Source organism: Dipteris shenzhenensis, chromosome 17 (assembly GCF_047967505.1).
Source record: "Dipteris shenzhenensis isolate YYH24624 ecotype China chromosome 17, Dip_SZ_1.0, whole genome shotgun sequence".
In the NCBI taxonomy this organism is placed as follows: Eukaryota; Viridiplantae; Streptophyta; class Polypodiopsida; order Gleicheniales; family Dipteridaceae; genus Dipteris; species Dipteris shenzhenensis.
Genome location: NC_141612.1, coordinates 14,459,804 through 14,531,892, shown reverse-complemented (window position 1 = coordinate 14,531,892; position 72,089 = coordinate 14,459,804).

Genomic DNA, 72,089 nt, shown 5'->3' with positions numbered 1-72,089 from the left:
TTATCCACAACTTCTTCTTTGCCTTTTCTTGAACCATATGTTTTGAACAAATCCCTTTCTCCCTCTAGTACTTGTCCTTTAGGGAAGTCAATCCACCAAGGACAGTTTTCTAGCTCCCAGTGAGAGAGACTATGCATGGCAGATGGATAAATACAAGCATTATGTCCAACTTCTAGCCAATTCTTGCATAAATTGAGAATTTTAGGTATCTCCTTCTCCTTTAACAAATGTGTAAGATACCTTTCAACCAACATGTGGAAAAGAAATGAAATCCATTCACAAAGCACATGTTCATGAATCAATTTGCAACCAACAAGCTCAACTAAGTAGACATGCCAACATATAAATCAAAGTGGACATAAGCACAAGAGAAAGTAGCATACCTGAAAACCACCTTGCATGCAGCCATGTCAAGTTTAGAAAGACTTGCTCCCTTCTTGCCACTCTTAGCATCAATCTTCACCTCTTTTGATCTCAATGCCATGAACATGTTTTATCAACCTTCCGGTTTAATGTCTTTCATATATTGTTGTATAGTATAATCCTTTGGGGTCTCCAACAGGACTCCCATGGTGGTGACATTGCTCAAGTCAAAAATTAATTTGATAGCCATTGTTTCAACTCTCTCCAAGAAATCTCTCTACTAATCCATCTGATCATGAATTTAGAGAAGAATTACTCTCAATACAAAATTGGTTCTCTTCCACGATTGAAGCACTGAAAATAAATCAAGAAAACATATGATAACAACAACTCACAATCTATATTCCAAGTCTCCAACTGGCATGAAATACATTTCTCATGTAGGTTTAGTGGCCTCTAACAAGGAAAGTAAAATTGCCTTCTTTTCTAGTCTCAAGTCAGTAGTCCCAAGTCAGGCTTTGCAATGAGCTGCAATTTTTCCAATGTCACACATGAATCTGCTGGTTACATGTCTTTAGCATTCATGAACTTTTGCATAAGTCATGGCATTCGAAGACAATTCACTTGTGTAGATACTCCTTAATAGAATGCAAGAGCTGAAAGGAAGAATGGTACTTTAGTAGACAGTGCTAGAGCAATGCTTAGTGAGAAGCATCTTCCGATTTAGTAATGGGCAGAAGCAATAGTCACCACAAACTATTTGCTTAATCGGCTTCCTACCAAACCAATTTAGGGTATGACACCTTATGAAGCATTCACTGGACACAAGCCACACATTGGGCATCTTCCCATATTTGGTTGCATAGCATATGCCCACATACATGATGATCATTGTAGAAAATTGGATGCAAATTCATGAAAATGCATCATGGTTGGTTACAGTGAAGAAAGCAAAGCATACAAGTTGTATGAACCCATCAACCAAAAGGTCATTATCTCTAGAGATGTAATCTTTGATGAGGATCCAGAATGAAAAACCTCAAATGCACATGAGATAGACGCACCGATTTCACAATCATCTACATAAATTGTTGATGAAGAAGAGAAAGAATTTCTAGAAACACCCCAAGCAAAGCCACAACAGCTTAGATGGTCTACTAGTGAAAGCAAACCTCCAGCTTGTTGATTGACATATTCTCAGAAAGGCAAAGCAATTCAGGTTGAAACCACCAACTATGCTCTTATGACTACCATCATGGGTACATAAGAGCCAATGTACTTCGAAGATGCAGTAGAGAAGCGAATGGCAAACTACTCTAAATAAAGAAATGGATGCTTTGTATAAGAATAACACTTGGGAATTATGCAACCACCAGGAAAGAAGGCCATAGCAAAAAAATGGGTATACAAAGTGAAGTACAGTCCACATGGAAGTATTCAAAGATATAAAAGCTAGAATAGTTGCAAAAGAATTTGCACAGCAATATGGTCAAGATTATGATGAGACTTATGCTCCAGTAGCAAAGATGGATTCCATATAGTTCCTTATATTGCTAGCGACATTAGCAGATGCAATGTGTACCAGCTCGATGTCAAGAATGCATTTCTCAATGGTTATCTAGACGAGGAAGTCTATATGCAACAACCAGTAGGTTATGTTGAACCAAGAAAGGAGAGTAAGGTTTGCCATCTTAAGAAAAGTCTCTATGGCTTAAAGAAAGCACCCTAAAGTTGGTACATTAGAATTGACAAGGATTTTGCTGATCTGGGATACATGAAATCCAATGCAGATCATACTCTCTACTACAAAGTTCAAGAGGAAGACATCACTATTGTACTTTTGTACATAGATGATCTGATTGTGATAGGAAGCAAGGATAGCTTCATTAAAAAGCTAAAACAAGACTTATTTGTAGAGTTCGACATGAAAGATCTTGGACTTATGCACTATTGTCTTAGAATTGAGTTTTGGAGACATTTAGACAGCACCTTCATGAGTCAGCTCAAGTATGTTGATAGTCTCCTGAAGAAGTTTCATATGGCAGATTGCAAGATGCAACCACTCCCATGGAACATAGTTTGAAACTTACTAAAGATTCAGAAAAGCCTAGAGTCAATGACAGGTACTATAGGTAGCTCATCAGATCTCTTATATATCTGACTATCACACAGCCAGATATTTGTTATGCAGTAAGTTCACTTGCATAGTTTATGGAAAATCCAAAATAGTCTCATTGGAATGTAGCCAAAAGAGTCTTGAGATACATCAAAGGTACAAGACAATTTGGGATAGAATATAGAGGAAGTCATCCAAGGTTGCATGGATACTGTGATAGTGACTATGCCAGAGATCTTGAGACCCCCATCAGCCCTGATGGCTCCGCTTAATCCTATAAATGCACAAGGTGCCCCTTTGGCTAATCCAAGCCAACACAGAGCACAATAGGCTCCACTGCCACCCCCCATATTGGGTCCTCAACCTCTCCTACCCCATATAGCTCCCGTCAATCAAGTGTTGGTAAAGGAAGTGCCCAATGATCCATGGACCCCTCGACTACTACCCTTATGAGGAAGGAAGTGGTACTCTAAGTCACTACCTCCTGCAAGAGGATCAGCAAGTCCCAGTGTTCCAGAGTGCCCCCTTGACCCCAAGGGATATAGACATAAACTCTGTTGCTATACCTCCCAAGTTTTGCATAGGGCAATTGAGTGCCCCTATAAGGGTACTTCAAACCCTTTGGTGTCATGCTTCAAGTGTCAGGGGCCGCATTTCTTAAAGGATTTCCCCTACAAGGATCTTACCCCAATTGCTCCCCCCACAATAGGCCCTACACCCCACCCTTATGTGCAGGGTGTGGAATCAAGCATCTATTCAAATATTGTCCCTTGAGAAGACCAGCAACCCCAGTCACTCCACCTAAGAGCACCACCCTTAACTTGCTCAGTATCAAATACGGCCAGGTGGCCATGGTACCCTTGAAGGTCATCATAAGGATGCAGGCCAAAGCCATAGGTAGGGCAATGAAGAATTCAAGAAATGATAAATGCCCCCTACTACCACAAAGCCTTGAGGTTTCTCTACCCCTGCAAACCCGGTCTAAGAAAGCGATATGAGTAGGTGATGGGGCCGACCAGGTGCTCATTCAAGATGGTTTCAATGAGGAAAAACCGACCCTTTCCACCTCTACCTCCAAATCTACTTCCACCTAAGGTGACTCGAGTGTACCTCCATGCCTAGATGTAAACAAGTTAGTGCAGGCCAAGGCCTCACACCTCTGCCTCCATATAAGGAAGACTATCCGAGGACCCAAACAGTCCTAGAAAAACAATATGTAATAGAGGCTCAGAACCTGGTATGAGACTACTAGGAAAAGTTTGATCATAGACTCAAGGCAAGCAAAGGGTGGGATACCATCTACCCAGCCCACTTGACTAACCACCAAGGGCCAAAGGTGCTCAGGGTGCCATAGAGTGTAGAAGAAGAGGAACATTTGATTTGCTATTGTCAGTAGGAAGGGAGACCTTACAAGAACCCTGCGATAGCACCGGGTTGGCTGCCTTCCTCTTGATTGAGGCAAAAATGCCAATCCCATCCTTGTTGAGAGGGAATCCTACCCTTTGGCAAGACCTATCCAACTAGATGAATGGGCGATCCTTGCCCCCAGTACCTACTAGCCCTAAGGCCGATCAATCACCAGAGGAGGGGCATAATTTACCCAAGGTTCCCATCAATAAGATAGGCCAATACTTCAAAGGTGATGACACCAATGCGGATATCCCCATAACCTATCAACACCAAAAGGTTGATGCCATCCTAGATGGGGGAGCGGGAGTGAATCTCTATACCCAGGAAAGCTAAGTGAAGTGGGGAAAACCTGCACTCGAGCAAACCCATCTAGTGGTGAAGTTGGCCGATGGCAGAACCGCAGAACCTTTGGGAGTCCTCACCGGTATCAACATCAAAGTATTCAAGTTCACATACCCCATCAGGTTCATAGTCATGGACTTTACCCAATAGCCAAGATATCAAGCCATCCTAGGTAGGCCCTTCTTATGAATGTCCGAGCTCATACACGATTGGTGTACTTATAACATCTATGTGCGGCATGAGGAAAAAATCATGCGAGTGGAGTTGCGCACCTACAAGGCCCACCCATTGTCCAAAAATCTTTTCGCAATGGAATCTGACACAACCATACAGACAACATCCCTAAAGCTATTCCAATACTGTGAGAGGGAAGAGGATGAAAAAGACTCCGATGAATTTTGGTATGTACCTCTCCTCGAGCTGGAATTTTCTTAGAGTTGGATGCACATCCTTGCCAACATTGATGTTCCAGAGAGAATAGGGTTACAAATTACAACCCCTGAACTCAAGAAAATGACCCTAGTGGTTCCCCTTAGGATGTTTAACATGCTCAAACCCGCGAGGTAAGCAAGGGATTAGTAAGGGTCAAATGAGACCTCCACTGGCTAGCATACGTTGGCGCCACTACCACTGATCATGAGTTCTCTCCCAATTGGGGAGCGAGAGTGAGCAAGGTAACCTCCTCAGTTGGCTCTATAAGTTCCATGAAAGAGCCCCCTTCATGTCTGAAACTCCCGTTATCCAAAAAGCTCGACTAAGGTCAAGAGGACCACTCCCCTTGAAGAAATAGAAGAGGAAAGTGGAGAGAAAGATGATCTATGAATAGGTACCAGACCACTTTAAGGCCTACATGATCAAGGATTGCAAGATCGTATACGAACAAGCCAAGAGATCTTGGAAAGTCAGGTGCTACCAAGGATATGACAGCCCCCAGTCCGAAAGGTTAGGACCCCCAACCTATATTCATCACCGATGATCTCTCCCTCAATGAGGAGAATGCTCTAATATCTCTCCTATGAGAATACAAGGATTGCATGACCTGGAAATAAACAGATATGAAAGGGGTGCCTTTTGAAGTTGTGCAGTACACGATACCCATGCTTGACAATGGTACATTAATGTCCCTACCCTATGAACCCCAAAAATGCACTCATAGTGAGGGAGGAAATCCAAAAACTCATAGATGCAGGATTCATCTATGAGATTGATCATACGGTTTGGGTATCACCCATTTTGATAGTCATGAAAAAGAATGGGAAGATTTGCATATGCGTAGACTTGAAAAAAGTTAACGCAGCCATAAGGTGCAACCACTACACTTTGCCCTTCACAGAAAATGTCCTGGAAAGGGTAGCCGGAAAGGAAGCCTATAGCTTCCTAGATGGATTCTCTAGATACAACCAAGTGTCCATCGCTCTGCAGGATCAACAGAAAATAGCCTTTGCAACCAGGTGGGGTGTGACTGCAGGACTAAAGTAATGATATTTGGGTTGACCAATGTGCCTACCATCTTCCAACAATGGTTGATGATCATTGTCTTCAAGGAGTACTTAAGGGACTTTGTGGATGTCTTCTTGGATGACATATGCATGAGCTCAATGTGGGATGATCACTTGAATACCTGAGACTCTAGTCTTGGAAAATTGCCGATTGTACCATATATCCCTGAACCCCCTAAAGTGCCAATTCTGGGTTAAACATGGCGTAATTCTCGGTGACATAGTGTCCTAGAATGGTATCTCCACGGACCACAAAAAAATCAAACTCATCTTGAAACTACCATCCCCCACCAATGCAAAGGGAGTACAAGAATTTATTATCCACATAGGATATTAGAGGAGGTTCATCTTGTTCTACGTGAACATAGCCTGCCCATTATACAAACTGTTAGTATTCTTTGAGTGGACCGAGGAATGCCAGAAATCCTTCGAAACCCTCAAACTAGCCATGGTTACCACACCAGTATTGAGAGCCCCGGATTGGAATCTAATATTTGACATTCATATAGATGCCTCCAACTTTTCTATTGGGTGTGTGTTAGCCCAACTAAGGGAGCATAACCTGGACTACCCGATGTACTTCACGAGTCGGCAACTGAATGAGGCCGAGGTCAACTATACAACAATAGAGAGGGAAGGCCTGGCCATGGTCTATGCAGTTAAGAAGTTCAGGCATTACTTGTTGGCCAACAAGTTTGTCTTCTTCATGGACCACCAAGCACTTCTATACTTGGTCAACAAGCCATGCATGATGGGACGCATCACCAGGTGGATGCTAATCCTCTTGGAGTTTGACCTCTCCCTTGTTGTGCATAAAGGGAAGACCCATGTCCTAGCTGACCACCTCTCGAGGATCCCAAATGGTGAAGCTCCAACGAGAGTCAAATATGACCTCCTTGAGGCTTCCCTCTTCCTCATTGACATCATCCCTGAATGGGCCACTGAGATTGGTCACTACTTGGCCAATGGATTACGCCTGGGCCAAGCTATCAAGAAAGACAGAGCCCGCAAACTCATCAAGGACGGAATGCTATATTAGCTAATTGTAGGCCAACTATACTGTATGGGCAAGGATGGCATCATGCGCAGATGTGTATGCAAGCACAAATACATCGAGGTGCTCAAAGAAGCCCACTCTAGAATTGCAGGAGGTTTTTCCAACCCATTTCACACCATTTCGGCATCCCTAGCACTTGCTCATTCGCACCCCCATGCGAGCCTTGTTTTGCACAAATTTGCTTGTATCTTTACACCATGACCTTTGATTGATGATCCGTCTGCACCGGCACATTTCCCTACACATGTAGGACAATCTTAGGCACATTATTAACACGATGGTCCCTACACAAACTAACACCACTCTAACCCTCCCAACATAACTACATCAACACCTGCACTTGCGACAGAGACACCCTTTGCAAATCTCGCCCAATCTGCATGCATCGACCAATGCCTCTGACTCCAACGCTCACCAAATTTGCATACATCTCCGCTACAACCATTGCCCCCAACAATCCTCTACCCCAAAACCCCCCCTGAGATTCAATCACTCCCTTTAACTCCTCCATGCCACAACATGGCTGGACGCTGTTGCGACAATGATGGGGATATCAACCTCGATGCAAAGGCTAACAATTTCTTTCATCAAAGAAATAATAACACTCAAGGTAGGTGCCCCTTGGGAAAACTAGAACTTCCCAAATATAATGGTAAGGGAGATCCAGCCCGATTCCTCCAGCTTTTTGATGCTGCATGCCGAGCAGGTGGGGATCAATCCCATGAAACCAAGGTGGCTTGGTTTCCCATGGCCTTACCTAGACCTTCTAGTGGAAGAGTGCACCACATGGGACCTGCTTCAAACAGAATTTAAAAGACGCTTTCAAACGAAGAGGCTACAAGATGATCCCGCTCTCCAACTAAGCAAGATCAAACAAGGCCGTCGAGAAGATGTACGCACCTACCTGGGTAAGATGAAAAGATTAATCGCCAAATGTAACCCACGCCCAATGCAAAGTACCTCATGGCCTGGTTCATTACAGGACTAAGAAAGAAAATCCGAAAGGATATGAAAAAGATTAGCAGTTATGAAATGTTCAGTGCTACTCATGTGGCAACCATTGACATCAAGGATGGCATGAACGATTTTGACACTAGCAGTGATGATGGTAGATCTAGTGTGTGAGATAAGCACTCGAAAAAGGGCAAATCAAAGTCCACTACTGAAACATCAAATGAAGATCGCTTAGAGGCCATGACCATGAAGCTGAAAGAAGACATGATGCATGGCATGGAACAAAAAATTCTCGTCTCAGCCGCCAACTCAGACATATCCATGGCGAGAAAATGTCTGGTGTCCACACTGCATGGCCGATCATATGGCAAATGAGTGCCCGGTCCTAAGAGCCAAGATCATTGCACAAGCAAATCCACTGCCAAGGTTGTGGTGCGATATTTGCATCGTCAGCGGCCATGATGAAAACAGTTGCATTTTCAACAAGCGCAACAACCCGCCTCGACTTCAACCATACCAAGCAGCACCTATGCCAGTGTACATGCAACCGGCACTTGCATAAGCACCCCTAGCTCCGAGGCTAAATCATGTTCCTGTTCGGACACAAGTCCCACAACTACTTAGGAATCCGAATCCACGACCATATCCAAGAGCACCAAATCCAGCTCCTGAGGCAATTCTAATACATCAATTACAAGCCAAGGAAGTAGCATCGTCATTTGAGTATGAAACAGAGTATGCAGTGTACTATGTAGAAGGTGCAGAGGGTCTAATACCTGATGTGGCAAGCTATACAAATACTGCTGCTTAGCAAGAATATCTGAAAAGATTCCTACACGATAGACAAGCTGCTGTACATGTGCATTGTAAGCTTCAAGCTAGAATAAATTGTTGGGATATCTCAAGGTGTATGCCTCAGGCACACCTTATGTTTCTATGTGTGAGTGCTAGAGGCATAGTTAGGTGCCCACAAGCACAGTTAGGTGGTGGAAGAGCCACATAGGATGATTGAGAGAATCTAGGAGCAGATTGAGGAGATGATTGTGGAGCTCTGAAGTCATCAGTGATGTCAGTGAGCATGTATGAGGTGCCTACTTAAGGACCTCACTCTTCTTCATTCTACAAGCAAGTAATGCAAGTATTCTGAGTTTGTGTCCACTCTTTCCTTTCCTTTCAACTTTCCAACATGGTATCAGAGCCCTTTGATCCCCCTTGAGCCCATTTCTGCCACATCATCATCTTCTTCTTCATCTTCTTCTTCTCCATTTTCCTCTTTCTTCCCAAAATCTTTGAGAGCTTGGTTCTCCACCTACAAACGACCATTGCCCAAACCCTTTGAGCTGGAAACTCCTCTAGTATGGGCAAACTTCCACCTGTAAGAAATTGAAGAAAAAACGTCTGTGGTGGCTGCCATTCTCCAAACAACGAATTTCTTCTGTTGCTCAATACTCTCTGCCTGCTCTGCCATTGCCTGAGCCCTCTTAGTAGTAGATGGGCAACCTCAAGACAAAGATTTTGAGCCATTTTTTAGGTCATTTGGTTCAGTAACGAGGGAGAAATCATCAAAACTCAGTTTCAGACTGTAGCAACTCTCCCGGGCAAAAGTGCGCACCATTTCGTCCAACCTCTATGCTAGACCCTCTCTGGTATATGAGCTTTCTTTTGCTTCAGGAAGCCCTCTTTTCCTTGCTTTTAAGAGTGAGCTACAAGCCCTCCAAGTTCAGCTTTTCAGTTTTGATAAATTTGGACAAGTTTTTGAAGATGATGCTACATAAAATGCTACTCTAGCATTTCTGGTTTTTTGAAGCTTTCAATAACTTCAGTACAAGTGTGGATTCAATTTTTTTTTGAATTACTAGACCTGGTTTTGATTGGAAAGTATTCATTTTAGCCACTTCTATGAAGCATGTAAGTGAAAGCATCATTGTTTGAAATTTGGTCACAAGACTTTGCTACATTAAATGCTTATATTTTGAAGCATTTCAATTGTTATTCTAAGCCCTGTAAGAGAGAAGACACTACCCAATACCTGGGTTAGAGCCTCTCATGGCTTGCTTATGCAAAATATGTGAAAAGCCAAAACATAAAGCAATTTCTTGTTATTGTTGGAACACTGAAGGGAAAGAGCAGAGTGAACACAAAATCAGAATACTTGCATATAGAATGAAGAAGAAAGAGGTCCTTAAGTAGGCACCTCATACAAGGTCACTGACATCACTGATGACCTCAAAGCTCCACAATCATCTCCTCAATCTGCTCCTAGATTCACTCAATCATCCTATGTGGCTTTTCCACCACCTAACTGTGCTTGTGGGCACCTAACTGTGCCTCTAGCACTCACACATAGAAACATAAGGTGTGCCTGAGGCATACACCTTGAGATATCCCAACAAACCCCCCCTCAAGGGAATGCCTCACGCTATGTCAAGGATACATCTAGTCTCATAGTTTCTCATGCCATCTCATGGTGGTCAAGGATAAATCTATGGCTAGGTTCTCATGCTAGCAAGAGTTCCCTTGGGTGTAAGGTAAACAAAAGGGATACAAAAAGACCTTCCAATGGTTATCTCCCCTGCATGTACATGCACACAATGTCTACAGGAGGTACCATGGAGCAAAACATACACATGGCCTACATCATAAGGTGACCAGAGGTGTTTACAAAACACACAAAAACACAATAGTTTATTTCATTCATTTTGGAGGACTATCCAGGCTGAGTACCTTGACATAAAAAGAGAGATCTGGAGCATACATAGAGATGATTTAAAATGCATAATCTTCATGGGATGCCTCATCTTGTGGAGGCAAATTCACTGTAAGTAGATTTGCATTTTCTGTCTTTGCTTTGTCTCTGCAAAACTTCTCACTATGGTTGTTTTTGCCACAGTGCTTGCATGGATTAACTTTGAAGCAGTCCTTTGAAAGGTGATTTGTCTTTCCACAGTGATTGCAAGGAGAATACTTGCCCTTCTGGAATTTCATAACATAAGCAGTGTCATTGCCTTTCCTTAACTCCATATGTCTTTCTTCTTCTTGGAGAGCTGAGATAATGCCTTCAAGGTTTGGATTGGGAAGATTCTTCAAAGTGCTAACAATGTGATCAAAACTTTCAGGCATACTCTTAAGTAGTACTGCCATAGCATCATCAAGGGTGATAGGAGAGTTGATAGAAGCTAACTGAGTCATAAGACTCCGCATATAGTTGACATGAGCAGCTAAAGTAGTATCACTTGCCATCTTTAATTCAAAGAAAGAGATTTTAAGTGATAGTTTAGATATGTGAGAGCTTGCACCAAAAATCAAATCTACCTTCTGCCATGCTTCCGATGGAGACTCCAAGTCAGATATATGATGTATGTAATCATCACCCAAAGCTAAAGCAATTATACCATATGCTTTTTCTTCTCTTGCTGGATCCCTTGCCGGTCATGTCGGAGCTGAAGATTCTCCAGCATTTGAGGCCGTAGAAGAAGCGGTAGGAGTAGGTTTGACAAGTCCCCATAAGTTCTCCTGCATCAATGCAAATTTTACTTTCATTTGCCATGTATGGAAGACCTTTCCATTGAACTTCTCAAGATTATATAAGGTAGCCATGAGAGGGTCTAACCTAGATATTGGGCAGTGTCTATCTCTCTTTTACAAGGCAAAAAGAACTAAAATACTTCCAAAGTATAGGCACTTGATGTAGCAAATAGTAGTGACTAGTTTTCAAACAATGATGCTACTTTTTGCATGCTTCATAGAAGTAGATGAAAACACTTTCCAATCACAACCAGGTCTAGCAAGTCAAAACAAAACTGAAGCAACACTTGTAGTGAAGTTATTGAAAACTTCAAAAGACGAGAAATGCTAGAGTAGCATTTTATGTAGCATCATTTTCAAAAGTATGTCAAAACTGTCAAAACTAGAGAGCTGAACTTGGAGGGCTCATATCACACTCTTCAAAGCAAAAGAAAGGGGGCTTTTTGAGGCAAAAGAAAGCTGGTATACCACAGTAGATCCTCTGGGAAGAAGAGGCAAAAATATGCGTCAGGTCGCCTTCACCTTCTTGAACAAAGTCGACTGGTTTTTCTCTGTTTTCTCCTTCAATATGCAGCCATTGCCGCTCAGATTTCAGCACAAGGTAGCTCTAGGTATGGAGAAGCTTGCCCTGGAAGGAATTAGACAAAGACAGAGCAGATGCAAAGAACTTGCAGCAGAGAACTTCGACGATTTTCCTGCAATGGCGACGAGCAGATGCAATGATTCGTCGATTCCTTGCAGCCAAGAGTGCGCCCCAACTAGGTGGATCTTCAGCTGGAAGGGCGTGGGAAATGAGTGAGAATTGGAGGAGAACAAGCTTAAGCAAGTTTTTGGAAGAAGAGGGAGAGGTGGTGAAGAAGAAGAAGAAGAAGATGATGATGATGTGGCAAAAATGGGCTCAAGGGGGATCAAATGGCTCTGATACCATGTTGGAACACTGAAGGGAAAGAGTAGAGTGAACACAAAATCAGAATACTTGCATATAGAATGAAGAAGAAAGAGGTCCTTAAGTAGGCACCTCATACAAGGTCACTGACATCACTGATGACCTCAAAGCTCCACAATCATCTCCTCAATCTGCTCCTAGATTCACTCAATCATCCTATGTGGCTTTTCCACCACCTAACTGTGCTTGTGGGCACCTAACTGTGCCTCTAGCACTCACACATAGAAACATAAGGTGTGCCTGAGGCATACACCTTGAGATATCCCAACAGTTATGCTACAAAGGATGAAAATGCCAACCTGACTTCCTTGTTGAAGATTGCCAAAACAATGGTTGCCAAAAAGGAAGCAACTATAGAGATCTACCCTCTCATGGCACTTTTATTTGACTCCAAGTACAAGAAAAAGATGAAGGTCAGCAGATACCTAAGATATGCTTCTCTACACAACTATGGAGATGACAAGATAATTGTTCTCTTGAAGGATATGACTTTCAGATCCACTTGTTCTATCATAGTACCATCTTATAAGGCACTAGACACTGCCCATGTGGTAAGACCTTGCCTTGACATGGATATTTTGCCTCCACAAGATGAGGCATCCCATGAAGATTATGCATTTTAAATCATCTCTATGTATGCTCCAGATCTCTCTTTTTATGTCAACGTACTCAGCCTGGATAGTCCTCCAAAATGAATGAAAATAAACTATTGTGTTTTGTGTGTTTTGTAAACACCTCTGGTCACCTTATGATGTAGGCCATGTGTATGTTTTGCTCCATGGTACCTCCTGCAGACATTGTGTGCATGTACATGCAGGGGAGATAATCATTGGAAGGTCTTTCTGTATCCCTTTTTTGTTTACCTTACACCCAAGGGAAACCTTGCTAGCATGAGAACCTAGCCATAGATTTATCCTTGACCACCATGAGATGGCATGAGAAACTATGAGACTAGATGTATCCTTGACATAGCCTGAGGCATTTCCTTGAGGGGGGGGTATTGGGTTGATTGTTAGCATCCAGACTTGAAAAGGTCTGCTCCTTGGGTTCGGCAGATAAATACTCCCACCAATTTGCAATAACAGCTGTGAAACCTTTAGTGGTTTCAACTGCTGCATCTCTGTGATTCCACCTGTAAATGGTAATAAGCAACATCATATGCCCATCGAAAATATTCAATATATCCTTCATTTCTTGAGGCAAAATGGCATCGATATTCAAGATGTAGCCAGGGAAGGATTTGTGCTAAAGACATTGAAGATCTGATTGCTCATCCAGGTCACCATCAGTAAAATGGGTTTGAAATTCTACATGCATGAACTAAGAGCCGGGAGCATTGTCCCAACACATATCGAGCACCAATTAAGTGCTATGGTTGTGGCAAAAATCACCGAATCATAGTGTGCCCTCATCGTGGTAGCCTAGCTACTTTCCAACCACTCTACAGAGATTGTGGCATAGGACATGCCTATATGGATTGTCCCATGAAAAGGAAAGTCCCACAACAAATAGAGGTTAATCTTGACATCCCAATCGGCATCATTGGGGTGGACCATCAAAGTTTGGGTCCAGCAAGTGTAATATCACAACCTGTAAATGTAATTACACGCCAACAGAAAGAGGCCACCAAGGACCCTAACATTCCAATCTAACCAAAGTGACTTCTTAAAAATAAAGCACAAGTGCCTCCATGTCCGCCAAGCAATGAGAAGTCGAGCTCATCCACATCAACTCCCGAGCCTCAAATAAAAGAAGCTCCATACCCAAATGCAGAGGTGGAGAAGGCTCGCTTTCAGGCACTTCACCAATGGGTACAAAAGGAACAAGCTCAATTTGAGGCTGAGAAACAAGCTCAAGACCCAATCCATGACTTGGCCCCACAAAGTATTGATACTGTACACGAGCCTCTATTCAAACAACAGACTCCACAATATAATGTACCGCCATGTCAACTTGAAGGAGCCGCACTCTCTAGCATCCTGAGTATATGGCAACGAGTCAACTCCTATTTGACTGACGGGATAGAGCTATGGCAACGACCCGTGGGGATAGGGCTAAGGCAATGACATGTGGGGATAGGGCTAAGGCAATGACCCGTGGGGATAGAAATTCGGTGGGATAGGGTTAGGGCAATGTTGGTATGTTGACTCTGTGCCAACATGAACTTATGTAGAAAGAGAATGTGATACAACTTTGTGTTACAACTTTGTAGAAATAGAATGTGATACAACTTTGTGTTACAACTTTGTGTTATAGCTTTGTGATACAACTTTGTGATACAACTTTGTGTTACAACTTTGTAGAAAGAGAATATGATACAACTTTGTGTTACGACTTCTACATATGACTTCTACATGTAGAAAGAGAATGTGTTACAACTTTGTGATACAACTTTGTGTTACAACTTTGTGTTACAACTTTGTGATACAACTTTGTGTTACAGCTTTGTGATACAACTTTGTGTTACAACTTTGTGATACAACTTTGTGCAGAGAGAGAAGCTCTCCAACTTGTATAAATACCCCATAATGGAATGAAGCCCTCACTCTTTGGGGCATTGTGTTGAGTCTACTTTGGTATTCCAAGCATTTGTCTCAAGTGTCCATGCTTCCTTGCACTCCACGTCCAAAAGCATGTCCTAACCTTGCAACTCCTCCTCCCCTCTCCTCCAATCTTGCAACCCACCCTCTCCCTCTCCTCCTCCCTCCTCCTCCTTCCTCCTCCTCCTCCCTCCTCCTCCTCCTCCTCCCTCCTCCTCCTCCTCCTCTCTCCTCCTCCTCCCTCCTCCTCCTCCTCTCTCCTCCTCCTCCCTCCTCCTCCTCCCTCCTCTCTCTTCTTTCCCCCATGCTCTTACACCTTCTTTCTCTCCCACTCCTATGCTCCCCTAAACCCTTTGTTCCTCAACCCTTAAAACTCCATGATCTACGAGGGAGATGAGTTCTCCACCATGTACTCTACCCTGAGCCATGGAACCTCCTTCTAAACCTTGGAACCTCCTTCTAAACCCTGGAACCTCCTTCTAAACCCTGGAACCTCCTTCTGAACCCTGGAACCTCCTTCTAACCCTGGAACCTCCTTCTAACCCTTAAACTCTTTCTAAACCCTACAATGCCCAATGAAGGCGAAAGCCTTCAGTACCTCAATAAAGATGATTTACGTTCCTTTTACACATGCATGCACTTTGTTTGCTTACCACACTTAAGCCTACGTCTCTCATCGAAACACGACTCGAGGTCCTAAGCTACATGTATACTATAATCGACAACTCTAATATATCTGTAGGTGACAAAGAGCCTCGGAACCCTGCATACTAAGAGAACCTAGCTCTTCCTATGAAAGCAGTAGGAAAGAGCCAGCTATCAACTCATTGCAGGACAACTGTACAAGATGGGCAAGGACTAGATATTAAGAAGATGTGTAATGCCTCATGAGATCATGCCAATCTTGAGTGAAGTCCATGAAGGCATTGCAAGAGGACACTTCCAAGGGGAAGCCATATCAAGAAAAGTTCTCCTCGCAGGCTACTGGTGGCCAACACTATGGGCACATGCCTATGACTATGTAAAAGGCTATGATGTATGCCAACAGACTATTAAACCACAACACAAAGACTTCAATCCCCTAACACCAATTGTTGCACAAAAACCATTTGAAAAATGGGGCATTGACTATGTGGGTCCCATACATCTAGTAGCAAAAGGAACACAGGTATGCTACATCATTGTGGCCACTGATTACTTTACAAAATGGGCTGAAGCTAAAGCAGTCAGAAAGGCAGATGCTAGAAGCACAGCAAGATTCTTATATGAAAATGTGATCACCCGCTTTGGATGCCCCATTGAAATTGTGTTAGATGGAGGCACACATTTTGTCAATGAGATAATCCAAGAACTCTTGTCTGGCTTCATGGTAATCCATAGAAAAAGCACACCCTACTACCCCCAAGGGAATGGACTAGCAGAATCCACCAACAACCATGATGCATTTGCATGACTTTGCATCCAATTTTTTGCGATGATCATCATGTATTTGGGCATATGCTATGCAACCAAATATGCGGAGATGCCCAATGTGTGGCTTGTGTCTAATGAATGCTTCATAAGGAGTCATACCCTGTATCGGTTTGGTAGGAAGCCGATTAAGCAAGTAGTTTGCTGTAGCTATTGCTTCTACCCAATACTGAATTGGAAGATGCTTTTCACTAAGCATTGCTCTAGCACTGTCTGCTAAAGTCCCATTCTTCCTTTCAGCTCTTGCATTCTGCTGAGGAGTATCTGCACATGTGAATTGTCTTTGAATGTCGTGATTTTTGCAAAAGTTCATGAATGCTGAAGACATATATTCAGCTCCTCTATCTGATCTCATGACCTTGATTTTTCTGCCTGTTTGGTTTTCTACCATGGCTTTGAATTCTTGAAATCTGGAAAACACTTCGGATTTCTCTTGCAAAAAGTAGACCCAACAATATCTACCGTGGTTGTCAATGAAAGTCAAGCAATAAAGTGAACCATTGATGCTGCGGGTCAGGGCATGTAGGCTCTTTTCTACTGCTTACGTAGGAAGAGCTGGGTATTCTATGTTGCAGGGTTCCGAGGCTTTTTGTCACCTACAGATATATTGGGATTGTCGTTGTAGTATATATGTAGCTTAGGACCTCGAGTCGTGTTCCGGTGAGAGACGTAGGCTTAAGTGTGGTGAGTAAACAAAATGCAAGCATGTGTAAAAGGCACGTAAACCATTGTTGTTGGGGTAATGAAGGCTTTCGCCTTCATTGGGGGTTGTAGGGTTTAGGAGGAGTTTAAGGGTTCAGAAGGAGGTTCCAGGGTTTAGAAAGAGTTCAAGGGTTCAGAAGGAGGATCCAGGGTTTAGAAAGAGTTCAGGGTTAGAAAGAGTTCCAGGGTTTAGAAGGGGGTTCCAAGGTTTAGAAGGAGTCCAGGGTTAGAAGGAGGGTCCAAGGTTCAGAGTAGAGTACATGGTGGAGAACTCGTCTCCCTCGTAGATCATTGAGTTTAAGGGTTTAGGAAAGCATAGGAGTGGGAGAGGAAGAAGGTGTAAGAGCATGGGTGAAGTAAGAGAGAGAGGAGGAAGGAGGAGGAGGGAAGAGGAGGAGGGAGAGGGAGGAGAGAGGAGGAGGAAGAGGAGGGAGGAGGAGGAGGAGGAGGAGGGAGGAGGAGGAGGAGGAGGAGGGAGAAGGAGGGAGGAGGAGAGGGAGAGGGTGGGTTGCAGGGTTGGAGGAGAGGGGAGAAGGGTTGCAAGGTTAGGACATGCTTTTGGACGTGCAGTGCAAGGAAGCATGGACACTTGAGACAAATGCTTGGAATAGCAATGTAGACTCAACACAATGCCCCAAGAGTGTGGGCTTCATTCCATTATGAGGTATTTATACAAGTTGGAGAGCTTCTCTCTCTGCATGTAACACAAAGTCGTATCACAAAGTTGTAACACAAAGTTGTATCACAAAGTTGTAACACAAAGTTGTTACACATTCTCTCTCTTCATGTAGAAGTTGTAACACAAAGTTGTTACACAAAGTTGTAACACAAAGTTGTAACACAAAGTTGTGTCACAAAGTTGTGTCACAAAGTTGTGTCACAAAGTCGTAACACATTCTCTCTCTTCATGTAGACAAACTCGTAACACAAAGTCGTAACATAAAGTTGTGTCTAGAAGTTGTAACACAAAGTTGTAACACAAAGTTGTATCACAAAGTTGTATCACCTTCTCTTTCTTCATAAGTTCATGTTGGCACAGAGTCAACATACTCCCGGATCCATTTTATTACCCGTCCTCGGGTTATGGCTTATTTTGATTTCAGAGTTGGGATGCCATGTGCGTAATTCAGTGGCTCTTTAGCTTGTGGTATGCGAGTCGTTCCTGCTGTAATTCTTTTGCATCACACAATTTGTAGTCAATTAAGAAACTCATCTCCTCTTAAGGAGGGGTAGATGACTATGAATGTCAAAGGGGATCTCGTTGCTGAGGTTGCGGACGCTGCCATCGATTCTTCTTGGGAAGAGGTTTAGCGGGGGTCTCGTTGTGGAGGATTGGTATAAAAGGATGTTGGTCAAGAAGCTTATCTCCACTTAAGGAGGGGTAGATGACTATGAATGTCAGAGGGGATCTCGTTGCTGAGGTTGCGGACACTGCCATCGAATCTTCTTGGGAAGAGGTTTGGCGGGGGTCTTGTTGTTGAGGCTGTCATTTCTTGCTATCTTGCATACATGTTGGATGCGATTGCACTTGTAGCATTGAGCTTGTAGATAATTAGTATGCAAGTTTGATATTTTTGCATATAGGAGACGGCTGTGATGTTTGGCGGGGGTCTCGTTGCGGAGGCTGCAGACTCTGTTGCCAATTCATCTTGAGTTTTGGCATAGCTTTGTGTACTGCGTGTGAATTCATTGCATGCTTTAAGAGTATGGAATGAAAGTGTGTGATACTATTTTTTATGCAATCTATTATGTGCCTATGCAAAATCATGTGAGTGCATGTGATGTGTCTAACTATATGCTTATTTGTGGGATTTGATAGGGAAACTAAGACTCAAACATCCCTAATGTGCAAAAAACGTGCATATGCAGTGAGTGTGCGTGTAACAATCTAGTGCAAACTATATGTGCAAAAACGTGCATATGCGAGTGAGTGCTTGTGATACAATCTAATCCTAACTAAGGAAGACTTGGTTTCCCAAATCTTCGTTTTTGTCGAGGATGGCTCGCGTGTTGATGTAGTAGCGCTTCAGTCGGCTCCCGTTTATTGTTGTGTTGAATTGGACTCCATCAAGTGTTTCAAGTAGCACAGCTCCAATGGGATTCATCTTTCGTACTCGGTAGGGTCCTTGACGTAGATATTTCAGTTTTCCCTTGTGTACTTTGGCATTGTATAACAGGACTAAGTCGCCTTCCTTGATGTCTTTAGCTTTCAGATTCCTGTCAAACCATGCCTTTCTTCGACGTTTTTCTGTTTTCATGGCATGATAAGTGACTAGTCTTGTCTCTGTATGCTTTTCCAACTGACAGAGCCTTTCTTTCAAGGACTCATGATCACCCATGTGTTCCTGTATTGCGATGCGCAGACTTGGTATTACAAACTCGAGTGGGACCACGGCTTCAAGGCCGTACACCAATTGAAAAGGTGTGTTCCCTGTACTGACCTTGAATGTGGTTCTATATGCCCATAAGGCTGCATTCAGTTTCTCTGCCCAATCAGAACGCTATGGTTCTACTACCTTGGTGAGGATATTGCATATGATTTTGTTTGTGGATTCTGCTAGTCCATTCCCTTGGGGGTAGTAGGGTGTGCTTTTTCTATGAATGACCATGAAGCCAGACAAGAGTTCTTGGATTACCTCATTGACAAAATGTGTGCCTCTATCCGACACAATTTCAAGGGGGCATCCGAATCGGGTGATCACATGTTCGTACAAGAATCTTGCTGTGCTTTTGGCATCTGCCTTTCTGACTGCTTTAGCTTCAGCCCATTTTGTAAAGTAATCAGTGGCCACAATGATGTAGCGTGCCTGTGTTCCTTTTGCTGCTGGATGTATGGGACCCACATAATCAATCCCCCATTTTTCAAATGGCTGTTGTGAAACAACTGTTGTTAGGGGATTGAAGTCTTTGTGTTGTGGTTTAATAGTTCGTTGGCATACATCACAGCCTTTTACATATTCATAGGCATCTGCCCACAGTGTTGGCCACCAGTAGCCTGCGAGGAGAACTTTTCTTGCTGTGTCTTCCCCTTGGAAGTGTCCTCCTGCAATGCCTTCATGGACTTCACTCAGGATTGGCAGGATCTCATGAGGCATTACACATCTTCTTAATATCTGGTCCTTGCCCATCTTGTATAGTTGTCCTACAATGAGTTGATATGGTGCAGCCTTTAGAATCAATTTTTGGGCATCTACTGCTTTCATGTCAGGGGGTGGTCTTCTTGCCATCAAGTACCCAATGATATCTCCACACCATTCTGGAACAGCATCTATTTGAAATAGTGTGGCATCTGGTAAGTCATCTTCTACTCCAGTGGCTTCTTCTCCTGTCTTGACTCGAGACATGTGATCGGCAATGTAGTGTTGGGCACCTTTGCGGACCACAATTTTAAAGTTGAATTCTTGCAGCAAGAGGAGCCATCTGGTTATTCTTCCTGTGGTACACGGACGGTTCACAAGATATAGCAATGCTTGATGATCGGTGTAGAAGACAAAATCATTTGTGAGTAGATAATGCCGAAATTTCTTTACACTGTACACCATTGCTAGGGCTTCTCTTTCTGTGGTTGTATAGTTGATCTCTGCATCATTGAGTTGTCGACTGGCGAAGTAGACGGGGTAGTCTTTCTTATGTTCACCAGGTTGACAAAGCACACTTCCAATTGCATACTTGGATCCATCAGTATGAACATGAAAATCAATATCCCAATTGGGAGATAGAAGGATGGGTGCTGTGATTAGGTGCCATTTAAAAGCTCAAAGGCTTGGTCGCACTCTTCGGTCCATAAGAACTCCACTAATAATTTGTAAAGTGGTCTAGCTATCATGGCATACCGCAATATAAATCTTCTATAATAGCCGGCATGTCCCATAAAGACCTGTACACCTTTGGAATTTGTAGGAGGAGGCAATTCCATGATGATTTTGATTTTGTCCATGTTAGTTGCAATCCCATGTTGAGAGACGATGTGTCCCAAAACAACTCCGTGGGTGACCATGAACTGGCATTTTGTTGGATTTAGGGAGATGCCATACTCCCTGCATTTGATTAGTACTTCTTCCAGACATTTGAAGTGGTCTTGTTTGGTTGAATGGATGCACAAATCATCCAAGAACACCCGTAAAAACTTATTCAAAAATGACTTGAAAGCTGTGAACATGACTCGCTGGAATGTGGCTGGGGCATTACAAAGGCCGAATGGCATGACTCTATATGCAAAAATACCCCATTCTGTAGCAAATGCTGTTTTTGATTGGTCTTGAGGAGCAATTTGTACTTAGTTATAGCCACTGAAGCCATCCAAGAAGCTATAAATTTCGGATCCTGCCACCTTTTCCAACACTGTTTCTGTTAAGGGTAGGGGGTAGTGATCCGTAATTGTGGTGGCATTCACATTTTTCAAGTTTACGCATATTCTGAGCTTCTTGTTGCGTTTAGGCACAATGACAATGGGTGAAACCCAATCAGTGTGCTCTATCTCGTAGATGAATCCGGCATCTAGGAGTTTTTCCAGCTCGTCATAAACCATGGTGCCATATTTAGGATTTGTGCGATAAGGTCCACATACCTTAGGGCGAGCACCTTCCCTTATAGGGATCGTGTGAACTGCCACTTTTGGTGAAATTCCTTTCATCTCTTTGTATGACCATGCTAGGCAGTCACGGTATTCCATTAGGAGGTCTTTGAGTTTGATTTCATCTTCTTGACGGAGCTGTTTCCCAATGAAAACCAACTTTTCTTCCTCCCCTTCAAGGGCGAGGTTTATTGTGCGTGTTTTTGCCGGTCCCTCATAGATTGGAGTTTCTCCAATGCTATCGGTTTCTTGAACTTCAGATTCTCTGATTGGTCTTGGCATTGCTATTGGTGCACTGCCACTTGTATAATTCTTAAAGTATTCCGGCACTTCTCGAAGATCGGCCTCTGATGGGGTTGAACTAGCCTGAGATGTGTCATGAGTACTGGGTGGCATAGTTGCATTTAGTAATTTGTTAGGCTCTTCTTTCCTTTCTTTTTCTGAAGTCTCTGGATCAAGCTTCATCCGCACATGTGGCTTATATTTCCGAAACTTCTTACGTTGGGAACTGTGGGGTAACTTTTCCACTGGCAAGGTGTTTCCAAGTAAGGGTTCATGTGCTGCACATACTCCTTCCAGTCCTTCAGGGGACCATTCAAGAGGTGGTGGTTTTGACTTTGAGGGGACTGCCTTTGCAAGATACAATTCCACAATCCGTGTTTGGACTCGTTCGAATTCACTGAAGTGTTCGGCCTTGGCTCTTCTGCGATTTCCTCCTGCAGCTTTCTTGCGGGATTGTCTGCTGTTATGCAACTGCGGAGGTTCAACTTTTGGGAGCTCGACTGCCATCAGGGCATGCAGAATGGCTATGTCATTATCAAAGATTTGATCTTCAATTTCAGCATTGGCAGCCTCCGTTTCAAGGTCCCAAGGAAAATCTGAGTCATTATTGGTATGGGTACCTTCTTCAAGTTCATTATCCCATTCGAGGTCAGCCATAAAGAATGGCATATCTAGATCGATTTGTTCTTCATGTGTCGGTGGAGGATCGACTTGTAGTGCGTTAACATCTATCTGTGAGAAGATGGGGTCTAAGGAGTGGCAGTTGTCGATGGTTGCCAATGTTTGTATCCAGTTATTGACATTGCTTTGTGAGTCACCTGCTATGGCATGCTGTTGCAAGGGATCTGATTTGCTCGAGATTGTCGTGGAAGATGTGTCATCCAATGCTCTAGGAACAATTGGTTTAATAGCTCCTGTCCCCACATTCACCCTGACTGCAGTGTCTCGATTCTGGATTGTCAATCTATCCGTTCCCCAGTCATGGAGGACTGATGCTTCCCGTAACCAAGGACGTCCCAGTAAGATTTGATAGGATTTTTTGGGGAGATCCAAGATTGTGAATTGAAGGGAAAAGCGGACTCCTGCGATCTTTGTGGACACGCCATTCACTATTCCCAAGGGTTTAGCCCGTGAATCATCGGCAAGGCGTATGTTGAAATTAGCCTTTTGCATTGGTGGGAGACCCCATTCTTCGTAAAGCTCCTTTGATAGGACATTGACACCTGCTCCACCATCCACTATGGCTTGGATTTCATTATATGCTTTGTGGATCAAAGGCACAGTGATGTTGCGTATATCATCTTTCTCACCCATCCGCACAGGGATATCATCAATGTCGTTCATAGGTGGAGGGGGATTTGCGAGTTCAATCCATCCTTTGAAACTCTCCCAAAGATTGGGACAATTTCGTAAGAGGATTCCGATGGGAATGGACACAGGGCAACTCAGGATGCTAGAGAGTGCAGCTCCTTCAAGTTGACGTGGCGGTACATTCTGTTGCGGAGTTTGTTGTTGGAACAAGGGCTCGAGTATAGTATCAATACTTTGTGGGGCCAAGTCATGGAGTGGGTCTTGAGCTTGTTTCTGAGCCTCAAATTGAGCTTGTTCATTTTGGACCCATTGCTGAAGTGCCTGAAAACGGGCCTTCTCCACCTCTGCATTCGGGAATGGAGCTTCTTTTATTCGAGGCTCGGGAGTTGATGTGGATGAACTCGGCTGCTCATTGCTTGGCGGAGGTGGAGGCACTTGTGCTTTCTTTCTCAGAAGTCGCTTCGGTTGGATTGGAATGATAGGGTCCTTCGTGGCCTCTTTCTGTTGGCGTGTAATTACATTGATAGGTTGTGACCTTAGACTTGCCGGACCCAGACTTTGATGGTCCACCCCAATGATGCCGATGGGGATGTCAGGCTTAACCTCTGTTTGTTCTGGGACCTTATTTTTCATGGGACAATCCATACAGGCATGTCCTATGCCACAATCTCTGCAGAGCGGTTGGAAAGTGGCTGGGCTACCGCGATGAGGGCACTCTGCGATCCTATGATTTTCTCCACAACCGTAACACTTGATTGGTGCTCGAAATGTGTTGGGTCGCACTTGATTTGCATAGACTGGTATTAGACCCTCTGCACCTTCTACATAGTACACTGGGTACTCTTTTTCATACTCAAATAGTGAATCTACTTCTTCGGCTTGTAATTGATGTATGGGAACTGCCTGAGGAGCTGGATTTGGTGCTCTTGGATACGGTCGTGGATTCGGATTCCTGAGTAGCTGTGGGACTTGTGTTCGAACAGGAACAGGATTTAGTCTCGGAGCTGGGGGCGCTTGTGCAAGTGCCGGTTGCCTGTATACTGGCATGGGTGCCGCTTGGTATTGTGGTGGTCGAGGCGGATTGTTGCGCATGTTGAAGATGCAACTGGTCTCATCATGGCCGCCGACGACACAGATATGGCACCACAACCGTGGCGGTGGATTTGCTTGTGCAGTGATTCTTGCTCTTAGGACTGGGCATTCATTTGCTGTATGATTTGCCAAGCAATGTGGGCACCAGACATTTTCTCGCCGTGGATATGTTTGAGTTGGCGGCTGAGACAAGTGAAGTTTTTGATCCATGGCCTACATCATATCTTCTTTCAGCTTCAAGGTCATGACCTCGAGGCGATCTTCATTGGATGTTTCGGCAATGTCCTTTGATTTACCTTTTTTCGAGCGCTTATCTCGTGTATTTGATCTGGCATCATCACTGCTAGTGTCTGAATCTGTCATGCCATCTTCGATGTCAATGGCTGCCGCATGAGCAACACTGAATGTTTCATAGCTACTTATCTTTTTCATATCCTTGCGGATTTTCTTTCGTAGACCTGCTATGAACCATGCCGTGAGGTACTTTGCATCTGGGCGTGGGTCACATTTGGCGATCAATCTCTTCATCTTTCCCAGGTATGTGCGTACATCTTCCCTCCGGCCTTGTTCGATCTTGCTGAGTTGGAGAGCGGGATCATCTTGTAGCCTCTCCGTTTGAAAGCGACGTTTGAATTCGGTTTGAAGTAGGTCCCATGTAGCACGTTCTTCCACAAGAAGGTCGAGGTACCATTCTGACGCCTCATCAGTTAAGGCCATTGGAAACCAAGCCACCTTAGTTTCATGGGATTGATCACCACCTGCTCGACATGCGGCATCAAAATGTTGGAGGAAGCGAGCAGGGTCTCCCCTACCATTATATTTGGGAAGTTCCAGTTTTCCCAAGGGGCGTCGGCCGTGATTGTTGTGATTTCGTCGATTGAAGAAGTTGTCAGCCTCGGCATCGAGCTCGATGTCCCCATCATGCTCAGGACGACGTCCAGCCATGTTGGGGCGTGGAGGAGTTAAAGGAAGTTGTTGAACCTCAGGGGGGGATTCGGGGTAGAGGATTGGCGGGGGCGGTTGTTGCAGTGGAGTTAGTTGCGGATTGGGCAAGCGTTGGAGTCGAAGTCGTTGGCCGGAACGTAACTGCATGCAGATGGTGCGTGATTTGCCAAGGGTATCGCTACCCCAAGTGTGGGTGTGTAGGTGGTGCTGTTAGGAGGGTTAGAGTGGTACGGGGTTCAATTTGGGTCCCAAACGGATGAGTTTCGAGGGGTTAAAGGAGGGGTAAATTTGGCGTTTGGGGGGGTCCTAATGGTGGTGTGAATGGACTTTAAGTCCAACCGAGGGGTTGAAACCAAGTGACTCTAGTTAGACTAACTAACCTAGATCCTCCCAGTTACTGTAACTGGGAGGTTTAACTAACTGTAGTTAGATACTAACTGAAGAGTTAGTCTAACCTAACTGAGGGCTAACTAAACTAACCTAACTTCAAGTACTACTAACCTAACCTACGTCAACTAATCTAACCGAGGTTAACTAACCAGCCTAGTTATCCTAACCTAACCTAACTGTAGTTAGGACTAACTAACCTAGGGTTAATCGACTAACCTAACCGTAGTTAGTAACTAACCTGAGGTTAGTTTTAGGTTAGGTTTTGTTTTTCGTTGTTTTTTTTTTTTTTTTTTTTTGGGGGTGGGGGGCTTTGCCGACGGCGGCGCCCGGGGGGGGGGGGGGGGGGGGTTTCGCAAGAAGGGGTGCGCAGGGGAGGAGGAAGGGGGGCGGCGCTGTGTGCGCCGTCGGGGGGGCGGGGGGCGGGGGGTGAGAGGTGAGAGGGGGCGGGGTGAGTGCGGGGAGCGGGGCGGGGCGGGGCGGGGGGGGCGGCGCTGTGTGCGCCGCCGCGGGGGCAGGGGGCGGGGAGCGGGGGGTGAGAGGTGAGAGGGGGCGGGGTGAGTGCGGGGCGCGGGTCGGGGCAGGGGGGGCGGCGCTGTGTGCGCCGCCGCGGGGGCGGGGGGCGGGGGGCTGCGGGCGGGGCGGTGAGCGGGGGGTGGGGGGTCGCGGGCGGGGGCGCGCGGGGGAGGGGGTTCGGGACGGCGGGCGGGTGAGGGGGCGCCGTCGCTGGCGGCTCGGCCGCTGGCGGGGCGGGTAGCCGAGGGGCGGCGCTGTGTGCGCCGCCGCGGCGGTGGGCGGGGCGGTGAGCGGGGGGTGGGGGGTCGCGGGCGGGGGCGCGCGGGGGAGGGGGTTCGGGACGGGCGGGTGAGGGGGCGCCGCCGCTGGCGGGGCGAGCGGGGCGGGTAGCCGGGGGGCGGCGCTGTGTGCGCCGCCGCGGCGGTGGGCGGGGCGGGGGAGGGTTAGAGAGGGGGTTAGAGAGGGGTGGCGGGCGGCGGCGGCGGCGGCGCTACGGAGCGCCGCCGCGGGAGGGGGTGGGGTGGGGTGGGGTGGGGGGTTTGAGCGGGGTTTGAGCGGGGTAAGGGGCGAGGGGGGTAAGGAGGAGAGAGGGGGATGGGGGAACGAGAGGGGGAGGGGGGGCGATGGGGGTAAGGGGGAGAGAGGGGGATGGGGGGCGAGGGGGGTAAAGAGGAGAGAGGGGGATGGGGGAACGAGAGGGGGAGGGGGGGGCGAGGGGGGTAACGAGGAGAGAGGGGGATGGGGGGACGAGGGGGGTAAGGGGGAGAGAGAGAGAAGGGGTGGGGGCGGGAATGAGGGGGAGAGAGGAGAGAGTGAGAGAGAGAGGGGGTGGGAGAGAGAAAGGTGAGAGAGGGGGATGGGGGAGGGGGAGGGGGAGATGAAGGGGGAGGGGGGAGGTGGTGGTGGAGGGGGGGGAAAGAGGGGGAGGGGGGAGGAGGTGGAGGGGGAGGGGGAGATGAAGGGGGAGGGGGGAGGTGGTGGTGGAGGGGGGGGAAAGAGGGGGAGGGGGGAGGAGGTGGAGGGGGAGGGGGAGATGAAGGGGGAGGGGGGAGGTGGTGGTGGAGGGGGGGGGAAGAGGGGAAGGGGGGAGGAGGTGGAGGGGGAGGGGGAAATGAAGGGGGAGGGGGAAGGTGGTGATGGAGGGGGGAGGTGGTGGTGGAGATGAAGGTGGAGGGGGGAGGTGGTGATGGAGATGGAGGGGAAGGGGGGAAATGGTGGTGGAGGGGGAGGGGTAAAAGAGCAACAAAAAAAAACTGAAAGACGGAAATTGAAAAGCAAGGAGATGTGGTTACCTGACGCTCTCCAAGTCTTTCTCGATGGAACGGGATTGTCGCGGAACAATGGACGGTGGGTGGAAGGCTAGGTCATCGCTGCGAGAAGGGCTCGATGATGGCGAGGATAGGAGTAAGGGGGTGGTCGATGGAGAGGGAGGAGTGTCTTGCGTGGGGCTCGGAAGGAGGAAGAGAATGGAGGCAAAAAGTGAAAGATGAAGAATGAGGGGGGGTGGAGTAGGTTTTTATAGGTTTGGATTTTAGGTTTAGGGTTTAGGTTTAGGGTTTAACCCTAAACTCTTCCCGAGCCATAACTCTTTATGGAGAGCTCGGTTTGCCTTTCTGTAAAAAGGTAAAATGATCGTAATTGAAAGCTCTTCGCAACCGTGTGCACTACCTAGCCTAATTGTACATCATGTGGCTTTTACACCTACCTACGCATGTTTACTCGCTACTTGAGACGCTAGTCTCCCCGGCAGCGGCACCAAATGTTGGCTCTTTCCTACTGCTTACGTAGGAAGAGCTGGGTATTCTATGTTGCAGGGTTCCGAGGCTTTTTGTCACCTACAGATATATTGGGATTGTCGTTGTAGTATATATGTAGCTTAGGACCTCGAGTCGTGTTCCGGTGAGAGACGTAGGCTTAAGTGTGGTGAGTAAACAAAATGCAAGCATGTGTAAAAGGCACGTAAACCATTGTTGTTGGGGTAATAAAGGCTTTCGCCTTCATTGGGGGTTGTAGGGTTTAGGAGGAGTTTAAGGGTTCAGAAGGAGGTTCCAGGGTTTAGAAAGAGTTCAAGGGTTCAGAAGGAGGATCCAGGGTTTAGAAAGAGTTCAGGGTTAGAAAGAGTTCCAGGGTTTAGAAGGGGGTTCCAAGGTTTAGAAGGAGTCCAGGGTTAGAAGGAGGGTCCAAGGTTCAGAGTAGAGTACATGGTGGAGAACTCGTCTCCCTCGTAGATCATTGAGTTTAAGGGTTTAGGAAAGCATAGGAGTGGGAGAGGAAGAAGGTGTAAGAGCATGGGTGAAGTAAGAGAGAGAGGAGGAAGGAGGAGGAGGGAAGAGGAGGAGGGAGAGGGAGGAGAGAGGAGGAGGAGGAGGAGGGAGGAGGAGGAGGAGGAGGAGGAGGGAGGAGGAGGAGGAGGAGGAGGGAGAAGGAGGGAGGAGGAGAGGGAGAGGGTGGGTTGCAGGGTTGGAGGAGAGGGGAGAAGGGTTGCAAGGTTAGGACATGCTTTTGGACGTGCAGTGCAAGGAAGCATGGACACTTGAGACAAATGCTTGGAATACCAATGTAGACTCAACACAATGCCCCAAGAGTGTGGGCTTCATTCCATTATGAGGTATTTATACAAGTTGGAGAGCTTCTCTCTCTGCATGTAACACAAAGTCGTATCACAAAGTTGTAACACAAAGTTGTATCACAAAGTTGTAACACAAAGTTGTTACACATTCTCTCTCTTCATGTAGAAGTTGTAACACAAAGTTGTTACACAAAGTTGTTACACAAAGTTGTAACACAAAGTTGTAACACAAAGTTGTGTCACAAAGTCGTAACACATTGTCTCTCTTCATGTAGACAAACTCGTAACACAAAGTTGTTACACAAAGTCGTAACATAAAGTTGTGTCTAGAAGTTGTAACACAAAGTGGTAACACAAAGTTGTATCACAAAGTTGTATCACCTTCTCTTTCTTCATAAGTTCATGTTGGCACAAAGTCAACAGGGCATAACCCCATTTATCTGTATGAATCAAATTAAGAATACCTAGTGTACGAGAGGTACTTCTGACAAAGTTGGTTTTCTTTTGTTTGCCGAAGCAGCATGCTTCGCAAACTTTTCCAAGAAACTGTAACTTCGGAATCCCAATTGCCATATTCTAATTCCTGAGATCTAACAAGTACTTGAAATTGACATGACCATATCTCTTGTGCCATTTTGCAGGTAGTGGCATCTGTTGTGGTTGAGCTGACATGGCATGCTTAACTGGTACTGTAGCTAGAATTCTGTATAAGCGTCCTTCCTTGACACCTTTTGCTACTAGCTGACATCTTTTGAATTTATCTCTGATAGTGCATTCATCACCCATTCATCACCATCGAAGATGACTTTGTAATTGTGTTTTGTCATTTGACCTACTGACAAGAGGTTCTTGCTGAGCTTCGGAACATAGAGCACATCTTTCACTAATCCTTTTGTACCAGTGAAATTGTTCATAGGGATAATGCTTGTCCCTTGAACCGGATTCAGTGTATTGTCTGCTGTGTAGATGACATTTTTTTGTCCTTCTAATGGTTTCATTTCTGTGAACCATTCTTGATGACTTGTCATGTGAGATGATGCACCGCTGTCAATGTACCAAGGATCCTATTCCACTTGTTCAACTTGATAGTTGAAATCCTCTTTGGGATTGAAATCAGTGTCTAGCTACACTGTATCAGTCTGATGCATTTTCTCGCTTGCAAGAACCATATTACCATGTTCATTTGCAAAATGACTGTGACTAGAATGTCCACCATGATGATTTCCTTTGCCTTGGGAATTCCCTCGTTTACTACTGGATTGACTGCCTTGGTCGTACTGCTTCTTGCGGCAATCTCTTTCATAGTGTCCAAACTTGTAACAATAGCTACACTGAATGTTTAGCACATTGGTGGATGCATTCCCTCATCCTTGGAATCTTCCTCGGTTGGAATGATTTCCTCTTTGCTGATTTTGATGTTGCTGAGGATGATGCTGATGCTAATGTTGATGCTGACTTTGATTTTGTTGCTGATGATGACCACTTTTCTGATATGATCTGCCTCTGCCTCTGCTTCTTTCTGAAGCTGTGAATGCTTGATCATTAGAATGACCTTTACGTGCTTGAATGGCTTGAGTCCGGAATTCTTCACCAAGTAGGACTGACTGAATTTCTTCCAATGTCAGAATTTGCCGTTGAATGGCAATACTCTGGACTAGATTCTTGTAACCCTCTCCTATTCCATTCAAAATGACTTGCACCATTCCTTAGGGTCCATAGTCTCTCCTGCTACTGCAAGTTAATTGTTATAGTCTTTTATGCGGAGTACATAAGCATGACCGATTTCACTACTATTGCAGAAACTCTGGTTGATCTGGTTTCTCAGGGTGAGAATCCTGGATGTGTTCTTATACTCGTAGAGAGCTGTGAACATATCCCATGCTTCTTTTGATGTCTTGACTATGTTGAGCTATCTTAGCATGACGTCTTGCACATTCTGCTTGATCAGGTGATAGGCATACTTGTCTTTCTTATCCCATTCTACTTGAGCTCGGTCAATGGTAGGATCTGCCTACTACTGGTGTGGAAACTATTTGTGTAGCTATAGATGCCATTGTAGATCCCGTTGCTAGTGCTGTGATAATAGATGGAGTAGAGCTACTGGTTGCTGGATTGCCTAATGGTCTAGGTGTAGACCCATTGACATACTCCCATTTGTCCTGAAGAAAGCAAAGCATACAAATTGTCTGATCCCATCAACCGCAAATTCATTATCTCCAGAGATGTAATCTTTGATGAGGAATCAGAATGGAAAACCTCACCTACACAGGAGATAGAAGCATCGACTTCACAGTCATTAATAGAATAGGTTGATGAAGAAGAGCAAGAATTGCCAGCAACACCCCAAGCAGAGCCACAGCAGCTCAGATAGAGTCTTGAGATACATCAGAGGTACAAGACAGTTTGGGATAGAATACAGAGGAAGTCATCCACGGTTGCATGGATATTGTGACAGTGACTATGCCGGAGATCATCAGACCAGGAGATCGACACAGGGATATGCATTTTTCCTTGGTCAAGGTGCTATATCATGGTTGTCAAACAAATAGCCAACTGTTTCTTTGTCTTCAATTGAAGCAGAATATAGAGCACTCACTACAGGTGCATGTGAGGCTATATGGCTCAAAAGACTATTGTCAGAAATAGATTACTTTGATGAGTCTAAGCCAACAACAATATACTGTGATAACCAATCGGCTCAAGCATTGGCCAAAAATCCAGTATATCACTCCAGGACAAAGCACATTGATGTGAGAGAGCACTTTATTAGAGAAAGAGTGTTACTTGGTGACATCACACTGCAGCATTGTGATAGCAAAGAGAATGTTGCAGACATCTTTACCAAACCACTCGGTAAAAATCTTTTTGAGAAACACCAATTAGCTCTTAGTTTGACCCAGAGGAAGGACATTCCCATTAAAGGGGTGTGATGGAATGTAATGCTCAGTCCTTCTTCGATTCCCAAGAATCATCATCTTGAGGGAAGGCCTACTTCATGATGTTGATCTTGAGGGAAGGTGTTGAGAGTTCACACTCAATATCATGTGATCACGTGTGCATAGCACCATCACGTGATCATATGTGCATAGCACTAACCTTATAGAGTGCTATAAAGGAAAGGGTTAGATCCCCTAACCCTAACCCTAAATGGGTTTGTATATATTCTATTTTTTCAACTAAATCTAGTGTACAGTTAGTCATTTGTGGTGTGCTCTCTAGCTGTGCCCTCTCTCCTCATCTCCACTCTTCTCCTCTCCCCTCCTCCTCCCCTCTTCATATTTTGTCAAAGGGAAGAGGAGAGTGAAGGGGGATGGAGTGGCAAACACAAGGGCACTACAATGGAAATATGAGGACACCCAAAACACTCTTGGAAGAGAAGAGGGAGCTTGTGTTCAAACTTGTGCAAACAACAATGAAGACCAAAGTCAACCATTTGGCCTTTTATACAAGTCACCTTTTGAAGGGAGGGCCAACCCTAATCTCTTTATACCACTCTCCCTTCTCATTCTTTTACCATCCTCTTGGGCCCATCTAGCCCAAGACACAATCCTGGCTCTACGAACTTGCCACTGTCCATCAAATCACATCACTTAACCAGCAGTGGTGTATTGTTAACCAATCTATTAACAATCATCAAAACCTCATCATCGAAACCACCTCCTTATCCTTTGCAGCACACCCATCACTCAAAATGAATTAAGATAAAATTCTTTTGTTGTATTTTGCACTTCGATGTTTAGTCTAGGTTTGCTTTCACCAGACTCTATCTCGTTGGCAACTTTACTTTCTTTTAGTCGGAGCTTCACCTCTTGCTAGTCTTCCCAGCTATCTTAATCAAAACCTTCATGGTGTTTATATGCCGCCCTTGCAGACTCTAGCAACACAAATTAAATGCCAGTGAAGAGCACGAGCGTGACATGATCCTCTTATTATATTTGGGCATAATTGAAAGCACATCAAAAGATATATTCATCTTGAGGCCTTCCATGCTGATCAGCTCTCCTTCATCCATCACTTTCATAATGTAAGGCACATCGTCTTTTGATAGCAAGGGAACCTTTACGTTAAAGTATTTGACACTGGTATTGGATAGCCCCCAACACTCAGTGATGCTTAGCAGTCCTTACGGTAGTACGACCAATGTAGGCAACAACCACACTCCCATAAGATCTACCAAAAATTTTCAAAAACATAGACCTTCTTGTAGCTTCTTCTTGAACAAGCTTGTGAGTTCATCAAGCATAGCAGGAGCAACCTTAAGGAGGGCTTGAGTTGTTGATGTATTCCAGCAAAGACTCAAATGCTTTGAAGAGTTTCTAACATATGTGTTCTCCTACTAGTGATTCTCATGAAGTGCCGATTCGTGAAGCTACTGAATCATTTATCTTTGGGCAAGCCATGGAAGGGAATCTACCAGATCTCAAAAATACTATTGAAGTATAGGAGCATTCACGTAATCTTGATCATGCTGGTGCAGCCACATGATACTTGCACATGCTAGTAGTGATGTCCTTCAATGTAGGTGTGTTTCTGAGTGTATTGGTGGGCGTTGGCTTTCTCCAGTTCCACATTCAACACTCAATGAAAGCAGCCTCCATATGAATGAGAATCTGTCACAACCCAATGCACATCCATTGTAATATGGAGCTTGGCTTCAAAGTCAACCTAGAAGGGGCATTTGTGAAGGGTGGAGGGATCAATGAGGGAGAGTACATGGATGAGGGAATGGTGGGAGAGTACGTGGATGAGGAGGGAATGGTGGGAGAGAAAGGAGGAGGAGACAGAGTGGAGGGAGGAGAGGTGGTGGTGAAGGCGATGGGAATGGCAGAGAAAGCAAGGATGTAGGAGAGATGGATGAGGTAATGTGCCAAGGGAGGGAAGTGCCATAGCCATAGATGTGGAAGGAGCTGAGGGGGGGATGCCATCATGATTCACCATAGCTGAGCTCAACCCTCACCTTCCTCCTTTGACTGCGGAGCCCATTTCACCAGCATGCCTCTCTCTCTATGCGACCTAAGAAGCCCTTGGGCAGTAGATTGGCTTTCCTTTGACTGACTCCCATTGCAAAGCCCAAAGAAAAGGCTACTCACTAGCTTCCAATCCAATGTGAATTTTTCTATCTGAGATGAATGTAGAGGCACAAAACTCCCAAAGGTCAGTCACATAAGGCAATTTTCTCCTTCGTTTGAAAGTTCCTATTCAACTCATGATTCTCATATAGAAGTAACAATGGACATATAGGAAGGGCATTTACCTCAGGTCTCATGATGTCGAGGATGGAGCTTTCTCGATTGGATGTTTGTTGGGTAGGAGTTCTTGAAAGATCCTCCATAGAGATTGGCACTGCTGGTCCATGTAAAGGAAGAGTTCATGTAGGACCCGGTGCTGTAACCACCTTTTAAAAAAGTGAGACATCCAAAAATAACTTAAAGCAAAGTAAGAGATTTCAACCCTTAGATCTTAAGGAGGATGGCGTTTTGGATTGTGACACTTGGCATCACCGAGGGCTCAAAAAAGGAAAACTTCTGTCTAGGCAACTTGCCATAATGAAATCTGCACATGTAAGAGAGATTTCATTCTAGTTATTTTGTCTTACATGGAAAATTGCACTCTTGGATGATAAATGGTCTATGAATGAAGTACAACACAAAATTTAGAACCTTGTTCTATCTCTAAAGTAATGGAAAGCTAGGAATAATATTGTGTTTCATGGTGCCAAAGCCCCGAGACATGTGATCCCTGATCTTCAATGCCATATTCTTTGAATCCTTGAGCTTTACATACCTAAAGCATATGAGTATCTTGTTTATAAAGCCAAACTTCTATTTATAATTTGAATTTAACATAATTTCCATGTTTTCTCTTGCCCAAAAAAAAAATGGATATCTTAATAAAAGTTGGCAAAAAGCTATGTCCATTTGAATGTAGTGAGTTGGTTTACATGTTAGTTACATGGGAAGGATAATTTGGAGTTGTGACTTAGTATTGAAAGCTTATTTCTTGTAGGCAACAACAAATTTTTGTAGCATAGAAATAGCTACTTTCTTGCACCGAGGCAACACCTAAGAAGGTATGGAGCCCCCTCCTCGTCCCCCTAGGAGCATCAAGAGCAAGAGGAGCACCTCATTCCACTAGATCGCATCCTTTATTCTTTGCTACCTCCCCTTCACCCATTTCAACTCAAATTCTCCTTGCAAAATCCCTTTCAATCCAAGCTGGATAATAGAGTCAAGTGGTGCTAGTATTGATTTTCCTTGTGTAGTAGAGCTTTAGATCCTATCACCATAGATTGTGTAGTATTGATTTGCCTTATGTAGTAGAGCTTGAGATACTATCACCATAGCCAAACTTTCAAATATTGTTGCCATAGCCAAATCTTGAGTTCATATCTCCAACTCTAAGTCTGGTTGTGCAGAGTGTTGCAAAGGCCTTGGTAAAGTTGGTCTCCACAATCTCTCTCTCTCTCTCTCTCTCTCTCTCTCTCTCTCTCTCTCTCTCTCTCTCTCTCAGGATGCCATGTGGCACTCTCTCTCTCTCTCTCTCTCTCTCTCTCTCTCTCTCTCTAGGGATGCCATGTGGCATCTCCCTAATAACACTAGGTGTGGGGGTCCCATTCCCTATACCATAGCCAGTTTCTAAGCCTCCTCACCTCACAAAAGTTTCCAAGAGGGATATAAGGAGTGTTTTTTTTTTAAAACAGAGATATGAGGAGTGTTCAATGAGGCCCTTTATATCTAAGGTCCCTCAATAGTCACATTTGCTTATGGGATTACTTCCAAATCCTTTATGCCATGTGCTCACCATGTATCAATTGCGCTCGAGTCTACTCCACTAGCCAAATGAGGGGTGAAGGCTACCACCTCCAATGTCCCCCTGTGGGAAAACCCCTATGGGAAAAGCCTGTGGAAAAATATCAATGTACAACTGACCCAAAAAAAGGACCTGCAACCAAATCAAGGCAGGGTCAACCAAATAGCCATGTGAGACAAATCAAAGTCCACACAAGCAAACAACGAACAGATAGCCAACAAGTACTAATGCCAAAGACCATAGGGAGTCACATCCAAAGCAATGAAGAAACAACCATAACATTGCCGAAACACAAAGTTAAGGACATCCAAGATTATGTATTGAAGTGCCAAAAATGCTAGGTCAACAAGGCTGAGCGCCTTAAGGTAGGAGGTCTCCTACATCCCTTGGATATCTTATTTGGCACATGGACAAGCATCTCCATAGAATTTATCATTGGATTACGTAGAGCACAAAGGGGGCACAACTCTACATTGTCCCTCAATTTGTTTGATTGGTGTTGAGATATTGAGCTCCACTCATGATATGCCAGGGTGACTGTTGTGCATTTATGTCATCGACTTGTTAGCTGCAGATGCAGTTTGTTGGTACACCGCCCATGAATAATAGCTGGATGACATCTATCCTTATGTACTCTAGTTCGTGGCTCAGTTAGTATGCCACCTTAGCTAGCTCAGTTTGGTTTGAGACCCACATATAGGGTTCTTCTAATTCTTTGTACTTGAGTTCTTTTGGCTTTCACAACTAAGAAGAGGAAAACTGTATTCAACCTCCACCTTTGTGTGTATTCCCCCATTGTGTATGTGAGAAAGCCACAAGTGAGACTCCTTCCTTCTCTCCCACTATCTTCACATAGTATCAGAGCCTGGTTCATGGTAAGGAGCTCAAGAAAGCAAACCAAGTTCACGGTGTCTTGGTAAGAGAACCAGTCTTGCTTTCCTTTTTCGAGTTTGGGAGCAAATCTCTGTACAGCCGGAAAGTGCGAGAGTGCATTGTCTCAGATTGAGACGCCCTTCGCGGTGTGGCAAGAGGGTAGTATATGCTGTGGGTGAGGCCAAAGCCCTCAGTGACTTTATTTTTTTGATTCGAGGTCATTTCGGGGCCCGTTTTGGAGGCGGAAGTTCTCCGCAAGCACTGAGAAAAAGGCCCTGTTTATGCTGTGTGACCACTGCTGTGCAGGTCGGTGAAAAATTGATGCAAAAATTGCATTGTATGCCTGTGCGTAGAGATATTGGGAGTTACAAAATCATCCTTATTTTCTGTTGATGCAAAATCATCACTAGGAAGTGACTCTGTGGTCAAATACCACTTTCGTCAGTTTGCAGATTTGCCCTTGTGAGGCAGAAGCTGTGTTTTTTGCAGTGATAGAATATTTTGCAGTGTTCTGTAATGGTGTCTGATTCTCTTTCACAGATTGTCACTGAAAAGCTTGACAAGAACAACTTCCAAGCATGGAAGTTTATAATGACGAATTTCCTGATGGGAAAAACCTATTGGGAGCTCATTACAGGAAATGAAGAAGAACCAGTTCTTCCTAATGTTCCCAATCAACAGGAAATGCAGGCATTTAAAGGATGGCATGAGAGAGCCAGAAAAGTTATGTACTGGCTATCTATCAGTATTTCAGATTCTATGATTGTGCATATTTAGGATGCAAGTATGCCAAAGGTGGCATGGGATACTTTGGCAAAAATGTACAGCACAAATATGCAAGCCACGAAAATGTAGCTCAAGCAGGAGTTGTACAATGTGCTGAGGGAAAATATGAGCATCAATGACTACCACATGAAGGTGAAGAAAATTGCATATGCACTTGCTTCCATTGGGTCGCCAGTGGAAGATGATGATTTAGTCTCTGTGACCTTGAATGGTCTAGGAAAGGATTATGCATAGTACCGGACATCCATTGCCATCCGTGAAAAATTTCCAGATTTTGAGGAGTTGATTGCTCTTCTAATTTCTGAAGAGCAGAGAAATGGTGGTGCATCTTCTTCAAGAGGAACTTCAAAAGAAACTATCTTCTACTCAAATGTTGGAAGAGGTAGAGGTAGAGGTAGAGTAGGCCGATCTGGAGGTCATGGTAGAAATCAGAATTTGTAGCAAACAGCAATGTTGAATGCTACTATTGTGGTAAAATGGGTCACATGGCTAAAGACTCCTACAAAAAGCAGAATGACATTATGAATGGAAAATTGCAGCAAAGCAATTATGCATCTTCTAGTAGACAAGGTGAAGACAGAAATGAGCATCTGTTTATGGTGCAGCACATGACCAATTCTGTGACAAGTGTAGAAGGCGGCAATGATGTGTAGTATGTTGACTCAGGTGCGTCAAACCACATGACAGGTCATGCAGAATGCCATGCAAGATGCAAGGAAAATGGAAAGACTAGGATTTGTGGAGACTGGTGATGATATTGCACATCCTATTGTGCAGATTGGTAAAATTCCTTTGTCTATGCAGGATGGGAAAAAGAAATACCTGTCTGATGTATTTCATGTTCTAAATATCACCAAGAACCTGGTTTCTGTTGGTCAAATGGTTGAGCAGGGCTTGCAAGTCAGATTTAATCCTCATGGATGCTTTGTTGAGGGTATGAAAAATAACGGTTGCTTGGTAGCAAAAGGAAAGAAGAAGGGCAGGATGTTTACATTGGATGTGGACATGCCTGAATTGAGTGCAGCAATGTTTGCACATGGGGATGGTGTAGTTGCAAATATTGATATCTGGCACAAACGCATTGGTCATGTTAATGTACAGTGACTTAAATCAATGCAGGCCCAAAATATTGTTGTAGGATTGCCTAAATTCAAGGTTGCAGAAATGCGTAAGGTATGTGAAGCCTGTCAATTTGGAAAACAGGCAAGGAAACCATTTCCTAGACATGTTCAAGAGAGTAAGAAGCCATTGGAATTAATCCACTCTGATGTGTGGACTACTAAAGCTACATCTATTGGAGGCTGTCATTATTTTGTCACTTTTATTGATGACTATACCAGAAAAGTTTGGGTGTATTTTATGAAAAAGAAAAGTGAAGTGTTTGGGCATTTCAAAGCTTTTAAAGCTATGGTTGAAAAAGAAACAGGCCTGCAAACAAATGCCTAAGGTCGGATGGAGGGGAAGAGTACCTCTCAAATGAGTTTGTAAGGTTCCTGCAAGAGCATGGCATAAAGCAGCAATATTCCTGCAGTCATACCCCACAACAAAATGGACTTGCAGAAAGGAAAAACAGGCATATTGGAGAGGTGTCTTGAGCCATGCTAAATGAAAAAGACCTACCAGATTATTATTGGGCTGAAGCAGTTGCTACAGCAATTTACATAATGAACAAGACTCCCACTGTAGCAATACATGGCATGACGTTGGAGGAGATATATACTGGTAGGAAACCAGATATTTCTCATTTGAAAAATTTTGGTTGCATTGCCTATGTTCATGTGCCAGATGAGTTGAGGTTTAAGTTGGATCCAAAAGCTGAGAAGTGCATCCTTATTGGTTATTCTCTGCAGCAGAAAGGGTATAGATGCTATAACCCTTCTACTCATAAGTTTACAGTGAGCAGAGATGTTTATGATGAGATGAGCAGATGGTATAAACCAATAAATGTGATTGATGATGTACATGCACAAAATGGTAATGCTGCATAGAATTCACAGCAGCAATCACAAAATATTAGTGGACCTGCAGTGTCCTCTAGCAGTGGTTCACATACTTCACCATGGACAGGCAGATTGAGATCAGGAGAATCTCCTCAAAGCAATGCAGATAGTGGTATGCAAGTATCACGAAAAGGAAAAGAGAAGGTACATCAGCCCATGTTTGATGTGAATGCAGGTCACTCTTATGTGGATGGTGAATCTAGTGGCTCAGAACAAAGCATTGATGACGAGTTGGGTATTCCATCGATGCGACGGACGTTCATTTCTGTGGAGGTTAAAGGTCACTGTGCCTTTACCCTGGCTATGTATAATACTCAAACACATATATAAATGAATGAAAAAGAAGATTAGGGTCATTCTGCACCCACCAAAAGCTTGTGTGGCTCTCTGTTTCTCTCTCTCCTTCTTTCGTTCTTGCTTCCATTGAGAACACTCTCAACTGGTATCAGAGCCCGGGTGATCTAGCTGAGCGTGCATGAATGCTTGAAGCTCAGTAGCTTTGTGGGAGGACTTTACTTGCATCCGAGTGTGTAGAGAACTTGGAGAAGCTGTGTGGGAAGCTTTGTGGGTGACTTTACTTGCATCCGAGTGTGCAGAGAACTTGGAGGGACCTTTGGAAAAGTCACTTTGGTTTTGCGAAGTGGTTTTGAGAGCGTGTTAAGAGTTTTCAAAGAAAAAGTCGTTTTTTGAGCTTTTCCCTGTTTCGTTCGATGACAGAGACTCCATATTGACTTGTAGAGGCAACTATTGCTTGCTTTTGGTGTCCACTTCACTCCAAGAGCTTGGAAACACCTTCATTCTTGAATCTGGGATCATTTCATTGGATTTCTGACTCACTGTGTCAGTTTCTGCGTTTTTTGCCCGGGTGTTGGAACTCAAGTTTGGAGCAATTATTTGCAGATCTATCAGTTCTGGTGGACTCAAGAGGTCCTAAAACTTCTATGTTGCTCATCATTCGCACTCCAGTGGAGTTTACAAACAGCTCTATTTCCAAAAACGTTTTTCAGTCTGTGTGTTGGACCCAGTGATTGAGACCACGGTTTCCAAAACCGTCTGTCCCATTGCGTTCCAGACGCCCAAAAACCCCTACCTATCAGTTCTTGTGCGATTTGGTGTGCGATTTGGTGGAGGATTTTCAGAGTTATAGATCTCTGTGTATTTGATTTCATCTCTGTGTTATGCATTTTTCATTCTAAGGTTTTGAAACCTTAGATTTATGCCACATGGCAGGGGATAACTGTTGACTCCCATTTCTCACTCATCGGTTGGGATTTTGGAGTTCTGGCAGAAGAGAGATATTCGCAGATTTTCTTGCTGAGTCCGATTATGCAATGGCACCCATGTTTTGAGGCATCTCAAGTTCTATTTTTAGTAGCGGTCATTACCGTGGGACCATGATTTCTTGAGCATACCTTATGCAGATCACTCTGGTTGCAGTTTGAGCAATGTGCACTCATTCGTGGTGTGCATTGGGTTGCAGTGGATGATTTATAGGCCATTTAAATGCATTGCGGTCCTTATTGGATGCGCTGATAGGCCTAAATTGCCTTGTGGGATGCTATTTTTATGGATGCTTTGCACATGGATGCTATTTTATGTTGAGGGACAGCTTTGACATATTGCAGGTGATGCATTGATAGTGCTATGCTCTCTTGGATGAGATGTTATTGATGCATATGCTAGTGGACGGTGTTTATGCTTGAGTCATTTGGCACTTATTGGCATTTTCTTTTGGGCTAGATTTGCTCATATGGATGCATAGTATATGCACATGAGTCAGATGCATCTTTTGATGCTTTAAGACATGAGTTTTGATGATATTTCAATCTATTGTGGCATACATATTTAGGTGCACTTGGTATTGGGTGTGATTCTCTCTTGAGGCACCAGCATTTGGGATTTTGCTTTATTTGCATCATGGCATCCTCTTCCATGTCTGAAAAGGAGTTTTTCAACATTAAAAAGTTTGATGGGACAAACTTTTCTTTGTGGAAAGAACAAATAAGGAATGTGCTTATTCAAAAGAAGCAAATTAAACCCTTGGCAGGGATTGAAGCTAAGCCTGCAAATATGTCTGAGGATGATTGGAATGAGTTGGATGCATTAGCAAAGTCTACTATTAGACTTCATCTTGCAGAGTTAGTTTATTTCATAGTAGTTAATGAGCAGACTACGAAAGATTTGTGGAAGAAACTGTGTGCCACTTATGAAAAGGAAACTGCCTCTAATAAAGTTTACCTCATGAAGAGGTTGTTTGAGCTCCAGATGAAGGAAGGGGTCTCCATTGCTTCTCACTTGAATGAATTCAATATTATTTTCAGCCAGCTTCAGGCTCAGAAGATGAATTTTGATCTGGAGACTAAGGCAATATTTCTCTTATGTTCATTGCCATCCTCATGGGATAGACGGAAGTCTATGGATGGCAACAAGTAGGATGCAGCCTTAAATGTGCAAAGGGGCAGATCACAGCTCAGGGGGAAGTCCCAAGAAAGAGGGAAGTCACGTAGCAAATCCAAGGCACGGAACATTGAGTGTTACCATTGTGGCAAGAAGGGCCATATGAAAAAGGATTGCTACAAGCTGAAAAGAGAGAAAAAGGATAAGAAAAAGAATGCAAATTGGGGTGCAAATCAAAAGGAAGAGAGTCCAAGGGAGGACAAAGGAAAAGTGAAGATCGAGGAGATCAATGCAGTCACACATGATAGTGACAATGACGTTCTCTTCATGTCTAGTTTATCTGCAGAGTTGCTTACCACTTCAGATGATGCATATTCCCAGGATTGGATTTTGGATTATGGTGCTTCATTCCATGTTACTCCCCATAGGGAATGGTTCTCCACTTATGACAGTGGAAAGACAGGTTGTGTGAATCTTGGAAATGACTATGCATGTGACATAGTGGGAGCAGGTGACATAAAGTTTTCTTTTGCAAATGGGTTTGCATTTGTTTTGAAACATGTGAGACATGTGCCTAAGCTGACCAAGAGTCTTATTTCAATGGGTTAGCTAGATGATGATGGTTTTCACACCACTTTTGGCTTTCAGAGTTGGAAAATTCAGAAGGGCTTTATGCTTTTGGCCAGGGGTGCCAAGTGTGGGACTTTGTATCCCTTACATGTATCAGGGGTATTTGATCATGTTGTTGCAATAACCGAGCAGCCAAACACTTCTTTGTGGCATTGCAGGTTGGGGCACATGAGCCAGAATGGAATGAAACTCTTATGCCGTTTGGGTTATGTACCGCATTTGAGTTTCTCTGATTTTGAATTTTGTGAGCATTGTCTCTATGGGAAGCAGACTAAATCAGCCCATAAAAGAAGGAGAAAGAAAGAATTTGAAATGCTTGATTTGGTGCATTCAGACGTATGTGGTCCCATGCCTACACGGTCATTAGGCGGGGCTGAATACTATGTGACATTCATTGATGATGCAACTAGGAAAGTGTGGGCTTATGCTATAGCTCAGAAGAGTGATGTGTTCCAGGTATTTCAGAAATGGCTGCGGACTGACAATGGTGGAGAGTATCTCTCTCATGACTTTCAGCATTTCTGTGATACACATGGGATTAAGAGGGAGCTCACATCCCCTCATACTCCAAAGCAAAATCCAATTGCAGAAAAGATGAACTGTACCATTCAAGAAAGGTTGCAATGCATGCTTTCCAATGCAAGTCTTTCTGGTGGTTTTTGGGCTGAGGCAATGAAGACTGCAGTGCATGTGATCAATAGATCACCTAGTAAGAGTTTGAATGGTGGTATTCCTGAAGAGGCGTGGAGTGGCAAGAAGCCCTCTTACTCTCATTTGTGTATATTTGGGTGTGAGGCATATGCACATGTGCCAAAAGAGCTTCGAAAGAAGCTAGATCCTAAGTCTAGGAAATGCATCTTTCTGGGTTATGATGAAAGTGGAGAGATGGGCTATCGTCTCTGGGATCCAGAAGCAAAGAAGATCATACGCAGCCATGATGTGGTCTTCAATGAGAAGAAGATGCATAAGGCACCCATGAGGGATGTGGAAATGAGGAGAATCACTTTCCAGAATGTGAATTCACCTACATATGTTGATAGACAGCAAGCTGTCCATGCACCAAATGTGCAAGAAATGGTACCACCAAGTACTCCCATAGGTATACAATCAAGGGTAGATGATGGATCATCTATTGGTGGAAATGATGAGCCAAATGTGGCTAATATGCAGATGGGACAGCAAGCTGAAATGCCCTTGAGAAGATCTTCTAGAGTATCTAGACCGCCTAATAAGTTTGTTCCAGGGGTAGACTATGTGATGCTTACTGATTGCGGGGAGCCTTCTTGCTACAAAGAGGCTATGATGCACGAGGATCAATGCAAGTGGGAGTATGCTATGCAATCAGAGATGAGTTCACTTATGAAGAATAAGACTTGGGACTTGGTTTCTTTGCCACATGGAAAGAAAGCATTGCCATGTAAATGGTTCTACAAGATGAAGGTCACAGGTGATGATGTGCCGAGGTACAAGGCCCATTTGGTTGCTAAAGGGTTCAAGCAAGAGAAGGGTGTGGACTTTGATGAGATATTCTCTCCGATTGTGAAGATGACCACACTTAGATGCATGCTTGGACTAGTGGCAGTAGAGGATATGGAGCTTATGCAGATGGATATCAAGACAACTTTCTTGTATGGGGATTTGCATGAGGAAATTTACATGGTGCAGCCGGAAGGCTTTGAAGAAAAGGGCAAAGAGCATTTAGTTTGCAAGCTGAAGAAGAGTCTCTATGGTCTTAAGCAAGCACCTAGAGAATGGTATCAGAAGTTTGATACTTTCATTCGGTCCGAAGGTTTTAGAAGGAGTGACATTGATCACTACCTCTACACTAAAAGGGCTAAGGATAATAGCCTGATAATCTTGGCACTATATGTGGATGATATGCTATTGGCTAGCAAGAATACTTATGAGCTAGATGCATTAAAGGCCAAGTTGCATGAGGCCTTTGATATGAAGGATTTGGGACGTGGGAAGACTAATCACCTCTCAAAAGACTGCTTCAAGATCAATCCATGCAAACATTGTGGCAAAAACAATCATCATGAAAAGTTTTGTAGAGCCAAAAAGGAAGCAACTTCAAAGTCAAAAAATGCCAATCTACTTTCAGTTGATGTGCCTCCACAAGATGAGGCATCCTATAAAGATTATGCTTTTTGAATCATCTCCATGTATGCTCTAGATCTCTCTTTTTGTTGAGTCAAGATACTCAACTTGGATTGTCCTCCAAAATGAATGAAATAAACTATTGTGTGTTCTGTAAACACCTCTCGTCACCATATGATGTAGGCCATGTGTATGTGTTTTTTGCTCCATGGTACCTCCTGCAGACATTGTGTGCATGTACATGCAGGGTAGATAACCATTGGAAGGTCTTTTGTATCCCTTTTGTTTACTTCACACCCTTGGGAACCCCTTGCTAGCATGAGAACCTAGCCATAGATTTATCCTTGACCACCATGAGATGGCATGAGAAACTATGAGACTAGATGTATCCTTGACATAGCCTGAGGCATTCCCTTGACAGAGGGTATGATGGGATATCTCAAGGTGTATGCCCTAGGCACACCTTTGTTTCTATGTGTGTGTGCTAGAGGCACAATTAGGTGCCCATAAGCACTGTTAGGTGGTGGTAGAAGCCACTTAGGATGATTGAGAGAATCTAGGAGTAGATTGAGGAGATGATTGTGGAGCTCAGAGGTCATCAGTGATGTCAGTGATCATGTAAGAGGTGCCTACTTAACGACCTCACCTTTCTTCATTCCATAAGCAAGAATTCTTAGTTTGTGTTCACTCCATGCTTTCCTTTCAGTTTTCCAACACATTGGCCTACCTTGCCATCTAGACTGAGATCAAATGCATTAGCCATTTCTAGATCTCCAAGAGCTCCAAAGGATTCACATATCTGCTCGAATCACCCCACGTGGGGGACCGGATCTCCTTCCCCAAGGAATTTGGTCATAAACTTGGAGATGGCTATGGGTCTCGACTCCTTGAGGGATTCGTGATCCCTACTGGAAACACTGGTACAGGCGGGGGTGGTGTGCCCCCCCTTTTTAGTTCATTAACTAGGATGCACATCATCTCATCTGATAGCACCGTTTGGGAAGCTGGTGCAGGTGGCACCATTGTGGGCCTAATAGGATGTAGAGGCAGCCTCAAGCCTCTAGTCCTAGTGATGAAATCCACTAATATGTTACTAGTACTGGCATTGGGGAGGAAGCACCTGGCCCTCCATCCATTGGAGCAACAGCTGCAGGTGGAAACGGTCGGACTCTCGGAGGAGGCGAGTCATGGGGCATTTGCACAGAGGTACCTTGCATTGGGTGGTAGCGTGGAACTTGTGGTGCCACATAGCTAGCAAAGGTCAGGAGCTCATAAGAAGCCCCCCTCTGATAGCCTCGTGCATCTCCTCAGCTAGGGTCTTATCATCTTCATCCTCCATATATTCCCACTGAGGGTGCCTTGCGAAAGCTACAGGTCCCAAGTCCACAAAGGTGGCTTTAGCTCATGTCTGCAGCTCAGGAGCTGGTTGTTGCTGACCTTCCCTTCCCATAGACATATTGGCAAAGGGGTTCTCCATGTCTGTTAGATGCTACAGAAGGAGTAGGAGAGTTGGGGGGAACCAAACTAGTGAAGGGAGGTTTAGAAGCCCTTGGACCCATAGGGTCTTACATCTCCTTGTTCAAGCTCTCTGACGAATTGGAGCTAGATCAATCCTCCTGTCAAGGTCCTATCACTAAGTGAGAGCTAGGAACCGAGCTTCTAGTTTGGATCGATCCCCAACTGGGGTGAAAGGTGGGTTGAGCATAGCTCAAAGCACTGTCCTCAGGCATAGGTTACTTGGACAAATTTCTTTTAGATCTCAAGTGCATGTATAAGATCTTTAAAAGGGGACAATCTGGCTGAAGCTTTTAACTTTGTATTTTTTTGGACTACCCCAGAGATATCCCAATGAGGATGGAGATAGGACTAAGGCGACGGTCATAGGGATGAAGCTAAGGTGATGGTCGTAGGGATGGGAAGTGACACATGTTGGTAGGATAGGACACAAGTGGTATCCCCATGGTCGTGGGGTTGGAGCTAAGGCTACAGGTGTTCTCTCTCTCTCTCTCTCTCTCTCTCTCTCTCTCTCTCTCTCTCTCTCTCTCTCTCTCTCTCTCATTCTCTCCCCCTCCCCCTCTCTCTCTCTCTAACTCCCACCCCTCCTTGCTCTCCCTCTCCCCTCACCCCCTCACCCTTGCTGCTTGACCCACAGTAGTGTCGTGCAGTATCGCCTCGCAGCGACGTCGCTCGTTGCCCTGCCCCCTCTCCTCTCGCTACGCAGCGCCACCCGCCGTCCTGCCCCCTCTCCTCTCGCCATGCAATGCCGCCCGCCACCTCGCCCCCCTCTCCTCTCACCCCGCCTGCCACCCCCACCCGTCGCGATGCCGCCCACCACCCTGCCCCCCCTCTCCTCTCATCCCCCGCCCTCCCCCCCTGCCCCCTCACCCCCTACCTCCCTCTCCGCCCCCCTCTCCTCTCACCTCGCTCGCCACCTCCACCCGCCACCCCTCTGTCGCCCGACGGTGACCTGCAATGCCGCCCCGCCCTGCCCCCCTCTCCTCTCACCCCTCGCCTGCTGCCCCACCCCCCTCTCCTCTCCCCCCTCACCCCCTCCCCTCTCACCCTCTCCCCTCTCCCCCCCTCCCCCCTGTTCAAAACCCCCCCACCCCCCCGCGCCACCGCGAGGAACCCCCCCGTATAAAGTTTATTAAAAAAAACTTAGGTTAGGTTAACTAACCCTAGGTTAGTTTAACCCTAGGCTCATTAGTCTAACCTAGGTTAGGTTACTATTAACTTACATTAGGTTAGTTTTCACCTTAGTATAATTGTTAGTTAGTTACCCTAACTAGGTTAGTTGTACTAACTGTGGTCATTTTAACATTAACTAGGTTAGGTTAGACTAACGGTTAGTCATCTAACTAGACAAATAGGTTAGTTAACCTAACTAGATTAAGTTGGCTCCAACCCTCAGTTGGACTTAAAGTCCATTCACACCACCATTAGGACCCCCCCTCGAAAACCCAAATTTTACCCCTTCTTTAACCCCTCGTAACTCATCCGTTTGGGACCCAAACTGAACCCCGTTTGAACCCAAATTTCACACACAAAAACACCATGCTATGGGGTATTTTTTCAGCCCATTTCACACCATTTTGGCATCCCTAGCACACGTTCATTTGCACCCCCGTGTGGGCTTCATTTTGCACAAACTCGCTTGTATTTTCACGCCGTGACCTCCGGTTAATGATCCATCTGCACCGGCACATTTCCCTACACATGTAGGATAATCTTAGGCACATTATTAACATGACAGTCCCTACACACACTAACACCACTCTAACCCTCCCAACAACACTACATTCACACCTGCACTTGTGGCAGAGACACCCTTGGCTAATCTCACCCAATCTGCATGCAGCTACGTTTCGCTGGCCAACGCCTTCGACTCCAATGCTCGCCAAATCCACATATAGCTCTGCTGCAACAACCGTACCCCGAATCCCCCCCTGAGATTCAACCTCTCCCTTTAACTCCTCCATGCCCCAACATGGTTGGACGCCGTCATGACAATGAAGGGGATATCGACCTCGATGCAGAGGTTGACAACTTCTTCAATTGAAGAAATAACAACAATCAAGGCCGACGCCCCTTGGGAAAATTGGAACTTCCCAAGTATAATGGTAGGGGAGATCCAGCCCGCTTCCTCCAGCATTTTGATGCCGCATGTCGAGCAGGTGGAGATCAATCCCATGAAACCAAGGTGGCTTGGTTTCCCATGGCCTTAACTAATGAAGCGTCTGAATGGTACCTAGACCTTCTCGTGGAAGAACGCACCACATAGGACCTACTTCAAACAAAATTCAAACGATGCTTTCAAACGAAGAGGCTACAAGATGATCCCGCTCTCCAACTCAGCAAGATCGAACAAGGTCGAAGAGAAGATGTACGCATATACCTGGGTAAGATGAAACGATTAATCACCAAATGTGACCCACACCCAAATGCAAAGTACATCACGGCATGGTTCATTGCAGGACTCAGAAAGAAAATTCGAAAGGATATGAAAAAGATAAGCAGCTATGAAACGTTCAGTGCTACTCATGCGGCAGCCATTAACATCGAGGATGGCATGACCTACTCAAACACTAGTAGTGATGATGACAGAACTAGTACCCGAGATAAGCACTCCAAAAAAGGCAAATCCAAGTCCACTGCCGAAACATCAAATGAAGATCGCCTAGAGGCCATGACCTTGAAGCTGAAAGAAGATATGATGTAGGCCATGGATCAAAAACTTCACTTGTCTCAGCCGCCACCTCAAACATATCCACGGCGAGAAAATGTTTGATATCCACACTGCATGGCAAATCATACAGCAAATGAGTGCCCAATCCTCAGAGCCAGGATCACTACACAAGCAAATCCACCACCAAGGTTGCGGTGCCATATCTACGTCATTGATGGCCATGATGAAAATAGTTGCATCTTCAACATGCGCAACAACCCGGCTCGAACTCAACAATACCAAGTGGCACCCATGCCACTGTACAAGCAACCGGCACTTGCACAAGCACCCCCAGCTCCGAGGCTAAATCCTATTCCCGTTTGGACACAAGTCCCACAACTACTCAGGAATCCGAATCCATGATCATATCCAAGAGCACCAAACCCCGCTCCTCAGGCAATTCCTATACATCAATTACAAGATACATCAATTACAAGCTGAGGAAGTAGACTCGTTATTTGAGTATGAGGCAGAGTACCCAGTGTACTATGTCGAAGGTGCAGAGGGTCTAATACTACTTTATGCAAATCAAGTATGACCCAATACATTTCGAGCACCAATCAAGTGCTACGGTTGTGGCGAAAATCACCGGATCACAGAGTGCCCTCATCGTGGTAGCCCCGCTACTTTCCAACCACTCTATAGAGATTGTGGCATAGGACATGCCTGTATGGATTGTCCCGTGAAAAATAAGGTCCCAGAACAAACAAAGGTTAAGCCTGATGTCCCCATAGGCATCATTGGGGTGGACCATCAAAGTCTGGGTCTGGCAAGTATAAAATCACAACCTGTCAATGTAATTACATGCCAACAGAAAGAGGCCACCAAGGACCCTACTATTCCAATCCAACCCAAGCGACTTCTGAAAAAGAAAGCACAAGTGCCTCCACCTCTACCAAGCAATGAGCAGCCGAGCTCATCCACATCAACTCCTGAGCCTCAAATAAAAGAAGCTCCATATCCGAATGAAGAGGTGGAGAAGGCTCATTTTCAGGCACTTCAACAATGGGTCCAAAATGAACAAGCTCAATTTGAGGCTGACAAACAAGCTCAAGACCCAATCCATGACTTGGTCCCACAAAGTATTGATACTGTACTCGAGCCTTTGTTCCAACAACAGACTCCACAACAGAATGTACTGCCATGTCAACTTGAAGGAGCCGCACTCTCTAGCATCTTGAGTTATCCTGTGTCAATTCCCATCGGAATCCTCTTATGGAATTGTCCCAATCTCTCGGAAAGTTTCAAAGGATGGGTTGAACTCGCAAATCCCCCTCCACCTATGAACGAGATCAGATGGGTGAGAGAGATGACATCCGCAACATTACTATGCCTTTGATCCACAAGGCATATACTGAAGTCCAAGCCATAGTGGATGGTGGAGCAGGTGTAAATGTCCTATCCAAGGAGCTCTACGAAGAATGGGGTCTCCCACCAATGCAAAAGGCTAATTTTAACATACGCCTTGCTGATGATTCACGAGCTAAACCCTTGGGGATAGTGAATGGCATGTCCACAAAGATCACAGGAGTCCACTTTTCCCTTCAATTCACAATTTTGGATCTCCCCAAAAAATCCTATTAAATCTTACTGGGATGTCCTTGGTTACGGGAAGCATCAGTCCTCCATGACTGGGGAATTGATAGACTGACAATCCAGAATTAAGAGACTGCAATCAGGGTGAATGTGGGGACAGGAGCTATTAAACCAATTGTGCCTAGAGCATTGAATGACACATCTTCCAATCTCAAGCAAATCAGCTCCCTTGCAATAGCATGCCATAGCAGGTGACTCACAAAGCAATGTCAATAACTGGATACAAACATTGGCAACCATCAACAACTGCCATTCATTAGACCCCATCTTCTCACAGATAAATGCTAATGTGCTACAGGTAGATCCTCCACTCCAACATGAAGAACCAATCAATCTAGAGATGCCATTCTTTATGGCTGGATAATGAACCTGAAGAAGGTACCCATACCAGTGATGACTCAGATTTTCCTTGGGACCTTGAAATAGAGGTTGCAAATGCTGAACTTGAATGTCAAATCTTTGATAATGACTTAGCCATTCTGCATGCCCTAATGGTAGTCGAGCTCCCAAAAGTTGAACCTCCAAAGTTGAATAACAGAAAGAAGATCCCACAAGAAAGCTGAAGGAGGAAATCGCAGAAAAGCCAAGGCCGAAGCACTTCAATGAAGTCTAACGAGTCCAATCAAGGATCGTCGAATTGTACCTTGCAAAGTTAACTCTGTCAAAATCAGAATCACCGCCTCTTGAATGGTCCCCTGAGGGACTAGAAGGAATATGTGCAGCACATGAACCCTTACTTGGAAACACCTTACCAGTGGAAAAGTTACCCCACAATTCCCAACGTAAGAGGTTTCAAAAATATAAGCCACATGTGCGGATGAAGCTCGATCAAGAGACTTCAAAAAAAGAAAGAAAAGAAGAGCCTAACAAATTAATACATGCAACTATGCCACCCAGTACACATGATGATGGGATATCTCAAGGTGTATGCCCCAAGCACACCTTGGTTTCTATGTGTGTGTGCTAGAGGCACAGTTAGGTGCCCATAAGCACTGTTAGGTGGTGGTAGATGCCACATAGGATGATTGAGAGAATATAGGAGCTGATTGAGGAGATGATTGTGGAGCTTGGTGGCTCATGTAAGAGGTGCCTATATATGGACCTCACCTTTCTTCATTCCATAAGCAATCAAGCATTCTCATTTCGTGTTTAGCTTCATGCTTTCCTTTCAGTTCTTCAACATGGTATCAGAGCACTATGATCCTCCTTGAGCCCATTTATGCCATGTCATCACCTTCTTCTTCCCCATCTTCTTCTTCTTCATCTTCACCATTTATCCCCAAACTTGTGAGAGCTTGTTCTCCCTCATCTTTTTGCCATTCTCCAAATCCTCTGAGCTGTAGACTCCTCATGTATGGATGAACTTCCATGTCAGAGGAATTAGAGAATGCTACCCACGAAACCACGCAACAGTCATCTTTCTCTTGATGCCTTTTCTTGCAATGTGACTTGCTGGAGCAGCCAATCCAAAATTCCTCTAAGCCAAGCTTGCACAACAGTATGAGCTAGCTCCTATCCAGATTTGAAGGGAAATGGTCCACCAGGGAGGGAGAAACAGCAAAAAAACCAATCAACTTTCAAGTTGCTGGCTATGGCAACGTGACACGGCATTTTGCCTCTCCTTCTTAGTGGCTCTTCTCTGATATATCAGCTTTGTTTCTACCTAAAAAGGCCTCTTTTCTTTGCTTTGAAGAGTGAGATACAAGCCCTCCATATTCAGGCCTCTATTTTGGATAGTTTTGACAATGTTGTGAGTTTGATGCTACATTAGATGCTACTTTAGCATTTTTGATGTTTTAAGGTGTTGAATAGCATCAGTACAACTGTGGCTACAGCTTTCCTTTAAGTTTCCATACCTGGATTTGCTTTGAATACTTTCATTTAGCCACCTCTATGAAGCATACAAGTTGAAGCATCATTTCCATTATGGCATTTGGTTACAAGTATTTGCTACACTAAATGCTTGTACTTTGAAGTTTTCAACCATTTCTAGCCTTGTAAGAGAGTAGACACTACCCATTTTGGGTTAGACCCTCTCATGGCTACCTTCTTGAATATGGATAAGTTCAATGGTAAAGGCTTTCACACATGGCAGATGAAAGTTAAGTTTGCATTGATGAGGGAAATCCTCTAGGGGCTTGTCAAACCTACTTCAACTTCTTCTTCAACAGCCTCTAATGCTGGAGAATCCTCAACTCCTACACGCTCGGCACGAGATCCTGCTAGAGAGGAGAAAGCCTATGGCATCATTGCTCTTGCCTTAGGAGATGACTATATTCATCACATTTCTGATTTGGAGTCTCCTTCTGAAGCTTGGCAGAAGCTTGATATTATTTTTGGTGCTAGCTCTCACATCTCAAAATTGTCACTTAAGATTTTTTTCTTTGAATTGAAGATGGCTAGTGGCACTCCTTTGGCTGCCCCTGTCAATCATATGTGGAGTCTCATGACTCTCAACTTGCTTCTATCAACTTTCCAATCAGATGCAATGATGCAAAGATCAACTATACAACCACAGAAAAAGAAGCCCTAGCAATGGTGTATAGTGTAAAGAAATTTCGGCACTATCTACTGGCAAATGATTTTGTCTTCTACACCGACCATCAAGCATTGCTTTATCTTGTGAACCATCCATGTACCACAGGAAGAATAACCAGATGGCTCCTCTTGCTTCAAGAATTCAACTTCAAAATAGTGGTCCACAAAGGTGCCCAATACTACATTGCCGATCACATGTCTCACGTCAAGTCGGGAGAAGAAGCCACTGGAGTAGAAGACTTACCAAATGCCACACTATTTCAAATAGATGCTGTTCCAGAATGGTGTGGAGATATCATTGGGTACTTGATGGCAAGAAGACCACCCCCTGAAATGAAAGCAGTAGATGCCAGAAAATTGATTCTAAAGGCTGCACCCTATCAAGTCATTGTAGGACAACTGTACAAGATGGGCAAGGACCAAATATTAAGAAGATGTGTAATGCCTCATGAGATCATGCCAATCCTGAGTGAAGTACATGAAGGCATTGCAGGATGACACTTCCAGGGGAAGCCGCATTAAGAAAAGTTCTCCTCGCAGGCTACTGGTGGCCAACACTGTGGGCAGATGCCGATGAATATGTAAAAGGCTATGATGTATGCCAACAGACTATTAAACCACAACACAAAGACTTCAATCCCCTAAGACCAGTTGTTGCACAAAAACCATTTGAAAAGTGGGGGATTGACTATCTGGGTCCCATACATCCAGCAGCAAAAGGAAGACAGGCATGCTACATCATTGTGGCCATTGATTACTTTACAAAATGGGCTGAAGCTAAAGCAGTTAGAAAGGCAGATGCCAGAAGCACAACAAGATTCTTATATGAAAATGTGATCACTCGATTTGGATGCCCTATTGAAATTGTGTCAGATAGAGGCACACATTTTCTCAATGAGGTAATCCAAGAACTCTTGTCTGGCTTCATGGTAATCCATAGAAAAAGCACATCCTACTACCCCAAGGGAATGGACGAGCACAATCAACCAACAAAATAATATGCATTATCCTCACCAAGGTAGTAGAACCACAGTGTTCTGATTGGGCAGAGAAATTGAATGCAGCCTTATGGGCATATAGAACCACATTCAAGGGGAAACACACCTTTTCAATTGGTGTACGCCCTTAAAGCTATGGTCCCACTCGAATTAATAATACCAAGTCTATGCATCGCAATACAGGAATGCATGGGAGACCATGAATCCTTGAAAGAAAGGCTCTATCTGTTGGAGAAGCATACAGAGACAAGACTAGTTGCATACCATGCCATGACAACATAAAAATGTAGAAGAAAGGCATGGTTTGATAGAAATCTAAAAACTAAAGACATCAAAGAAGGCAACTCAGTCCTGTTATACAATGCCAAAGTACACAAGGGGAAACTGAAGTATCTAGGTCAAGGACCGTACCGAGTACGAAAGATGAATCCCATCGGAGTTGTGCTACTAGAAACATTGGATGGAGTCCAATTCAACACAACAATAAATGGGAGCTGACTGAAGTGCTATTACATCAACACGCAAGCCATTGATAAGAAACTACAAGTGAGACAACCCCCACTAAGCCTAGGGCTACATGAGATCAGTGTAACAATCATGGAGGATTGAACCATACAAGAAAATCCATAATGGAGAGACAACAATGTAGGCAACACTCAATCAATCTATTCCAATGCTTGATGAACAATACAATGATAGACCTCTTATATAGAGAGTCTCAAGGCATAAGCCTACTGTGTGGCATCCTTTGAGCCACATCCAACTTGTGGTGACCAATGTCCCACATCCATTTATGTAGTCCACATCCTCTTGTGTGGCTACCATCATACCCCTCTAGGGTACCAACACAATATCCCAACAATTGGACATTGCACATTTCAACACCCCTCCTCAATGTACAATCATATTTGACCATCTCACCTCTCACCCCCAATGATTTGGCATTGCCAAACTCACTCTCTCAACACTCCCCCTCAATGACAAATTGGAGTGTTCAACAAATGTGTGTGCATGTGTCTAGCAACCTAGACACCTTATCATCCACTTTACACACATGCTGTGCGGGCAGGACACCCAAGTGCTTTTTAGACACCCCATGTGTCAGGGAGAAGGAACCAACCAAAGTAGTGCATCATCAATGTACACTACTCCTGCACGCCACAATCAAATATCTTTTTGAGCACCCGTGGGCTCGGGTAGAGGACCCTCATATACATGGGTGAGAGAAAATTACATCCATTTTATGCCAATGCAAGGGCAGGGCACCCACAGTAATCTCAGTCATAGTACAACATATCCATGATTTGCCATACACGCCAATGCTGCACCAATTTTTCAAGGCGTAAGAAAAAATTTCTTGTACAAAAGGGGTTTTTAAGGTGCATAAAGTAAGGATAATGTGCATGTGGCTGAAATAGGTAGGGTTCCAACCCTAAGGACTTTGGCTCCATGTTTGTAATCGTCTACCATCAATCTTTTTCTTGCTGCAGCTGCTCTCGTGCCGTCATGTCGAGTTCTCTGTCAATTTGCAGTTATGCTCTTCTTCAGTGAGTCTTCTTCAGTGCCTTTCTCATAGCTTACACTTCTCTTTACTCCTCCCAATTGTAGGCACAACTGGCTCGTGTTCAAATGACAGCATGCAGCCCTCATAACAACTCTCTGTTTTGATTAACATTCACACTAATCTCCCTTTCAAGCTCATCTTCTACTTTAGACTCGCCTTGGAGAAATTATATTACACTCTGTGTTGAGATATCAAGCTCTACCCCCGATATATCTCCTGGATGACTATCATTTATGTCACCGCCTATGTTAGTTGTACTCGTGGTGTAGTTAGACTACCACGTATGTTTTTGGTTTGGGTTCACATATGAACCACGTATTCTAGGGTTTGACATATAGGGTATTTCCCTCTTCTATTGTATTGTTGTTGTGTATTGTTGTTGTGTGCAAAAGTGAAGAAAGGCTTCACCCTCCAACCGTGTGTCCTCTCTCTTTTGTGTGTTGTGAAGAAAGCTGAACTTGAGTCTCCTATCTCTCTCCCTTATTTTTTACATGGTATCAGAGCCTTGTTCGTGGTAAGGAGCTCAAGAAAGCAAGCCAAGTTTGTGGTGTCCTGGTAAGAGGACCAGTGTTGCTTTCCTATTTCGAGTTTGGGAGCAAATCTCTGCAGGTAGCACTGCCAGAAGTGCAGGAGTGCACTGTTTCAGATTGAGAGGCCCTTCGCGGTGTGGCGAGAGCGCAGTATATGCTGCGGGAAAAGGGCAAAGCCCTTGGTGACTTTATTTTTTTGATTTGAGGCCGTTTCGGGGCCCATTTTGAAGGCGGAAGTTCTTCGCAGGCACTCAGAAAAAGGCCCTGTTTTTCGCTGTGCGACCACTGCTGCGCGCGGCTAGTCGGTGGAAAGGTGCCACAAAAATTGCATCGTATGTCTGTGTGTAGAGATATTGGGAGTTGCAGATTCATGCCTGTTGCCTGTTGATGCAAAATCGTCACTAGGAAGTGACTGTGTGGTGAAATACCACTTTCGTCAGTGTTGCAGATCTGCCCCTGTGAGGCTTTTTGCAGAAGTTTTGCTATTTGCCCTTGTGAGGCATTTGCTGTGTTTACAGGTTGCTGTTGCAATTTGTGATTTGTAAAATGTCTGAGAATCTGTCTACCATTGTCAGTGAGAAGCTTGACAAGAACAACTTCCAAGCATGGAAGTTCAGGATGACAAACTTCCTTATGGGAAAGGGAGTTTGGGAGTACATCAGTGGTGAAACTGCAGAACCAGTTTTGGGTGCTGCTCCCACTCCTGCTTAATTGAAGGCCTTTAAAGAATGGCATGAAAAAGCCAGAAAATGCCTGTATTGGCTGTCTGTTAGCATTTCAGATTCTATGATTGTGCATATACAGGATCTAGAGACGCCTAAGGAGGCATGGGATACATTGGTGAAGCTGTATAGCACAAATACCAAAGCACGAAAGATGCAGCTAAAGCAGGAGTTGCACAATGTGCAAAGGAAAAATCTGAATATAAATGAGTATTCCTTGAAGGTGAAAGGCCTTACAGATTCTCTTGCCTCCATTGGAGCACCTGTTGATGATGAGGACTTAGTGTCCGTGACCTTGAATGGTCTTGGGAAAGATTATGCACAGTTTCGGACATCCATTGGAGTCCGTGAAACATTTCCTGATTTTCAGGAACTTATTGCTCTCTTGCTGAGTGAAGAGCAAAGGAATGGTGGTTCAGCCACCTCAACTTCTCAAGAGACTGCTTTCTACTCGAATACAGGTAGAGGCAGAGGTAGAGGAAGAGGCCGTTTTGGTGGCCGTGCAGGAAATCAGAACCAACAGCAACAACAGGAAAACCAGTCCTATGGAGGAGGACGTGGTAGTTCTAGAGGCAGGGGGAGCCAAAGAGGCCGTGGTTCATGGCAAAGGAACCAGCAAGTAAATAGCAGCACAGAATGCTATTATTGTGGAAAGCCTGGACACAAGGAGAATACATGCTATAAAAAGCAGAATGACATCAAAAGTGGGAAGTTGCAGCAAAGCAACTATGCATCATCAAGTGGGCATGGTGACGACAGAAATGAGCACCTTTTTGTGATGCAGCATATGGTTAACTCCATGTCAGGAGATGCTGCAGCTTGCAATGATGTTTGGTATGTTGATTCAGGTGCCTCTAACCACATGACCAGTCATGGTGAGTGGTTTCATGATGTTAGAAATTTGGATAAGCCAGGTTATGTTGAAACAGGTGATGATACTGCGCACCCAATTATGCAGGTTGGTAAAGTGCCATTGGCTATGCAGGATGGCAAAACGAAGTACTTGGCAGATGTACTTCATGTTCCAAAAATCACTAAGAACCTGGTTTCAGTTGGCCAGATGGTTGAGCAAGGTCTGCAGGTTAGATTTAATCCTGATGGTTGCTTTGTTGAGGACTTGAAAAATAAGTGCCGCTTGGTTGCGAAAGGCAACAAAAATGGCAGAATGTTCACCTTGGATGTTGATATGCCTGAGGTGAAAGCTGCTATGTTTGCGCATGGGAGAGGTGTCATTGCAGCTATTGAGATATGGCACAAGCGCATTGGGCACGTGAATATACAAAGGCTGAAATCTATGCAAACGAAAAACATTGTTGCAGGTTTGCCTAAATTCAGAGTTGAGGGAATGCAAAAGGTATGTGAAGCATGCCAAATGGGTAAGCAGGCCAGACATGCATTTCCCAAAAATGCTAAGGTGAGCAGAAGACCTTTGGAAGTGATCCATTCAGATGTTTGGACAACCAAAGCTACTTCTATTGGTAGATGCCATTATTATGTGATGTTTATTGATGACTACACTAGGAAGGTGTGGATTTATTTTATGAAGCACAAAAGTGAAGTGTTCAGCCATTTCAAGGCTTTTAAGGCCATGGTTGAAAAAGAGAAAGGTGTGCATATTAAAGTACTAAGATCTGATGGAGGGGGAGAGTACTTTTCAGAAGAATTTTGTGAATATCTAAAAGAACAGGGAATTCAAAGGAAGTACTCATGCAGGTCTACCCCTCAACAGAATGGGGTTGCAGAAAGGAAGAACAGGCATATTGCAGAAGTAGGACGGGCGATCCTAAATGAGAAAAACATGCCTGATTATTTTTGGGCTGAAGCAGTAGCAACTGCTGTTTATATTATGAACAGAACCCCCACTGCAGTTGTCCATGGCATGACGCCTGAAGAAATGTATACAGGCCAAAAACCAGATATTTCTCACTTGAAGGTATTTGGTTGCATAGCTTATGTTCATGTTCCTGATGAGAAGAGAACAAAGCTGGATCCAAAGGCAGAAAAATGCATCTTATTGGATATGCTCTGCACCAGAAAGGGTATCGCTGTTATAACCCTTCCACCCGCAAAATGCAAGTGAGCAGAGATGTTGTTTTTGATGAAATGAGCAGCCGGTATGCACCAACTGTTATGGTAGGAGATGCAGATGGAGGAAATGGGAATGCTGCAATAAATGCAGAGCAGCAATCTCAAGCCTTGAGTGGACACAGAGAGTCCTCTACTAGTGGATCTAATGCATGGACAGGGAGATTGAGATCTAGTGAATCGTCACATGGCAGCCCTGATAGTGTTGTGCAGGTATCACATAAGGGAAAAGAAAAAGTAGACCATGCTCCAGTGTTTGATGTGTCTGCTGGTAGCTCTCATGTTGATGGAGAGTCAAGCGGCTCTGAAATGAGCCTTGATGAGGAACTTGGGATTCCTTCTGTTGTTACACCTGGTGCAAGGAAAAGCAGGCATGATTTAAAGACTCCTGCAACTAATCCAGTTGTACGGAGGTCCACTCGTATTAAGTAGCCTGTTGACAGGCTGAGATATGATGGGTATACAGCACATCACTATGCTTATATGGTCAAGGTTCTAGAGGAGCCAGAGCCCACATGTTTTGAGGATGCAGCAGGGCATAAAAATTGGGAAGCAGCTATGGATGAAGAGATGGCTGCCTTGGATGCAAACCACACTTGGGATTTGATGCCTTTGCCTCATGATAAGAAGGCTATTGGCTGCAAGTGGGTTTACAAAGTAAAGCACAATGCTGATGGGTCTGTTAGCAGGTACAAGGCAAGATTGGTTGCCAAAGGTTTTGCGCAGACATATGGAATTGATTATGAGGAAACTTTCAGCCCAGTTGCAAGGATGGCAACCGTGAGAGCAGTAATTGCTATGGCTGCTGCAAAGGGATGGTCTTTACATCAGATGGATGTGAAAAATGCCTTCTTGCATGGTGATTTGCAGGAAGAGGTTTATATGATGCAGCCAGAAGGTTATGAGGATAATTCACACCCCGATTTTGTATGCAGGTTGCGCAAAGCCTTGTATGGCTTAAAACAAGTGCCGAGGGCATGGTCAGACAAGATAGGGCAATATCTTGTCACTATTGGATTTCAGATTTCCAATTCAGATTTTTCACTTTATGTGAAAAGGACAAACAGAGGGATTGTGCTTGTAGTCATCTATGTTGATGACTTGATTATTACAGGTGATAGTGATGCAGACATTAATGAAGTGAAGCTGCTGTTGAAGCAGAAATTTGAGATGAAGGATTTGGGAGAGCTGCGTTACTTCTTGGGCATTGAGGTTATTAGATCCCCGAGTGGGATATGGCTGTTGCAAAGGCAATACGGTTTGGACATGCTGTCCAAATATGGGATGATAGGCTATAAGCCTATCTCTGTTCCATTGGAGCAGAATGTGAAGCTCAATGCAGAGACAGGTGAGCTTCTTGAAGATATTACTATGTACAGGCGCATAGTAGGTAGCTTGATTTACATGACTATAACCAGACCAGATTTGAGCTATGCTATGGGGCTGGTGAGTCAGTTTATGCAGGCACCGAGGAAGCCACATTTGGATGCGGCTAGGCGCATACTGCGGTATGTGAAGTCCACATTGCATTATGGACTGTTTTATGAAGCTGGGTGTGCATTACAGGTACATGGATACACAGATGCTGACTGGGCTGGTAGTGTCTCAGACAGGAGATCTACTAGTGGTTTTATGTTTTCCCTTGGGAGTGGTGCCATCAGTTGGAGCAGCAAGAAGCAGCCAACAGTTGCCTTGTCAAGCACAGAGGCTGAGTACAGGGGTGCAGCAATGGCTGCATGTGAGGTAGCTTGGTTACGGAAGCTACTTGCAGATATGGGACAGACAATTCATGCAGCAGTTGTCATTCAGTGTGACAACATTAGCAGCATCATGCTTGCTAATAACCCAGTTTATCATGCTAGAACGAAGCACATTGAGGTGCATTATCACTTTGTGAGAGAGAAGGTTCTAGCTGGTGAGATTGATCTTGTCTTTATGTCAGCACTGAGGAGCAGGTGGCTGATATTTTTACGAAGGCATTGGGTACCGAGAAGCTTTGCAGATTTAGGAGCTTGCTTGGTGTACGTGAGATGGATTTGAGCTTGAGGGGGAGTGTTGAGATATCAAGCTCTACCCCCGATATATCTCCTGGATGACTATCATTTATGTCACCGCCTATGTTAGTTGTACTCGTGGTGTAGTTAGACTACCACGTATGTTTTTGGTTTGGGTTCACATATGAACCACGTATTCTAGGGTTTGACATATAGGGTATTTCCCTCTTCTATTGTATTGTTGTTGTGTGCAAAAGTGAAGAAAGGCTTCACCCTCCAACCGTGTGTCCTCTCTCTTTTGTGTGTTGTGAAGAAAGCTGAACTTGAGTCTCCTATCTCTCTCCCTTATTTTTTACACTCTGGTGCTGCTACTCTGGTGCTGCTGTTGTTGCAAAAAACCGTTTCCTAGATGATTTTTGCAAGCTTTTCTATTGCAGCAGTGTGTCCTTGATGGCCGAGTCAAACGTGTCGCTCACCTCCATCACGGCTGAGAGTATCTTTTGTTTGTTGCTTTCGATCATCTTCAATCTTTCCTTCATCTTCCTCCTTCTCCTCTTTCTCCTCTTCTTCCTTATTTTCTACCACTTCAGTAGATTGTTTCCCGATCCTATCCCATACATTTCCTGTAAGCAGTTTCTTCATGAATAGGTTACACATGTTGTTTCTCCCGATGTAACGTATAGCATCTTACTGGCTGTCATCTTTGACACTGCTTCAACATAGCTTTCAGCCACTGTTCTCTTTTTTTCTTTGCAGCATTCCTTTTGCTGCAATCATTTTCAGCAGCTCCTTTTCATGAGTGTCATTGCATCAGCAACCATCTTGTAACTCCTTTGCTAACCTTCTTGAGTAGCAACTTAGCAAGGGTAGCATCAACAAAAATCTTTGTAGCATCTCTTCTTTGCAACAACTACCCCCTTTCTTCACGGCAGCTTCTTTCTTACAACTCAATGATGACAGCAGCTTCCTCCTTGCAAGTTTTTTTTTTTTTCACAGCTACAATCTTTAGTTGATCCTGCCTCCTCCTTGGGCAGCTTCAATCTTCACTATGACCTTGCAGTAGCTTCCAATCTTCACACACTAGCAACTCAACATCCACAGTATCTTCTTCGAATGCAATAATGCGCACTAATTCTGCCTCCTTTTTTTTTCTTCGAGGCACTTTCTTTGCTCCCGCAGCATAAGAAGCTCCTCTTGTAGCTCTTCCGTCTTCCTCTCGAAGTCCTTCATTTGCTTCAAGACCTGTTCTTTTTCTCTGACCAACATGTCCTCTTCTTCAAACTTTGCAAAATGTTCTTTAAGCAATGCAATCTCCTCCTAGCAACAATCTTCTTTTGCATCTTCCATAAGCAGCAACATCTTTTGCAGCAACAACCTACATCAATCTTCTTTTCTCATAGTAGAAAACTTCAATTCAAGCCTGGCTCTTTCATGGGCTACTCCAAATCCAGCAAGGGCATAATCTCACACAAAACTCTCCCTAATGATAGAGTGTTGCCATTATTTTTCTCTATACAAAAGACATGAAAGAAAACACACTAATCTACCTAAGCTTGTGGACTACCAGCTCTGATACCATGATAAGAAACTACAAGTGAGACGACCGCCACTAAGCCTGGGGCTACATGAGATTAGTGTAACAATCATGGGGGATTGAACCATACAAGAAAATCCATAATGGAGAGACAACAATGTAGGCAACACTCAATCAATCTATTCCAATGCTTGATGAACAATACAATGATAGACCTCTTATATAGAGAGTCTCAAGGCATAAGCCTACTGTGTGGCATCCTCTGAGCCACATCCAACTTGTGGTGACCAATGTCCCACATCCATTTATGTAGTCCACATCCTCTTGTGTGGCTACCATCATACCCCTCTAGGGTACCAACACAATATCCCAACAATTGGACATTGCACATTTCAATAGCCATCCCTGACAAAAATGAAGATTTGGGAAACCAAGTCTTCCTTAGTTCGGATTAGATTGTATCATGAGCACTCACTTGCATATGTACGTCTTCACACATATAGGTAGCATCAATCGATTTTACCTAGGGCTCAGAAGTGATGAATGAGTTCTAGTTGCCCTATGAAAATCCCAACAAAAAAGCATATAGTTAGTCCCTACCTAGCTACTAGGTCACGTGCACTCACACGCTTTTGCTTAGACACATAGATGATTGCATGAATAATTGTACCACACACTTTCATTCCACACTCTCAAAGCATGTATAAAAAAATATCTCTCTCACACACACACAGAAAGGTCATACCAGCATGCCAATCAATCTAATGATCAATGATACACTACATGCACATGGATGTAGGTTCAGAAAAGATGCTGCCACTAAAGAGGATGCATAGAAAGAGCCCACCAACTCAACCACAGGACCCCCTCTAGAGTTCGTATCCATCTACATCCTCTCAACCACGAAGACCATTGGTATTCATGGTCCAAAGCGATAGCTCCAAAGAAGATTTAGTGCATGACCAAGCAGAACAAATGCCACCCCACTCACAACCGGTCTACATAGCCATTAACAAGGCCCAATCACTGGAACTTGTCTGGCCACCCACATCGACTTATGCTCTTTCCCAGGAAGCAACATCTTACTTAGAGCAACGGGGTCTAGGCAGTTTACATGAGAGCCTCAAATCCTTGGAGGACAGTCCTACCCTAACCACCTACATCAAGGACTTTCTCCATTCTTACTCCTCCAGCAATGCAAAGGATGGCAAGTACGGTACAATCACTATACAGTAGAGCCCACTCAACATTATCCTCGATAGTACAGTCATTCAAAGGGCTTTCTCACTACGAAAACAAGGTGCCAAATACCCTAAACGGTCTGCTGATGCAAGGTTTATTGAAGTACAGTCTCTCCTCACCAAGGGCACACTGATCCATAGAGATGGCATATTGCTTCGCACAATCCTTAACCATCGCCTCAAGGAAGCAGCACAATTCCTATCCACAATCCTGGGAATTAAGTACGACAAAGATTGCTCCCTTCCACTCCGCACATTTTTTTTGCTGAGTAGGAAGCTAAAACAAGACTGGGTCCAGCACTTCGTCATCTTCTTTACCAAAAAACTCGATGGTTCTTCAGGCCAAAAATGTAAAATTCCACACTTATTGGCTATAATCATCAAAAAAGAACCACAAGAAAGAGAAATGACTCTGCCCTAGTCACCAAAACCAATTGAGGAGTTGGACATACCCTTCTCACCAGTATGGGAGCTATCACCAACTTCTCCAACTATCACATCGATAAGTGCAAATGCCTTAGAAGAAGTACCTATTCTGGAGGTCGGGATTGCAGAATTGCCCCACGAGATGCTACAGCTTGGTGCACAAATGCAACCAATAAGTCTCCACCAATAGCACCAACCAGAGCTCGAGACAAAGATCGGCACCCGCCGAACCTGAGGAAAGATCGACACTAGAGCTTAAGACTACATCAACACTCAAACTGCCCATCGACACCATGTCAGTCAATGAGCCACAAGGGGAGCTAGTGCTAGATCAATAGTATGACTATTGTACACAAGGGACTGAAATGCCATTGGAACAACCTCCCCCAAGTACTACAGAATCATCGGGATGGCTAGATGGGCACCACTTTATCAGCAATATCGCCAGACCTCATCATTGTCTGTCATTCTCCAACATCAAGCTAGCCAAATGATCCAAATGTCAGAACTATTCACTAGCTTGGCCAAGGAAGAATATGTAAGAGAATTGGAAAGGCAGACTGCATCAGAAATCGAAGACCAATTCCAGGCAATTACCATAGAGGTCAAGGCACTTCGGGCATAGATAGATGAGCAGGAGGTAGAAGAAGTGCGCATGAACCAAGATCTCCAAGCTCAAGAGAAGGCAGTAAGGGATGTGACCTCCAACCTCCACCAAAGTCAAACACAGCTGACTGTGGCAGTAGAAGCAACGGCAATCCTACAGACCTACTATAACTCCTTGACATATGCACATGTGCAACAGACAAAGGTAGTGGCACAAGCTTGTTTGACTCACTCTAATTCACAAAGAAGAAGAGCTCCAAGATTGCAAAGACAAGCTTAAAGACATGAAACAATCTTTGGCATAACGTGCCTTCAGCATTGATGAGCTTACAAGGGAATGCAGAATCTTAAAAGACCAAATTGCTACATTCAAGAGGCTAGCACTTCACAAGCACAAGTCTTGGACCAATGGTCCGATACCACTGAAGACATTCCTCAATAGGCAAAGGTCACCTTGCAAATGAGAAAGCTTAAGGAGGCATACACAACCATCTACCATCAATACAAAGCAAAAATGAATGAGATGCACTCCCAAAAAATAATCATCTCCAAGCTTGAAGTCCAATTGCTAGTGCACAACAATGAGGCATTGGAAGACAACACCAATGACGCCCCACTACAATGCACAATAGTGGTGTACCCAGAGCTTGTGGCTACTCTACAAGTGGAAGATCACCTCAATGCACGCATGCTTATCCAATGGAAGCAACTCCAAATCAGGATCATATCTGCTCATCCAACAATCAACTGGAAATGTTCCATCGGGACTAAAACCCTGCGCATAATTTGCCAAGACTTGTCTAAAGATGAGAAAAATATCTTCTGCCTGTCTACACATGCCGTGTTTATAACAGTTAGGACGGATGCTTTCATTGCATATGTCTACCTCATGGGTAGTCCTCCCCTCAGGGTTATTTCAGGTTTGTTGCCATTGCTACAAAGGCCATCCCTATTATTTGCACGGCATGACATAACCGACATCCCACCCATGCAACTGGTCATCCCATCGCACTAGCAAAAAGAAGTGTCGGAAGATGACAAGGCCTATCTCACATCCAACTTCCCATATCTAACCACTCTTTCAGCCAACATCATAAGCTCACTTACCCTTGCTGCTACCACCCTCTTAACCTTCCTTGAGCTCCATTCTAACATCTATTCCCTCCATCGTCTCTTTGCTCATGCCTCTCACCATTTTCAACTAACCCAACACTCACAAACTTACGAGCCCCTCACACCTAGCTTTTTTTACTCCCTTGCTAATCCTACCCTTGAGGATTACCAAGCTGCTCAAGCCATTTGCCCAGTTCTTCCCCCCCTCCCCTCTGCTCCCCCTTCCACCACTATCACTCTGCCATATTTCTCCCCAATGTCCCCCAATTCTCTCCCTGCCCCATCATCACCTCCGACACTTCTGGTGCTTCCATTAGCAGAAAATGACACAGTATTTGATTTTGAATATATAATCCAATTCGTACGCCCATGCCAAGTTCCAATGATGGGTATGATTTTGATGAGATACCACTTCCCAGTAACCCCATCAAGGAATTTTGGAGCAAATATCCTGATATGAAAACTCGAGGTGGATGGGACCCTAGACGGACCCTGGACAACTTTCCTACCAACCTTCGTCAGCATCAAATTAGTGAAGGTTGGATTAGCAAGTTGGATCCACAACCTAATTGGTGCCATCCCAAGCTCTCTGATGTAATCTTCTTAAAGGAGTACTTACGGTCACCTCCATGTCTCAGAACCCATTCTAAGTTCTATGTAGTTCCACGGTGTAAAAAATGGGAAGCCAACATACACACCTTGGCTGAAGATCGAGTCATTCATTGGCCAATGATCGAACCCTACTCTAGTGTCGAATGGAATATCCAAGGCACAATGGTCCGAGCACTTCAACAGCATGAACAAATAATGTGCGGCAACATTGATCGCTTCCTTCGCCAAAGTGCTATATTCTATAAAACATTGGAATTCATTCTGGAGGTCCCATGTTACCTTGATTCCCATTTGCCTCCACTCAGCTTTAATCCCAATGCAAGGGTTGATGCTCAGATTACAAGCCGGCTCTATCAAAGAGTGATCTTCTTAGAGGCATGCCACATATATCTGTTCCAGCAAATGGTGGATACAGGCTACCTGAAAACTGTGCAAAATTGTGTGGTGCTAAGGCTTTATAGCAAGATCAACTGGCACGACACAAGTTCCACAGCCACGACTAAAAGCATGGCAACCCAGGTACGTGCTCGCAATCAACCATAAACTGAGGATGGGTAATAAAATGGATCCTAGAGTATGTTGACTCTGTGCCAACATGAACTTATGTAGAAAGAGAATATGTTACAACTTTGTGTTACAACTTCTACATACGACTTCTACATGTAGAAAGAGAATGTGTTACAACTTTGTGTTACAATTTTGTGATACAACTTTGTGTTACAACTTTGTGATACAACTTTGTGTTACAACTTCTACATACAACTTCTACATGTAGAAAGAGAATGTGTTACAACTTTGTGTTACAACTTTGTGATACGACTTTGTGTTACAACTTCTACATACGACTTCTACATGTAGAAAGAGAATGTGTTACAACATTGTGTTACAACTTTGTGATGCAACTTTGTGTTACAATTCCTACATGCAAAGAGAGAAGCTCTCCAACTTGTATAAATACCCCATAATGGAATGAAGCCCACACTCTTTGGGGCATTGTGTTGAGTCTACTTTGGTATTCAAGCATTTGTCTCAAGTGTCCATGCTTCCTTGCACTGCATGTCCAAAAGCATGTCCTAACCTTGAAACTCCTCCTCCCCTCTCCTCCAACCTTGCAACCCATCCTCACCCTCTCTTCCTCCCTCCTCCTCCTCCTCCTCCTCCTCCTCCTCCTCCTCCTCCTCCTCCTCCTCCTCCTCCTCCTCCTCTCTCCTCCTCCCTCCTCCTCCCCCTCCTCTCTCTTCTTTCCCCCATGCTCTTACACCTTCTTTCTCTCCCACTCCTATGCTCCCCCTAAACCCTTTATTCCTCATCCCTTAAACTCCATGATCTACGAGGGAGTAGAGTTCTCCACCATGTACTCTCCCCTGAACCTTGGAACCTCCTTCTAGCCCTAGACTCTGTCTAAACCCTGGAACCTCCTTTTAAACGCTGGAACTCCTTCTAAACCATGGAACCTCCTTCTAAGGAGCTAGGTAGATCCCACAATCTATGTATGCAAGTTACTGCCTGGAACAGAGCCTCAGTTACTAGTCGAGCAGCTGTTAATTCAGCTCATATTATCGAATGTGGTATAGATGACTTGCTTCAGATCATGTGGGCAATCAATGTCACTAATGGCCTCTCCAATCTCCTCCACTCAGTTGCACCCCCTACACTGGGGCCTCATATAGCTACACCATAAAATAGTGTGGGCACCACCAATGTCTCAAACAACCAGTCTCAAACAACCAAAGAGAGAGAGAGAGAGAGTCTATTAACATCCACTAGAGACTAAGAGGTCTATGGGACAACATGAAAACCAACCACTATATCGGCTTAGGGAGGGAACAAGGCAGCTCCCAAGGAGTGCAAAAGCAGCTCCATTTTATTTAGAGTTCCTAGATAAAACATAAACATATATAGCTGGAGGGGCCTCATGGGCCTATGAGACAAAGTACAATGTCAAAATGACTCAAGCTCATACAAGCCACAAAGGGCTGAAACAAAGGGTTCGCTAAGACCCTTTGAAGTGTACTATACTAGACTAAGAAAACAAAGATACGAAACATGAATTCCAGATCCAAAAATAGGGACTAAAATCTAGACTCGAGCTAGAAGTTAGAAGACATATGAGAAATACAGCCCTAGAGAAAAAAAACACTACTACTAATGAATTGTACATGAAAGCCCAGATTGAGTAACACGGACTCAGAGAGAGCCCTAGATCCCTCCATAAGTCTTGAATAAATCCTATCATGTCATGTCATGGATTGTCCAATGTTTGAGGTGCATGATCTGAGCTATGTTGTATGTTGGCATGGCTAGGATTCCATCTACAGTCATGCTATCTCTAGAATATATCAGAGATTTGTATAAAAGGCCATCTTGGTTGCATGTAGGTGCTGGGGGGAGGTCCATGTCCTACGGATGTAAACATGCTGCCAGTTTCGTGGTAAGTTTAGGGCTTGTGAATGTGCACCCTAAGTTTACATATGATCTCACTCTCTTAGTTGTCTCCCCTACAAGTGAGAAGGCCTCTATTGAGCATTATTAGTGTTGAAGATCATAACCTTTGTTTTACCTAGGTTGACCTTCATATCTCGGCTCTCACAAAAGGCCTACAAGGCTATCAACTGCCTCTGCAATCCCTCTGTTGTGTCATAGAGAGAGAGAGAGAGAGAGAGAGAGAAGAAAGAAAGAAATATATATATATTAACGTCCACAAGAGGCCTCATGACAAAAGTACAAGTCAAAAGGCAACTCATACAAGCCACTGTGGGCTGAAGCAAAGGGATCACTAAGGCCCTTGCTAAGTGCTAAGATGCTAAGCTAGTAACAACAAAGTAGCAAAATAGCAGCATCAAAGTAGCATGAAAGTATCAGGTGCCTAGAGCTAAGGCTCCGAGTGCATGTCTAAGTTCCATGTATGTGGGCTCTATAATGACTCTCTAGTGAGATGCAAAGATCTCTCATAACCGCATCTGTTGAGCTGTCTGTCATAGTGGTGGAGGGCATGGTCTCGTCGACCTCTGTATCCAATGGGCTATGTCAAGAGTGATGCCTCGACTCTAGTTGTCACCTTTGAGAAGATTTGAGATAGGGTGGAGCTCGATCGTGTGTGCGCTCTAGTCCCTCTAGTCTTTGTGTCTCGTGGTGGCAACTCTCACAACTAATCCATAGTGCTCTCATCTCCTCTAGCTCCTCCTCCACAATCTCATTTGGAGGTGACTCAAATGCATAGAAGTTTGTGACACGTGTCTGTGCTCGGTCGATCTCAGTGTCCTACGACATCATCTCCTACTGCTCTCTGATTTGTTGCAATAGTTTCTCTCTATGTTGTTGCATCTCAATTAGATAGAGCCCAATGCAGACTTGGTCAGGATAGTGGATCAGTCGTGTGAGCGGAGCCCCTCCTAAAAGAGGCAATGGTACCGCCCCTGGATCTCATAATAGACTACGTAGACACACAGAAAGTGCTACTCTGTCTCGATCTCCCCCATTGTGCATAGTCTGCCAAGCCATTGCTCTCTGGGCATGCTTGCAGCTCTCCTTGTCTCGATCCCCAGCTAGTTTGATGAGACCTGCATCTGTCCAATGGCAATCCTCAGTGCATGTGAGACTCCTCTATCCTCAAGATACTGGGGTCTGATGATGAGTCCATCCTCTGACACTCTCAAAAAATGGTCGCGGTAGAATTGGATCTTGGTGGAGAACTCCTGGCCCTCCCCCAAAGTCCGGGTTGTATAGAGATGGAGGAGGTCTAACCGTATGATACGGTTAATCTCATCTCAAGGGATAGACTCAAGTGGTGCATCCATGCTGTACTAGAAGGGGGGCAGGTGGTCCATTTGGATACCATGACTTGCGAACCATGAGAATATGTGTGCATACCATGAATCAGCCCCTCTCTGCTAGTCATATGGAAGACTCAAGTGCCCGCCTTGGTAGTCTCCCATGGGGTAAGCCCCATATAAGTCACTATCTAGAAGATGGCATCGACCTGGAGGGGTGTCATGGCTAACTCTGCGTGGACTATCTGATGTGGGACAAAATGTCACATGCACCCCTGCACTTGGGTGCAAGGTGGCACACTGGCTGCATTGATAAGTGCATTAAAGTTCCCTATTAGGAGATTTTGTCATATGCCATGACCCCTTTGTGAGCCCTTGTCCAAGGACAGTCAGGCACGAGCTACGTAAGTCAGTCTCTCAAGCCCTAGGTCAGTTCCTTGTTCACTGGTATGCATTGGAGAACGATTAGTGTTTCCATCTTAGTTTAGGTTAGGTCTAGGTCTAGGTCATAGCCTAGGTTAGGAGCCCCAGAGGGGCCCACCAAAAATGGAGGGCAAGCCCTGTGAAAGGCTCCCCCAAAATCTACCCACAAATGGGGCAGAGGGAGGCTTTTATAGGCCAAGGAGACCCCCCAACCAGTCGGTTTTGGCCGACCTACAGTCGGTCTGCTGTGGCTAGTTGGTTGGGGGCTCCTCAGCCCCTATAAAAGGGCCTTTGCTACCCTTGTTTCAGCATTCATCTCCTTCAGTACAACTTCTCCTCCAGCCCTTGTGCAACCCCTGAGCATCCCAGATCTGCCCTCAACTCCATCAGTTCCTTGACAGTTCAGCTCAGCCAGATTTGAAGGTGTCTATGCAGCAAAATAGTTGGACAAGCAAATGGAGCAAGGTTTGGGTGGCTATTTCATCAACTCTTTGCAGTTCTTTTACAGTTTATTCAACTCACTTCACAACTCTATCACTCAGGTCACTTCTCAGCTCTCTCAATTCATATCTCAGCTCTCTCAGATCTATTACTCTTAGCTTCACTCTCTCACTCACGCAGTAACCCTACATGCCCGTCGAAAGCACAATACTCATCCTTGCCTTGCAAAAGTGTCCTACATCATTAGTGTGGACAGCATCAAGGTCTCAGTCTTGGTCTTGGTCAGAGTTGCCTCTCAGGTCATTGGGTCTATAATACGTGCATTCATGTGCTCTCTGGAAGAGTGTTATTTGTATCTTTCAGTTCTCCAAGTATTCCCCTGATTGGGGGAGAGGGCCCTCAGTGTATGCAGGGACCCAATTGGTTGTCGACTCATTCTCTCTCTACCCTTATCTCCATTCTTTCTCTAAGGTGCATGAGTATCACTCCTCACTAAAAGGTTTAATGGAGGTCTTGCTAACACGATCAGATATCTGTTGCATGTTACACAGAAGGCTTGCTCCGAATCATCCTGGAACCCAAATTCACTTGCAACCGCTTGAATCTTTTGCACTCTATCGCTAAAATGTCGCTCCCCCAGGAAGGTGTTGCGTACATGGCAGCTGGCCTCACTAGAGTGTCGAAAATCCAACCCTTCGTTGGTGGGTCTTGAAAGTGCACCTAAAAGCACTGCCTCTCTAGGCAGGCCAAAGCTCCCAATCCACTTGTCTCTGGCCACCTGGGTCATCTTGCAAATTGGCCCTATGAAAACTACCCCCAAGTATGTGTAGGACTGCACTATCTCTACTGGCTCACCATGGTAGGTGAAGCTATGTCAGTGTAGCACAACTTGTGAGGTGTTGAAGATCATAACCTTGGTTTTCCCAAGGTTAACTGTCAAGCTCTCTCTACAAAACATCTCTAGTGCCTCCATGTGCTTCTGCAACCCCTCAGCTAAAGATGATAGTAGGACTATGCCATCTGCATATAGCAATATCTATATCATCAAATCGGCTATCGGTGTAGCACAACCCATGAGGTGTTGAAGATCATAACCTTGGTTTTCCCAAGGTTAACTCTCAGGTCTCTCTCTGTAGAACATCTCTAGTGCCTCCATGTGCTTCTGCAACCCCTCAGCTAAAGATGATAGTAGGACTATGTCATCCGCATATAGCAATATCTATATCATCAAATCGGCTAGCAATGATCCCTCACCTCCTAGACGGGAAATGAAGGATGTGATCTCGTTAATGTAAAGCCCAAGGAGGGTAGGGGAGATCGAGCATCCTTGCTTTACTCCGATGCTACTCTCAACCCAGTCTGATAGACCTCCTGGAGCCCAAACTCTCCCTTTGACAGACTCGTATAGACTCATCACTCCCCAAATCAGAACCTCTAGAATTTGCATCTCCTGAAGCCTCCTGATCATACTGGAGC